The following is a 72,089-nucleotide window of genomic DNA, read 5'->3' on the forward strand; positions in this document are numbered from 1 at the left end:
TATATATTTATGTGTTAGTATGTGTATATACATATATATTTATGTGTTACTATGTGTATATACATATATATTTATGTGTTACTGTGTGTATATACATATATATTTATGTGTTACTGTGTGTATATACATATATATTTATGTGTTATTATGTGTTTATACATATATATTTATGTGTTATTATGTGTATATACATATATATTTATGTGTTAGTATGTGTATATACATATATATTTATGTGTTATTATGTGTATATACATATATATTTATGTGTTACTATGTGTATATACATATATATTTATGTGTTAGTATGTGTATATACATATATATTTATGTGTTACTATGTGTATATACATATATATTTATGTGTTATTATGTGTATATACATATATATTTATGTGTTACTATGTGTATATACATATATATTTATGTGTTATTATGTGTATATACATATATATTTATGTGTTACTATGTGTATATACATATATATTTATGTGTTATTATGTGTATATACATATATATTTATGTGTTATTATGTGTATATACATATATATTTATGTGTTATTATGTGTATATACATATATATTTATGTGTTACTATGTGTATATACATATATATTTATGTGTTATTATGTGTATATACATATATATTTATGTGTTACTATGTGTATATACATATATATTTATGTGTTACTATGTGTATATACATATATATTTATGTGTTACTATGTGTATATACATATATATTTATGTGTTACTATGTGTATATACATATATATTTATGTGTTATTATGTGTATATACATATATATTTATGTGTTATTATGTGTATATACATATATATTTATGTGTTATTATGTGTATATACATATATATTTATGTGTTACTATGTGTATATAAATATATATTTATGTGTAATTATGTGTATATACATATATATTTATGTGTTATTATGTGTATATACATATATATTTATGTGTTATTATGTGTATATACATATATATTTATGTGTTACTATGTGTATATACATATATATTTATGTGTTATTATGTGTATATACATATATTTTTATGTGTTACTATGTGTATATACATATATATTTATGTGTTACTATGTGTATATACATATATATTTATGTGTTACTATGTGTATATACATATATATTTATGTGCTACTATGTGTATATACATATATATTTATGTGTTATTATGTGTATATACATATATATTTATGTGTTATTATGTGTATATACATATATATTTATGTGTTACTATGTGTATATAAATATATATTTATGTGTAATTATGTGTATATACATATATATTTATGTGTTATTATGTATATATACATATATATTTATGTGTTATTATGTGTATATACATATATATTTATGTGTTATTATGTGTATATACATATATATTTATGTGTTACTATGTGTATATACATATATATTTATGTGTTATTATGTGTCTATACATATATATTTATGTGTTACTATGTGTATATACATATATATTTATGTGTTACTATGTGTATATACATATATATTTATGTGTTACTATGTTTATATACATATATATTTATGTGTTATTATGTGTATATACATATATATTTATGTGTTACTATGTGTATATACATATATATTTATGTGTTACTATGTGTATATACATATATATTTATGTGTTATTATGTGTATATACATATATATTTATGTGTTACTATGTGTATATACATATATATTTATGTGTTATTATGTGTATATACATATATATTTATGTGTTATTATGTGTATATACATATATATTTATGTGTTACTATGTGTATATACATATATATTTATGTGTTACTATGTGTATATACATATATATTTATGTGTTACTATGTGTATATACATATATATTTATGTGTTATTATGTGTATATACATATATATTTATGTGTTACTATGTGTATATACATATATATTTATGTGTTATTATGTGTATATACATATATATTTATGTGTTAGTGTGTGTATATACATATATATATTTATGTGTTAGTATGTGTATATACATATGTATTTATGTGTTACTGTGTGTATAAACATATATATTTATGTGTTAGTATGTGTATATACATATATATTTATGTGTTAGTATGTGTATATACATATATATTTATGTGTTACTATGTATATATACATATATATTTCTGTGTTACTATGTGTATATACATATATACTTATGTGTTACTATGTGTATATACATATATATTTATGTGTTACTGTGTGTATAAACATATATATTTATGTGTTATTATGTGTATATACATATATATTTATGTGTTAGTATGTGTATATACATATATATTTATGTGTTAGTGTGTGTATATACATATATATTTATGTGTTAGTGTGTGTATATACATATATATTTATGTGTTACTATGTGTATATACATATATATTTATGTGTTAGTATGTGTTTATACATATATATTTATGTGTTATTATGTGTATATACATATATATTTATGTGTTATTGTGTGTATATACATATATATTTATGTGTTATTGTGTGTATATACATATATATTTATGTGTTATTATGTGTATATACATATATATTTATGTGTTACTATGTGTATATACATATATATTTATGTGTTACTATGTGTATATACATATATATTTATGTGTTACTGTGTGTATATACATATATATTTATGTGTTAGTATGTGTATATACATATATATTTATGTGTTACTATGTGTATATACATATATATTTATGTGTTAGTATGTGTATATACATATATATTTATGTGTTACTATGTGTATATACATATATATTTATGTGTTACTGTGTGTATATACATATATATTTATGTGTTACTGTGTGTATATACATATATATTTATGTGTTATTATGTGTTTATACATATATATTTATGTGTTATTATGTGTATATACATATATATTTATGTGTTAGTATGTGTATATACATATATATTTATGTGTTACTATGTGTATATACATATATATTTATGTGTTATTATGTGTATATACATATATATTTATGTGTTACTATGTGTATATACATATATATTTATGTGTTATTATGTGTATATACATATATATTTATGTGTTACTATGTGTATATACATATATATTTATGTGTTATTATGTGTATATACATATATATTTATGTGTTACTATGTGTATATACATATATATTTATGTGTTATTATGTGTATATACATATATATTTATGTGTTATTATGTGTATATACATATATATTTATGTGTTACTATGTGTATATACATATATATTTATGTGTTATTATGTGTATATACATATATATTTATGTGTTACTATGTGTATATACATATATATTTATGTGTTACTATGTGTATATACATATATATTTATGTGTTACTATGTGTATATACATATATATTTATGTGTTAGTATGTGTATATACATATATATTTATGTGTTACTATGTGTATATACATATATATTTATGTGTTATTATGTGTATATACATATATATTTATGTGTTACTATGTGTATATACATATATATTTATGTGTTATTATGTGTATATACATATATATTTATGTGTTACTATGTGTATATACATATATATTTATGTGTTATTATGTGTATATACATATATATTTATGTGTTATTATGTGTATATACATATATATTTATGTGTTATTATGTGTATATACATATATATTTATGTGTTACTATGTGTATATACATATATATTTATGTGTTATTATGTGTATATACATATATATTTATGTGTTACTATGTGTATATACATATATATTTATGTGTTACTATGTGTATATACATATATATTTATGTGTTACTATGTGTATATACATATATATTTATGTGTTACTATGTGTATATACATATATATTTATGTGTTATTATGTGTATATACATATATATTTATGTGTTATTATGTGTATATACATATATATTTATGTGTTATTATGTGTATATACATATATATTTATGTGTTACTATGTGTATATAAATATATATTTATGTGTAATTATGTGTATATACATATATATTTATGTGTTATTATGTGTATATACATATATATTTATGTGTTATTATGTGTATATACATATATATTTATGTGTTACTATGTGTATATACATATATATTTATGTGTTATTATGTGTATATACATATATTTTTATGTGTTACTATGTGTATATACATATATATTTATGTGTTACTATGTGTATATACATATATATTTATGTGTTACTATGTGTATATACATATATATTTATGTGCTACTATGTGTATATACATATATATTTATGTGTTATTATGTGTATATACATATATATTTATGTGTTATTATGTGTATATACATATATATTTATGTGTTACTATGTGTATATAAATATATATTTATGTGTAATTATGTGTATATACATATATATTTATGTGTTATTATGTATATATACATATATATTTATGTGTTATTATGTGTATATACATATATATTTATGTGTTATTATGTGTATATACATATATATTTATGTGTTACTATGTGTATATACATATATATTTATGTGTTATTATGTGTCTATACATATATATTTATGTGTTACTATGTGTATATACATATATATTTATGTGTTACTATGTGTATATACATATATATTTATGTGTTACTATGTTTATATACATATATATTTATGTGTTATTATGTGTATATACATATATATTTATGTGTTACTATGTGTATATACATATATATTTATGTGTTACTATGTGTATATACATATATATTTATGTGTTATTATGTGTATATACATATATATTTATGTGTTACTATGTGTATATACATATATATTTATGTGTTATTATGTGTATATACATATATATTTATGTGTTATTATGTGTATATACATATATATTTATGTGTTACTATGTGTATATACATATATATTTATGTGTTACTATGTGTATATACATATATATTTATGTGTTACTATGTGTATATACATATATATTTATGTGTTATTATGTGTATATACATATATATTTATGTGTTACTATGTGTATATACATATATATTTATGTGTTATTATGTGTATATACATATATATTTATGTGTTAGTGTGTGTATATACATATATATATTTATGTGTTAGTATGTGTATATACATATGTATTTATGTGTTACTGTGTGTATAAACATATATATTTATGTGTTAGTATGTGTATATACATATATATTTATGTGTTAGTATGTGTATATACATATATATTTATGTGTTACTATGTATATATACATATATATTTCTGTGTTACTATGTGTATATACATATATACTTATGTGTTACTATGTGTATATACATATATATTTATGTGTTACTGTGTGTATAAACATATATATTTATGTGTTATTATGTGTATATACATATATATTTATGTGTTAGTATGTGTATATACATATATATTTATGTGTTAGTGTGTGTATATACATATATATTTATGTGTTAGTGTGTGTATATACATATATATTTATGTGTTACTATGTGTATATACATATATATTTATGTGTTAGTATGTGTTTATACATATATATTTATGTGTTATTATGTGTATATACATATATATTTATGTGTTATTGTGTGTATATACATATATATTTATGTGTTATTGTGTGTATATACATATATATTTATGTGTTATTATGTGTATATACATATATATTTATGTGTTACTATGTGTATATACATATATATTTATGTGTTACTATGTGTATATACATATATATTTATGTGTTACTGTGTGTATATACATATATATTTATGTGTTAGTATGTGTATATACATATATATTTATGTGTTACTATGTGTATATACATATATATTTATGTGTTAGTATGTGTATATACATATATATTTATGTGTTACTATGTGTATATACATATATATTTATGTGTTACTGTGTGTATATACATATATATTTATGTGTTACTGTGTGTATATACATATATATTTATGTGTTATTATGTGTTTATACATATATATTTATGTGTTATTATGTGTATATACATATATATTTATGTGTTAGTATGTGTATATACATATATATTTATGTGTTACTATGTGTATATACATATATATTTATGTGTTATTATGTGTATATACATATATATTTATGTGTTACTATGTGTATATACATATATATTTATGTGTTATTATGTGTATATACATATATATTTATGTGTTACTATGTGTATATACATATATATTTATGTGTTATTATGTGTATATACATATATATTTATGTGTTATTATGTGTATATACATATATATTTATGTGTTACTATGTGTATATACATATATATTTATGTGTTATTATGTGTATATACATATATATTTATGTGTTATTATGTGTATATACATATATATTTATGTGTTATTATGTGTCTATACATATATATTTATGTGTTACTATGTGTATATACATATATATTTATGTGTTATTATGTGTATATACATATATATTTATGTGTTATTATGTGTATATACATATATATTTATGTGTTATTATGTGTATATACATATATATTTATGTGTTACTATGTGTATATACATATATATTTATGTGTTATTATGTGTATATACATATATATTTATGTGTTATTATGTGTATATACATATATATTTATGTGTTATTATGTGTATATACATATATATTTATGTGTTACTATGTGTATATAAATATATATTTATGTGTAATTATGTGTATATACATATATATTTATGTGTTATTATGTATATATACATATATATTTATGTGTTATTATGTGTATATACATATATATTTATGTGTTATTATGTGTATATACATATATATTTATGTGTTACTATGTGTATATACATATATATTTATGTGTTATTATGTGTATATACATATATTTTTATGTGTTACTATGTGTATATACATATATATTTATGTGTTACTATGTGTATATACATATATATTTATGTGTTACTATGTGTATATACATATATATTTATGTGCTACTATGTGTATATACATATATATTTATGTGTTATTATGTGTATATACATATATATTTATGTGTTATTATGTGTATATACATATATATTTATGTGTTACTATGTGTATATAAATATATATTTATGTGTAATTATGTGTATATACATGTATATTTATGTGTTATTATGTGTATATACATATATATTTATGTGTTACTATGTGTATATACATATATATTTATGTGTTAGTGTGTGTATATACATATATATTTATGTGTTACTATGTGTATATACATATATATTTATGTGTTATTATGTGTATATACATATATATTTATGTGTTAGTATGTGTATATACATATATATTTATGTGTTAGTGTGTGTATATACATATATATTTATGTGTTACTGTGTGTATATACATATATATTTATGTGTTACTATGTGTATATACATATATATTTATGTGTTACTATGTGTATATACATATATATTTATGTGTTATTATGTGTATATACATATATATTTATGTGTTATTATGTGTATATACATATATATTTATGTGTTAGTATGTGTATATACATATATATTTATGTGTTAATATTTGTATATACATATATATTTATGTGTTACTATGTGTATATACATATATATTTATGTGTTAATATGTGTATATACATATATATTTATGTGTTAGTATTGTGTATATACAAATATATTTATGTGTTACTATGTGTATATACATATATATTTATGTGTTAATATGTGTATATACATATATATTTATGTGCTAATATGTGTATATACATATATATTTATGTGTTACTATGTGTATATACATATATATTTATGTGCTAATATGTGTATATACATATATATTTATGTGTTAATATGTGTATATACATATATATTTATGTGTTATTATGTGTATATACATATATATTTATGTGCTAATATTTGTATATACATATATATTTACATTGCGGTCTGTATGCGGGAGTGCAATAATTTAGCGCTCCACTTGTAATCTAGTCCTATGTCTTTTAACTATATTACATATTGCGTGAACTAGTAATTGTTTTCCTGACTATAAAATATTAGTTTATATAGTGGTGTATCAAAGGCAACAACATAAAACTGCATATTCTCAAATTCTAGTTTCTTCTTAAATGATAATATTTGTGTGGGCTGCAGAGAAATAAAGAATAGAAAAAAGATATGTTACACATTTACTGTCATGTTAAACAATGATAGTATATTGTAGTGAAATTTGGTCATTCTATAAACAAAATGAGAACTTTTAAATAACTGATAAATAATAACGGTTTAGATTTAATTTCCTTTCTGCCCTCTGTCGCTGTAAACCAATACCAGATAATGCTCTTAGAATTCAAATGTCCATATAATAAATTTATATAAAAATGATGTCTAATTATATTGTCTTTCTGTATCGTTATCATTGTCTATGTCTAAATCATTGTCTTTGAACTTTACAATACTATTATTTCCCTGACTCAAAGCTTTTCGTAGACGTCTCCAAAAGTCTGTGTGATCTTTCCACTCTAAGTAAGTGTTGTTACTTAGGTACTTATGAAGTCCAAACACCTTTTTTAGTTCATCCTTTCTCACTGGCTGTAGCAGGATAGCAATGATTCCAGTTTTCTTTTCCATGAACTGCCACGCCTTGACCATTTCAAATTCATGGCTGCACCAACGACTCTCCATAAAGTTTGGAGATATGACAACAATAGCTTTACGGCTTCTCAGAATACTGTCTGTGATGCTGGTGGTGATGGGGACACCTGGAGGGAAATCTCTATAATGTAGGCAAAGCTGAAATTGGGGACTACCTCCTTCTAGTCTGGGAACCAGTTGTCCTCTCACCCATTCCTCATCTCCACTGGAATATATAACAAATGCATCATATTCTTCTTGTGATACTTGCTCTGGTTTAATCTTTTGACAGAAAAAGTGTTGGAGAAGAGGCAGGTATTTATTGATGTAGCAACGATATATAATGAAGATGAAAAAGATTATGCTAAGCACACCTGCTACAATAAATAACGGCATTAGGCAGTTTGAGCTCGCCACTTCACTGAGTTGCAATCCTTTTATGTTTTTTGGAGAGTTACATAACATTTTGTTACTATTGTGTAAAAGCTTTTCCTTCTGCTCATGAACCCATAAAATAAACTCAGATTCTCTACACGAGCAGTCAAATGGATTATAAGAAAGATCTACTTTTGACAAACTGTTTGGTAAAGCATTTATGGTTTCTTTAGCTATCCCAGGAAATTGATTTGAACTAAGGTCTAGGATGTTGAGCATTGAGAGCTGGGTGATTACAGATGGTTGTATATCTAGAAGCCTGTTTTTACTCATATCCAACTCTTGCAAATGTTTAAGGCCAAAGAAGGTCCCTTTAGGAAGATTGCCAAGGCTACAAGCAGATAAGTCCAATGAGCGCAGCTGAGTAAGGTTTTGAAATATAGAACCCAAGACAGAATTTTCAAATGTGCTACGGGATACACTGAGTTTTTCCAGATTAGGAAGCCCACAGAAAGAGCAATCAATTACATAGTGGCAATATGTAAAAGATAGGTCAAGATATTTTAGGTTTACTAGAAGATTGAATATTGGAAACTTGCCAACAGTATCCACAGTTGAATGGCTTACATCTAAGGACTGAAGTTGAGGCATATTCAGGAAGACACTTTTAAAGCTAATGCGTTCATTGTAGCTCAAGTTGAGATGGAGGAGAGCAGGTAGTCTACCAAGGAATTTGTTGCAACAGGTTTCCATTGTTAGCTGGTTTCTGCTCAGATCCAACAATTCAAGCTTTTTTAGTTCAGGTAGAGGTGAGGTGAAACTAGGTATACTCGGGGTGTTGGTAATTCTAATTTCCTGTAGGGATGGTAGCTTTGATAAGACAATAGAAGGAATAAATTTGATCATGGAATTCTTCAACTCAAGTTTTTGGAGCTTAGAGGATCCATTGACAAATGTAAATATATCCATATCTGTGTTTACTACTCGAAGAGATACTGTATTCTTTATACAGTTAAAAAGTGTATCTGGCGGCACAGGGAACAACATTCCATTGATTATCAACTCTTCAATAGCCATGTCACAGAGCCCTTCCAAGAGCTCTTTTTGGAAACTGATCTTCGTGTTATCGTACCTCCTGTAGTGTCCAATTTCCAACTTTACAACTTTCAGGCCAGAGAATGCCTTCAAAACAGTTTTCATTTGTGTAGCATTAGAAAAGCAGCCTTGAATCTGTAGCTTGTTCAAAGTGACATTTCTGAAGGCTGTATGTGTAAAATACCGAATGCGGTTACTGGACAGAATGAGAGAGAAATTGGATGTATTGGCACCTCGCAAAGCCTCTAGGTCCCTTTCATTGATCTCCTTAATTTTATTGGCATGAAGGTCCAATTTGTGAAGAAAAGTAAAATATGCTGGTATTTGCAGTGAGGTAAGTAGATTGCTGCCAGCATTTAGTTCACGAAGAGTGGTGAGGTTCTCTACAGGGAGTTCATAGAGCGAAGAAATAGATGTCTCCACCACAATCAGTCTTTGTAAAGAGTGGAGACCAAATAGGGATAGTGGAGTCCAATGACTTACTGGATTACCCGTGAGAACCAAAGTAAAGAGCTTGTCCAAACCTAAGAAAGCCAGATCATCAATAACTGTAATACTGCACCTGCAAGAGAGAAATATGCAAATTAGAATAATGTTTTATGACTTTGTAGTATTATAGAGATAATTAAACTATCAAGAATCATATATTTATGATAAATGCATATGGGAACATTTTTTGTCTAGGGAGTTTTTATAAAATCTAATAAGGCATCTTGATATTATAAACTTTAGCCCTTCTCCTAAATTCTATCAAAACAGACACACTTTCCGACTCCAGCTATTCTTTATTGAAAAAACAATAAAAATTGTGCTTGAGCTTGTCATGTAATTACCTGGTTAGGTCAAGGTATTGGAGATTGTAGACATGTGAGAAGTATTTTGATGTGAGGTGTCTCAGAGGGTTAAAACTAAGGTCTAATTTCACTAGACTCTCAGGCAGATCCTTAGGGAGGGAAGAAAAATTACTGTCCATACAGTTGAAATACATCTGAGGAATCACCTATTGAGACACAAAGAGACAGAGAGCAGATTATATGTGTGGGCAAAATAACACTAAACCCAATAAAACTAAAATGTTCTACCAACAAATATTTGTTTTAAACGTACCCTTTCACAGTGTTTAATGAGTTTCACTATTCAGTACAGCATATGTCCATGAAATAAAATGTTTTAAGTGAAAAGATCCAATATTCTTGATTAAAATAATTGTGTAATTCTGTATAATGACAACAAGATATCTAAAAACTGAGGATTTCCTACTCATGTGGAATAGAGCTACGATAAGCTCTATTTATTGAGTGCACCTAATTTTATACTGGTAGGCAAACAGTTTTACTGTTGATAGCTGTTATATAGGTATTTATTAAAAACATAACATAAAATATATTAAAAATGCACAAGAGAATACAAATGTGTGACAGAGTATATTATGAAACAGTTCACATATACTGTCCAGAGATCACCTATATCACAGATGGAAGCGGATTACTGGCAGCATTAATTCCGCTTTCAAAACCACTAAATCCAAACGTTAAGGTTACGTCTCCCAGCACAGCACTGAAGGAGCAAGTTTTTAAAGTGACTGAATTGATCTGATCCAAGATCGTCTGTGAATGCTAAATCCTCACGCTGTTTTCTAACTGTAGATCATACTTGCACTGTTACTTGTCCTTATCATTTCCTGAGTGCTAGATGGGGTCCTATGTATGGTTTTAATGTTCTAATAAATGTTAAATTCTGGGATCCTGCGGTCTCCTGTTCCATTATCTTTCCAGTGGAGGAGTGGGATTGATTTGGGCGTTTTTAACTGAGAGCTCAGTCAGTCATTAGCTCTCTAGTATGTAAGTATGGTCCTTATTAACAGCTGCCTATTGATTTTTCGCCACAGAACTTGACAATCCTTAACCCTTTTATTTTAAGGTTATCTGCAAGAAACTTGAAGATTTTGAAGAACTACACACAGCCCAAGGACTATATCCTTATTCACCTTTTGTTATATTACAGTGCACAGTGTTGTATATTACTTTTTATTTTTCACTTTGTATTTTTATGAATTAGTATTTACACATTGTTAGAAGTGATCATTTCAATGTATTGCCATTCACTTAGATTATAGATATGTTCACCACGTTTAGTCATCTAGAAGTGCGACCTATGTAAAATAGGTTACATGAACAGCGAATTAAGTATAGTACATTTTTACTATTACAAGTAATAAACAGATTAATGTCTTGCTTTTCATTCCCATTCATGGAATCTTTCACCTCTTTGTTTACAAGCGTAGCAGTCTTGACACCTATTAAAAAAAATGTAATAGCTAATAATCAATTCTTACTCCTATCTGAGGTATCAGCTATATTATTAGTTAAATGTGTTTTCAAGTTGGGAACTTTTTTTAAAATAATTTTGGGATGATCGTCAAGGATTTCCGCCAAAATAGGATCTCCAGTCAAAATCCCCCAGTGTCTACTCACAATCACTTTGAGTGCTAGATTGAAACACCAAAATATTAACCATTGTATCTCTTTGGTTATCTCCCCTCTTTTTATTTTTTATTTTCCCCATATGTGAGACTTTTTCTATTACTATGTTTAAATCTTTTTTTTAAGTAATTATTTTCTAGAAAAACTTTATTCAAGATAACACTTTGTTCTTCATAATGTTTCATATCTCTACAATTGCTCCTAATACAGAGGAATAGTCCCTTTGGAATATTTCTTAACCAACGGCTAGATTACGAGTTTTGCGTTATGAGGGGTGCGGTGCTAACTTGCAAGTTATTGTCATTGCTCACTTCCCTACAGCGCTGGTATTACAGGTTTACAAAGACCCGGAGTTAGCAGGCAATATTGCAGTGTAAAGCAAAATTGAGCTCCATACCGCACTCCAATACCAGCTCTGCTGAAAGCTGCGGTGAGCTGGTTTTACGTGCTCGTGCACGGTTTCCCCATAGACATCAATGGGGAGAGCCGGCTTAAAAAAAGCTAACACCTGCAAAAAAGCAGCGTAAAACTCTGTAACGCAGCCCTATTGATTCCTATAAGGGAAACTACATTTATGTTTACAACTAACACCCTAACATGAACCCCGAGTTTAAACACCCCTAATCTTACACCTATTGACCCCTAATCTTCCGCCCCCGACATCGCAGACACCTACATTATACTTATTAAACCCTAATCTGCCGCCCCCAACATCACCGACACCTACATTATACTTATTAACCCCTAATCTGCCGCTCCGGACATCGCCGCCACTATAATAAACATATTAACCCCTAAACCGCCGCACTCCCGCATCACAAACACTAGTTAAATATTATTAACCCCTAATCTGCCACCCCTAACATCGTCGCCACCTACCTACATTTATTAACCTCTAATCTGCCGCCCCCACCATCGCCGCCACTATACTAAATTTATTAACCCCTAAACCTAAGTCTAACCCTAACACCCCCTAACTTAAATATAATTAAAATAAATCTAATTAAAACCTACTATTAATAACTAAATAATTCCTATTTAAAACTAAATATGTGTAAAATAAACCCTAAGATAGCTACAATATAACTAATAGTTACATTGTAGCTAGCTTAGGGTTTATTTTTATTTTACAGGCAAGTTTGCATTTATTTTAACTAGGTAGACTAGTTACTAAATAGTTATTAACTTTTTACTTACTACCTAACTAAAATAAATACAAATGTACCTGTAAAATAAAACCTAACCTGAGTTACACTAACACCTAACCTTACACTACAATTAAATAAATTACATTTAGTAAATACAATTTCCTAAATTACAAAAAAATCCCACTAAACTACACAAAATAAAAAAGAAATTATCAGATATTTAAACTAATTACACCTACTCTAATAACTCTATCAAAATAAAAAAGCCCCCCCCCCCAAAAAAAAAATAAAAAACCCTAGCCTAAACTAAACTACCTTTTGCGGGGCATTGCCCCAAAGAAATCAGCTCTTTTAAAAAAAATACAAACAACCCCCCAACAGTAAAACCCACCACCCACACAACCAACCCCCCAAATAAAATCCTAAGTAAAAAAAACTAAGCTCCCCATTGGTATAACTCCTAGACAAGTGCACTCCTTAAAAAGGTATACTATAGTATGCACCTAAAACATAACCAATAAGAATTATTACCCACTCAAAATGGTTTTAAGAGTTGTCAAGACTGCAACACTTGTAGACAAATGAGAAGAGATGAAAGAATGATTCCATTTTTTTATTCCAAGGATGGGAATAAAAAGTATGAAATTAATAAATGTATTACTTGTAATAGTAAAAATGTAGTATACTTACTGCACTGTTCATGTAACCTATTTTACATAGGTAGCACTTCTAGATTATTAAAGATTAGACTTGTATCTAGGGACATTCTCAAATTTGACAACCTAGGCTCTTTGAGCTGGTTGCCTCCAAAATCTAGACCCACGGTATTAGGTAATTACCCGATCCTAACAAAGTTTTACTCCCAATGGCATAAAATTCTAGCTACGCACCCACACATATCGTCTGAATACTCGCCATTAACATCCCTTCACGGGAACTCAGATTTACCTATAAACAACCCATACAAACACCGAGAAATAACAGAGCATAAGAGACAATCAACTATATATCACATCACAATAGGAAATAAATTGAAAACCTTCACTGAGCTACAAGAGGCTGGTATTTCTATCTCTTGGTTCTCCTACATTCAAATAAAGCATTATCTTGACACTCACATGTACAAAACTAAGCTCTTCAGAAATCTCACCATTTTTGAAAAATGATGCCTCTTGAACCCACTACCTAGGCATCTAATAACGCTTACATACAGATTATTATTAAATAGAAATGACAATACACCTCCTTCATACGCCCTTAGGTGGAACGCAGAATTAGACATCAACATTTCTAATGAAGAATGGAATACATTTTTTATAAACCATACAAGATCTTCTGTTTCAGCCAAAGTTTTGGAAATTAATTATAAGTTTTTATCAAGGTGGTACCTTACTCCCCAGAAAATCAGAGCGATATATAAAAATTCAGATGGTAAATGCTGGTGGGGGTTTGGGGAGACGTGTACGTTGACACACTTCTGGTGGGGATGCTGCAAAATAAAGGACTACTGGCTGGGAGTTCTTGGGATCATAGGAACCAGGCTAAGTACAATTGTTCCTAACTGTCCTCAGACACTATTATTTCATGGCCTCCCCAAACTGAAGGACAGGTATATAATAGACTTACTTTTCTTGATGCTGAATAGTGCACAAATGCTAATACCCAAGAACTGGAGGTATCCTAAAGTACCGTCAGTTGAGGATTGGAAATTGCAAGTGGAACGACTCTTACAATTAGAAAAATTTAGATACTTAAGGGACGAGAGAGCAGAGATCCATAAATATATGGTACAAACATGGAAGGGGAACCTCACATAAGCCTCAGACATAATAATTAGGTCCAGAGGAAGTAGACTGTTGTAGGTAGAGAGAGAATAGCTTTTTTTTCTTTCTCCCCCCCCCCCCCCCCATTTCACTGTTCAGGAATCAGACTTTATTTCTTTATTTGTTTAAATAATGTTTATATGTTGTCAAGTTACAGAATATCTGCACAAATATTTTCTTTTCTGTTTATAACAATTAATATGGAAGTAAGAAAAAAAAAGAGAACAAAAACTCTTGAGGTTACTTGTTATTGAAATCTTGCTCTCATTTGGATTTCTGGAAATGGCACAGGTTAAAAGCTTGAGCAAGAACTCATAAGTTAAACACATGTTGGACAGTGCCGGATGGCAATATGGTTGTCCATGATTGTAATGCGTAATACTTTGCAATGTCTAACAATTTAATAAAGTTCTTTAAAAAAAAAAAAAGGTTTAGACTTGGTGAAGATATCGATAATATAGAAAAAGATTTTTTTAAATATATTCTCTCCGCTCATTTTCAGAATTAGAATTTGTGGAAATATGTTGGAGAGGTGAGGAGGATGTCCAGAACATGTTAGGTTGTTTGAAGATGAAATGGATCCATGTTCTGCACACACACATCCCCAATGAGCTAAATAAGATTTTTCAGATGCAACATTTCATTTTTTATAAATGTATCTATATACGTATGTTTTTAATAGTTACATAAGTTCTTATTCTTAACTCTAACTATGTATATATATGCAAAAGTGTATGTATGCAAAAGTTTAGGCACCCCTGACAATGTCAATGATTTTCATTTATAAATAATTGGGTGTTTGGATCAGCAATTTCATTTTGATCTATCAAATAACTGAAGGACACAGTAATATTTCCGTAGGGAAATGAGGTTTATTGGATTAACAGAAAATGTGCAATATGCATCCAAACGAAATTATACAGGTGCATAAATTTGGGCACCCCGACAGAAATATTGCATCAATATTTAGTAGAGCCTCCTTTAGCAGAAATAACAGCCTCTAGACGCTTCCTATAGCCCGTAATGAGTGTCTGGATTCTGGATGAAAGTATATTGGACCATTCCTCCTTGCAAAACATCTCCAGTTCAGTTAGGTTTGATGGTTGCCAAGCATGGACAGCCCGCTTCAAATCACCCCACAGATTTTCAATGATATACAGGTCTGGGGACTGGGATGGCCATTCCAGAACATTGTACTTGTTCCTCTGCATAAATGCCAGAGTAGATTTTAAACAGTGCTTTGGGTTGTTGTCTTGTTGAAATATCCAGCCCCGGCGTAGCTTCAACTTTGTGACTGATTCTCAACATTATTCTCAAGTATCTGCTGATATTGAGTGGAATCCATGTGACCCTCAACTTTAACAAGATTCTCAGTACCGGCACTGGCCACACAGCCCCACAGCATGATGGAACATCCTCCAAATGTTACTGTCGCTAGCAAGTGTTTGTCTTGGAATGCTGTGTTCTTTTGCCGCCATGCATAACGCCCCTTGTTATGACCAAATAACTCAATCTTTGTTTCATCAGTCCACAGCAACTTCTTCCAAAAGGAAGCTGACTTGTCCAAATGTGCGTTTGCATACCTCAAGCGACTCTGTTTGTGGTGTGTGTGCAGAAAAGGCTTTTTCCGCATCACTCTCCCATACACTATGTTCCTCACAGTGGACACTGACAGCTTAAATCTCTGCAATAGCTTTTTGTAGCCTTCCCCTAAACCATAATATTGAACAATCTTTGTTTTCAGGTCATTTGAGAGTTGTTTTGAGGCCCCCATGTTGCCACTCTTCAGAAGAGAGTCAAAGAGAACAACAACTTGCAATTGGCCACCTTAAATACATTTTCTCATGATTGGATGCAAGTTCTATGAAGTTCAAGGCTTAATGGGCTCACCAAACCAATTGTGTGTTCCAATTAATCTGTGCTAGTTAGTTACTGGTATTCAAATCAACAAAATGACAAAAGTACCCAAATTTATGCACCTGTCTAATTTCGTTTGGATGCATATTGCACATTTTCTGTTAATCCAATAAACCTCATTTCACTACTGAAATATTACTGTGTCCTTCAGTTATTTGATAGATCAAAATGATATTGCTGATCCAAACACCCAATTATTTATAAATGAAAATCATGGAAATTGTCAGGGGTGCCTAAACTTTTGCATACAACTGTGTGTGTATATATATATATATATATATATATATATATATATATATAAAATGGTCAATATTTATCTGCTTTTATCTTGGATATGTATCTATTTGTATCTTTGAATTGTAAATTAACTTGCCATATTATTATATATATGGTGGGACTTGAAAACATCTCTCAAGTGGACATAAAATCTTGCCCAAATTATTATATATGGTGGTACATTTGCCAGTAATCAGTGACAAATAATTACAACAAACATTTGACAACATCCTTTAAGAGGGTAAAAAAATTGATACTCAACATGCGCACATTATTACTAGGATCAGCCGTCAGTATGCGGCGAAACATAAGTAGTAAACTTGCAGTTATTGCCCATGTAATAAGCTGTTAAGTGACAGTGACATCAGGGATGGAGACTTAGGGGCCAAATTATCATAGTGCGAGCGGACATGATCCGATATTGCAGATCATGTCCACTGCACATCGATAATTGCCGACAGCATACGCTGTCGGCATTTATCATTGCACCAGCAGTTCTTGTGAACTGCTGGTGCAATGCCGCCCCCTGTGGATTCGCAGCCAATCAGCCTCTAGCAGGGGGTGTTAATCAATCCGATTGTATTTGATCGGGTTGATTTCTGGCGATGTCTGTCCATGGCCTCAGAGCAGGTGGACAAGTTATGGAGTAGCGGTCTTTAGACCGCTGCTTCATAACTTGCGTTTCCGGCGAGCCAGAAACACGGGGAAACAAGCTCCATATGGAGTTTGATAAATATGCCCCATAAGCTTAGCTTTTGGATTTAGAGGTTTTGAAGGCGGAATTTATGCCGCTTGTAATCTGCTTTCATCCATGATATAGGTGAATTATGGCAGTATATGTGAACCATTTCATAATAGAACCCTGTAACATATTGCTATTTACTATGCATTTGTTTTGTATATATATATTTTATGATGTTTTTAATAAACACATATATACCAGTTATCTGTGGGGAATACCGTTGCCTACCAGTATAAAACTTATTGTAGCTCTATTTCACATGAGTAGGAAATCCTCAGTTTTGAGATACCTTGTTGTCATTATATGGAATTACACTATTATTTGTTTTTCTCTATTAAGGAATCAAGAATATTGGATCTTTTCACTTGAAACATTTTATTTTATGGACAAATCCTTTAGTGAATATTGAAATGCTTGAAACACTGTGGTTCACTATTTACGCATTTATTTTACATTGTTTTATTATTGTGAATCATTTTGACACATTTATTTTACATTGTTTTATTATTGTGAGTAGTTTTGACACATTTATTTTACATTGTTTTATTATTGTGAGTCATTTTGACACATTTATTTTATAATGTACCTTTTCAATTAGATATTTAACCCTTTGCCTGCTGAGCCATCTTCACTCCCGTCATCTATAGGTGTTTTTACATTTCTTTTTTTGTCTGTGAGATACCCACTCAGATTATACCTCACTTGTTTCAGCAGAACAAGCTTTTTAGTTTGAGAAATATTATTATATGGGAAAACACCACCATATGAAATGAAAAAACAATTCAATTGATGTCTCATATTCTATGGTGTACATAGTAAATAGCATCTTGGGAGAAATTATTTCCAAAATATTTTAAACATATTTTATTCCCCTTCACAAAACAGCAAACTTTAGGATTATACCTTTATTGTTCAACTAGAAATAACAATTAAACTCCAGTAGACAACATTGATTTATTTTGTCACTATTCATCATCTTGTGATATATGCAGAAAATGAGTAGGTATAAAATATATAACCAAACAAATATTTAAAGTAACATGAAACCCAACTTTTTTGTGTGATTCAAAAAGATCATGTAATTTTAAATAACTTTCCAAATGATTTCTGTTATCTAATTTGTTTCATTTTCTTTGTATCCCTTGTTGAAAAAAAATATATATATATATGTGTGTGTGTGTGTGTGTGTGTGTTTCTACCCTTGTCCATAGTCTCTCAGCATAGCAAAAATATCAATTAAACCCCCTATAAACTACTTGAACAAAACCCATCCTATATAGAATTTCTCAAAATCATCACGCATTTTACATTTTCCCGATTCCCCCATTTATTTATATTTTCTAAAAAATGTTATTTCAGAAAACCATGGATCTATAACGTCAACTACACGTTTACACAGATGTAGTGCTTGTGCTTACTGTGAAAGGCACCAAGCAGACAGGCTGGCATTTCTATAGCAAATATATACGTACGTACACACATGAAATACCTCTTGCATTTATTTAAAATTGTGCTTTGTGCTACACTCTCTAATGCTGCAAACAAAGTGTTGGCTTAGGCAATTTGCAGAATTTGCTTTAAAAAAAAAATCAAAAGGTGTTTAAAGGAACAGTGAAGTCAAAATGAAATGTGCACGACTCAGAGCATATCATTTAATATAACTTTCCAGTTCAATTCTATTATCTAATTTGCTTCATTCTCTCAGTATCCATTACAGAAAAAGCATACCTATGTAGGTTTAGGGTCGGCAATGCACTACTGGAAGCTAACTGCTTTAATTTCCCTCTAATATGGGTTGTTTTAAATGGAGATTCTAGACAAAATAGAGAGTTTTGTATAGAAGCTTTTTGCAATAAACTTTTATTACAAAAAAAGTTTCTAGTGAAAACAATTGCTGTTTCAATAAAAACATTTACTGTAGAGTTGCTCAGTGCACAAGCATTTTAAATGGCAGGGGCCGGCTCTGTGAGATAATTTTCATTACAAGCATTTGCCAATACTAGTGTGCTGCAAAAATGCTTCTTTTCAAAATTCAAGACTATACATTGTTTACTGGAATGTCCCTTTAAATATTTGTCAAGGGAAAGAGTAAAAAGTTCTACAACTAGTCACATGCACTGAATTTCTAAAAACAAGAAAGTTTACGCAAGAATTGCATCACTCTAATACTAACAAAATAAGTTCCTGAAACTGAACGAAAACCGCTAATTTGTTTAACTAACACTTATTTAAAGATATGTGAGATTGAATCTTTCCTGTACTGAATTTAAAGGGACAGACTACAGAATTTTTATTGTTTAAAAAGATAAATAATCCCTTTATTACCCATTCTCCAGTTTTGCATAATGAACACGGTTATATTAATATACTTTTCCTTCTTAATATAAGGAGAGTCCACGGCATAATTCATTACTGTTAGGAAATACTGAACCTGGCTACCAGGAGGAGGCAAAGACACCCCAGCCAAAGGCTTAAATACTCCCCCTACTTCCCTCATATCCCAGTCATTCTTTGCCTTTAGTCACAGGAGGTTGGCAGAGAAGTGTCAGAGAGAGAAGTGTCAGAAGAAACGGAGTAGTTCCTTATGAAGGGTATCTACCCTTGGAAATGGGACTGGAGTTTTAAGTAGTCTTGTCAGCCTCTCAGTGAGAGCATCGACAAATGAGTCTGGAGTTGCAGGGAGAGTGTTTCTGCGAATGCATCCAGACTCACAGTAACATTTCTTAAGCAATCAGTGTTGACGAGTTTCACTGCCTGCTTCCATCACTCAAGTCCATGGGGCCCATTTATCAAGCTCCGAATTCATTAAGATGGATAATGCTTATGTATTGAGCGAATTCAAAGATGAAACAACAGAAATATATAATGAAATAATACACACACTAGACAGCCTGTTTTTCGATATGGATGCCCTAAGAAAAAGAGATATCAAATTAGATCTTGATATTAAGTCTTTTAAAATATATAAACAAGACAAGCGTATACCCAGAGGTTTATGAATCAGAAAATTTCCGTCATTTATTGTTACTGATCCGGAATTCATTGAAAAATGGAATGCTATTCTGGATTCATGTTCTTTCGCATTGATAGAACTGTTGTTAAAATACAAAGAAAAACAAAGAATAGTGCAAATGGTAGAAATTAAGGAGACACAGATGTTACTCAGAAAACACCAACATGACCCCGACTTTAAAAAGTATGACAAGCAGTTTGAATTAAAAATGAATACATTTAAAAAGGAACTCTGGCAATTCAAATCAAGAAAAATGACCCGTGACAAAAGAGACTATGACTCTAACCAAGTGTATAAATGGACACATGAAGATACATCTAGAAAGGGCTACAGAAGAAACACCAAAAATAAGACCTCGAACTGGAGAGCAAACAAGAAGGGCAAAAGTGTCACGTTTTCCGACACTGAATATGAGTGTGACTCTTCTGATGGTGATGCTAATGATACAGGGATGACAGCAGCAGTTTTTCAGGCAACTGAGGTGCCCTACTATAGCGATAACTCGACTGACCAGTCAAAAAACGGGCAGGATTTAGCCACTCAGGCAGTCAGAAAAAAACACACAGAGGATGCCGGGGCGGCCGCAACAGAAACAAGCGATACCCAGAAAAACAAGAGACTGGGATACAAAACGAGATCACAGAAAGAAATGAAGAAATATGCTTAAAAGATAATAGTGTTGTTAATTTGTCTTCTGAAATTTTAACTTCTAGTCAAGTAAATGTATTGTCTAAGGGTCTAAATTTTGTACCTTCCAACCATTTTAATGTCTTTGAGACTATCTTAGACATTAATAGATTCACAAGAAAAATTACTTTGCAAAAGCATTTTTTCAGAAAAGAGGGGGAGGTTGAAAATGAAGCAGACCTTAGTAGTGAATATGATGCAGCAATACACAATGTAGGTCCTGTAAGCAATCTCAATTTCTCTGAATTAAATACCCTAAGGGATTTAAATAAACTGTTGCAAGAAGGGAATGATACTCAGAATGAGGGATTAAAAGAAAGTGATATCTCTTTAAAACAAATAAAAAACAAAAGTACATTTTATCCCTATAAGGCAAGATCAAAAGTGATAGATATCTTCCAAAAAACGGTAGAAATTAGATTAAGGGATCTAGACCAGCAAGTGTCCAAAACAAGACAAACTAAACACACTAATTTAACACAAAAGGAAAAAGTGGCCCTACGAGAATTGTCTCAAATGGACAATATTGTAGTTAGGCCATCAGACAAGGGTGGCAATGTAGTCGTTCTAAATAAGGACGACTACATTGCTGAGGCATACAGACAATTGAATCAAAGAGACGTTTATCTAAAGTTGAAAGATGATCCAACTAACAAGTTTCAGAGAGAAATTACCAACATTATAAAATATGCACGTCATAATAACATCATCTCGCAGTCAGTTGAGGAAAAATTGTTAGTTTCTCACCCCATTACACCTATTTTCCATCATTTTCCAAAACTGCATAAAAATTCCCAATCTCTTCCCGGCAGACCAATCATTGCTGGAATAGGGTCTCTTAATGAGGCCCTATCCGAGCTTGTTGATACTTTTTTGCAGCCCTTAGTTGTCCAACTGCCAAGTTATATACAGGACACCACCTCATTTGTAAATAAAATTGACAAAATTGAATGGAAGGCTAATTACAGATTAATGGTTATTGATGTCACATCTCTGTATACATCTATAGAGCATTCGAAAGGTCTTAATGCCATAGAGTTCTTTATTAACTCTGCCTGTGAATTCGAGGAAGCAACCAAAGTTTTTTTACTCAACGCAGTTGAGTATCTTCTAACTCATAATTTTTTTATGTTTCAGACGGATTACTATCTCCAAAGATGTGGGACGGCTATGGGGGCCAAATTTGCCCCTCCTATGCCAACCTTTTTATGGGTTGGTGGGAGCTGTCCCACGTCTTTGGAGACAAGAATCCATTAAGGGACATTATAATCTTATAATCCATTATTATCATTACATAGATGATCTGTTTTTTATCTTGGAATGTGACGAAAATGAAGCAGATTGTTTCTGTAAATATCTCAACTGCATTGAAGTAGGCATAGAATTCACAGGCATGCACAGCGCTAGTAGTGTTAACTTTCTGGACTTAACTGTCCAGGGGGGAATCATAGGATCATTTATTCAAACCAGGATGTATAGGAAAGAAACAGCAGGCAATACGTTGTTAAAGTTCGATTCATGCCACCCTAGGCATGTCTTGCGAGGCATACCCAAAGGGGAGTATACCCGCATTAAAAGAAACTGCACAACAGAGGAAGAATATCAAAAACAGGCCAGAGAAGCAACAGACAGATTCCAACAGAGAGGGTATAAGGAGAACTTACTACTAAAAGCAAAGGCAAGTGTTGATCTAATTCCTAGAGAAGAATTGTTACAGTATAGACCGAAAAAAATGAATGTTAAAAGTGCAGAACCAGACAAAATCAAATTTATCACCACTTTTAGTGTTGAATACAATAGGATCTGTGACATCATTAGGGAATCATTTCCCATTTTATACTCTGACCCGACTATCAAAGAAATCTTGAAATTTGGATGTGACGTTATCCCCAAGAGAGCTAAGACCTTAGCCAATTATCTTTCTCCATCTGATGTCAAAACCAAAACCAACAAATGCTGGCTGAAACAAAGAAAGGGATGCTTCAGATGTAGACGCCCTATCTGCAAAACATGTAGTTTTGTGTCTGAAGGCAATAAATTTGTTTCTAGCACAACAAATAAAGAATATGACATCAGATACTACATAAATTGTGCAACAACTCATGTTGTTTATCTTCTTACTTGTGATATTTGTAAAATGCAATACACAGGTAAAACAAAAAAGCATCTGGGGTCAATAGATGATGAGGAGAGTGATACCCCTGTATCCAGACATTTTAAAGTAAACCATAACTCAGATGTTACATCTCTAAGAATACAAGGAATTGATCATATTCCAAAATGGAAGAGAGGAGGTAATAAGGAAACCTTACTGAATAAAAAGGAAATATTTTGGATGTTCACCCTTCAGACAAGTGAACCTGAAGGGTTAAACATCAGATGTGACCTTGATGTATTTACCTAAATAATATATCATTTGGACCTATGTTTAGAGTCCATAGATCACACTTATTAGGTTACTAGCCTCTATATCCTTGTCTGTGTTCCTTTATTCTTTTCTATCTTTGATGGAAAGGCTGAAAACAGTGACTAGTTTAGGGTTTTGGTTTTTAAATATCTTGATTCTTTAAACAAACAGCAGAAAATATATATACATTATATGCACTTGCAATGTGTGCATCATGATATATATAATGCAAGCGTTGCTAACATTTTGGCGTTTTGAGTCTAAACAATTATTACCCAATCTAATCACTTATAGCCTTTTTAAAAATTTAAAAATTAAAAATGACCTTGAATACCCTTCTTCAACTTAAAATAGTAGAGGGAAATAATATAAAATTCAGCTATAACTAATATACAGGATCACTTGTCACAATAAGTAGTCTCTATGTCTCTCCACCCCTGTTTGAAGATAAAATTGGAATACTAAATTGACTATAATACTTGCAGATTGCAGTTATAAATCAGTGTATTAGAGTAACATATTATCAGCCTATAATTGTTTTCTGTTGTTAGGCCAGCAGAATGCACCGTATAGAAAATGTCAGACAGGATATACTACTATTATGTCATGTGTTGATAGGTAGCCAATCAGGTTCAGTAAATGTCAATTGTGTGTTAATTTTTAGCCTTTAATAGGAGCCTGAACTGATCCTCAGGTAAGCAGTGAACAAGTGCGCATGCGCACGAAACATGTCTGCAGGAGGATCAGTTCACTAACCTGACTGTTCTGAGTCACTGCTGGCTTCTTATTAGGACCTTTGTTCTTGGTCCTTATCTCTATTTTTAACGTTTGCTCCAATAAATCTTGGTTTATATATAACCTCCTGCCTGGGCTCACATTACTTGGATTATTCCTCAAGCTCATTGAGCGCTTATCTCCAGATTGACTTTCTATATACATACATACATACATACATACATACATACACATACAGTATAGACACACACACACTACAGTATACATATATACATACATACATACATAAACATGCAGTACACTTATATACATACATACACACAAACTACAGTATAGATAACAATACATATAATGATACACACATAGACACACATAGTCACAGCCAGTGACACATAACAAGACATATAATGACACACACACACACACACACAGACATACAAAGTCACTGCCAGTGACACATAACAAGGCACATAATGATACACACACACAGACACACATAGTCACAGCCAGTGACACATAACAATACATATAATTATACACACACAGACATACATAGTCACAACCAGTGACACATAACAAGACATATAATGACACACACACACAGACATACAAAGTCACTGCCAGTGACACATAACAAGACATATAATGACACACACACACAGACACACATAGTCACAGCCAGTGACATATAACAATACATATAATTATACACACACAGACATACATAGTCACAACCAGTGACACATAACAAGACATATAATGACACACACACAGACATACATAGTCACAGCCAGTGACACATAACAATACATATAATGACACACACACAGACACACATAGTCACAGCCAGTGACACATAACAATACATATAATGATACACACACAGACATACATAGTCACAGCCAGTGACACATAACAATACATATAATGACACACACACAGACACACATAGTCACAGCCAGTGACACATAAAAATACATATAATGACACACACACAGACACACATAGTCACAGCCAGTGACACATAACAATACATATAATTATACACACACATAGACACACAAAGTCACAGCCAGTGACACATAACAAGACATATAATGATACACACACAGACACACATAGTCACAGCCAGTGACCCATAACAATACATATAATGACACACACATAGACACACATAGTCACAGCCAGTGACACATAACAATACATATAATGACACACACACACAGACACACATAGTCACAGCCAGTGACACATAACAATACATATAATGACACACACACACACACAGACACACATAGTCACAGCCAGTGACACATAACAATACATATAATGACACACACACACACACAGACACACAAAGTCACTGCCAGTGACACATAACAATACATATAATAATACACACACAGACATACATAGTCACAGCCTGTGACACATAACAAGACATATAATGACACACACAGACACACATAGTCACAGCCAGTGACACATAAGAATACATATAATGATACACACACACAGACACACATAGTCACAGCCAGTGACACATAACAAGACATATAATGACACACACACACAGACACACATAGTCAAAGCCAGTGACACATAACAAGACATATAATGACACACACACACAGACAGACATAGTCACAGCCAGTGACACATAACAAGACATATAATGACACACACACAGACACACATATTCACAGCCAGTGACACATAACAAGACATATAATGACACACACACAGACACACATATTCACAGCCAGTGACACATAACAAGACATATAATGACACACACAGACACACATAGTCACAGCCAGTGACACATAACAATACATATAATGACACACACACATAGACACACATAGTCACAGCCAGTGACACATAACAATACATATAATGACACACACACACACACAGACACACATAGTCACAGCCAGTGACACATAACAATACATATAATGACACACACACACACACAGACACACAAAGTCACTGCCAGTGACACATAACAATACATATAATAATACACACACAGACATACATAGTCACAGCCTGTGACACATAACAAGACATATAATGACACACACACAGACACACATAGTCACAGCCAGTGACACATAACAATACATATAATGATACACACACACAGACACACATAGTCACAGCCAGTGACACATAACAATACATATAATGATACACACACACAGACACACATAGTCACAGCCAGTGACACATAACAAGACATATAATGACACACACACACAGACACACATAGTCACAGCCAGTGACACATAACAAGACATATAATGACACACACACACAGGCAGACATAGTCACAGCCAGTGACACATAACAAGACATATAATGACACACACACACAGACAGACATAGTCACAGCCAGTGACACATAACAAGACATATAATGACACACACACAGACACACATATTCACAGCCAGTGACACATAACAAGACATATAATGACACACACAGACACACATAGTCACAGCCAGTGACACATAACAATACATATAATGACACACACACATAGACACACATAGTCACAGCCAGTGACACATAACAATACATATAATGACACACACACACAGACACACATAGTCACAGCCAGTGACACATAACAATACATATAATTATACACACACAGACACGCCATAGTCACAGCCAGTGACACATAACAAGACATATAATGACACACACAGACACACATAGTCACAGCCAGTGACACATAACAATACATATAATGACACAGACACACATAGTCACAGCCAGTGACACATAACAAGACATATAATGACACACACACATAGACACACATAGTCACAGCCAGTGACACATAACAAGACATATAATGACACACACACACACACACACAGACATACAAAGTCACTGCCAGTGACACATAACAAGGCACATAATGATACACACACACAGACACACATAGTCACAGCCAGTGACACATAACAATACATATAATTATACACACACAGACATACATAGTCACAACCAGTGACACATAACAAGACATATAATGACACACACACACAGACATACAAAGTCACTGCCAGTGACACATAACAAGACATATAATGACACACACACACAGACACACATAGTCACAGCCAGTGACATATAACAATACATATAATTATACACACACAGACATACATAGTCACAACCAGTGACACATAACAAGACATATAATGACACACACACAGACATACATAGTCACAGCCAGTGACACATAACAATACATATAATGACACACACACAGACACACATAGTCACAGCCAGTGACACATAACAATACATATAATTATACACACACAGACATACATAGTCACAGCCAGTGACACATAACAATACATATAATGACACACACACAGACACACATAGTCACAGCCAGTGACACATAAAAATACATATAATGACACACACACACAGACACACATAGTCACAGCCAGTGACACATAACAATACATATAATTATACACACACATAGACACACAAAGTCACAGCCAGTGACACATAACAAGACATATAATGATACACACACAGACACACATAGTCACAGCCAGTGACACATAACAATACATATAATGACACACACATAGACACACATAGTCACAGCCAGTGACACATAACAATACATATAATGACACACACACACAGACACACATAGTCACAGCCAGTGACACATAACAATACATATAATGACACACACACACACACAGACACACATAGTCACAGCCAGTGACACATAACAATACATATAATGACACACACACACACACAGACACACAAAGTCACTGCCAGTGACACATAACAATACATATAATAATACACACACAGACATACATAGTCACAGCCTGTGACACATAACAAGACATATAATGACACACACAGACACACATAGTCACAGCCAGTGACACATAACAATACATATAATGATACACACACACAGACACACATAGTCACAGCCAGTGACACATAACAAGACATATAATGACACACACACACAGACACACATAGTCAAAGCCAGTGACACATAACAAGACATATAATGACACACACACACAGACAGACATAGTCACAGCCAGTGACACATAACAAGACATATAATGACACACACAGACACACATATTCACAGCCAGTGACACATAACAAGACATATAATGACACACACACAGACACACATATTCACAGCCAGTGACACATAACAAGACATATAATGACACACACAGACACACATAGTCACAGCCAGTGACACATAACAATACATATAATGACACACACACATAGACACACATGGTCACAGCCAGTGACACATAACAATACATATAATGACACACACACACACACAGACACACATAGTCACAGCCAGTGACACATAACAATACATATAATGACACACACACACACACAGACACACAAAGTCACTGCCAGTGACACATAACAATACATATAATAATACACACACAGACATACATAGTCACAGCCTGTGACACATAACAAGACATATAATGACACACACACAGACACACATAGTCACAGCCAGTGACACATAACAATACATATAATGATACACACACACAGACACACATAGTCACAGCCAGTGACACATAACAATACATATAATGATACACACACACAGACACACATAGTCACAGCCAGTGACACATAACAAGACATATAATGACACACACACACAGACACACATAGTCACAGCCAGTGACACATAACAAGACATATAATGACACACACACACAGACAGACATAGTCACAGCCAGTGACACATAACAAGACATATAATGACACACACACACAGACAGACATAGTCACAGCCAGTGACACATAACAAGACATATAATGACACACACACAGACACACATATTCACAGCCAGTGACACATAACAAGACATATAATGACACACACAGACACACATAGTCACAGCCAGTGACACATAACAATACATATAATGACACACACACATAGACACACATAGTCACAGCCAGTGACACATAACAATACATATAATGACACACACACACAGACACACATAGTCACAGCCAGTGACACATAACAATACATATAATTATACACACACAGACACGCCATAGTCACAGCCAGTGACACATAACAAGACATATAATGACACACACAGACACACATAGTCACAGCCAGTGACACATAACAATACATATAATGACACAGACACACATAGTCACAGCCAGTGACACATAACAAGACATATAATGACACACACACATAGACACAAATAGTCACAGCCAGTGACACATAACAAGACATATAATGACACACACAGACACACATAGTCACAGCCAGTGACACATAACAAGACATATAATGACACAGACACAGACACACATAGTCGCAGCCAGTGACACTTAACAAGACATATAATGACACACACACAGACACACATAGTCACAGCCAGTGACACATAACAAGACATATAATGACACACACAGACACACATAGTCACAGCCAGTGACACATAACAAGACATATAATGACACAGACACAGACACACATAGTCACAGCAAGTGACACATAACAAGACATATAATGACACAGACACACAGACACACATAGTCACAGCCAGTGACACATAACAATACATATAATTATACACACACACAGACACACATAGCTACAGCCAGTGACACATAACAATACATAGAATTATACACACACAGACACGCCATAGTCACAGCCAGTGTCACATAACAATACATATAATTATACACACACACAGACACACATAGTCACAGTCAGTGACACATAACAATGCATATAATTATACACACACAGACACACATAGTCACAGCCAGTGACACATAACAATACATATAATACCACACACACAGACACACATAGTCACAGCCAGTGACACATAACAAGACATATAATGACACACACAGACACACATAGTCACAGCCAGTGACACATAACAAGACATATAATGACACACACAGACACACATAGTCACAGCCAGTGACACATAACAAGACATATAATGACACAGACACCCAAAGTCACTGCCAGTGACACATAACAAGACATATAATGACACACACATAGTCACAGCCAGTGACACATAACAAGACATATAATGATACACAGACACACAAAGTACCAGCCAGTGACACATAACAATATATATAATGATACACACACAGACACGCCATAGTCACAGCCAGTGACACATAACAAGACATATAATGACACACACAGACACATATAGTCACAGCCAGTGACACATAACAAGACATATAATGACACACACAGACACACATAGTCACAGCCAGTGACACATAACAAGACATATAATGACACAGACACAGACACACATAGTCACAGCCAGTGACACTTAACAAGACATATAATGACACACACAGACACACATAGTCACAGCCAATGACACATAACAAGACATATAATGACACAGACACACATAGTCACAGCCAATGACACATAACAAGACATATAATGACACAGACACACATAGTCACAGCCAGTGACACATAACAAGACATATAATGACACACACAGACACACATAGTCACAGCCAATGACACATAACAATACATATAATGACACAGACACACATAGTCACAGCCAGTGACACATAACAAGACATATAATGACACACACATAGACACACATAGTCACAGCCAGTGACACATAAGACATATAATGACACACACACACAGACACACATAGTCACAGCTAGTGACACATAACAAGACATATAATGACACACACAGAGTCACACATGGGCACATAATGCTAGACACTGATGCATGCAGACAATAATCACTCATGTTCTGATCACAGACAGTTTAAAAGTTCTTAAAATTATTTTTGATGGAATTAATATTTATGGTACCATCTTTCTATTTTTAAAAACCATTTCATGCACAGTTTATCGGTCTCATTTTACTGTGGCACACTTCAGTATGATGCACTTTACCTATGTCACAGTGACACATTTATTTGCCACTTGGTCACAGTAATACACTTTCTCTGTTCATATCAGTGAAGCTCAATACCAGCCCTCCTATGTCACTAAACCAGCCAGAAGCTAAGGTTTTACCAATTTGAGGTGAAATCACAACCCAGGTAGGGAAATACTCACACTCTGCCATGTTAAGAGTGTACGAGGGTAGAAATAAGAAACACTGCCTTCTTGTCATGTTTACAATATCTACATCAGGAAACAAAATAATGAAGGCAAGTCCCTGGCGTACTCCTTGCCAATACCCCAAGTATCCCAGGGGTACACATACCAGGCTCTAGGATGTACTAATAGCATAATAGAGCTGTACATGTGGAAAGGAAACTCAGATCTTAGTATAGATACATATAGTTGTTCCCCACCCAAATAACTTACCTCTTTACAGCTGCTTCCAGCAGTGTATGGGATCCAGAAGTTCATGATAACTATAACAAAAACATAACTATTCATACCCCCTCCGTAAGGGACATGGATACTTCTTGTGCGGCATCTAGCGAGCTGCGCTTCTAATTACCTCCCCCTTAATTTGTTTATGTCCCCGAATGGTCTGAACAACAGAAAGAGAAAGAAACCCGGAACAAACACATATTATCAGTTCCTGAAACAGAAAGGGTGTGTAACAGAAAATTCAGCTGCAGTTCCTGGTAGCAGCCTATTAGTGTGTTGTGACAGAGAACGCTAACGGCGCAGACAAACTATCAGAGTGCTGCAATAGTGTGAGAGCTGGCAACGTTACAAAACGAGCTGTGGATTAAAGGGAGAGAAAGGGCAACAAGAGAGTATCGAAGCAGTTGGATTTAAATAGAAGCATTTGCATAACACTTCCATCAGTGAAAATGCTTCTAGAGAAAGTTACTGTTTCAGCAGCATATGCACATATGCTACATGTAACTAGGGCATCGGGATACAAAGAGATAGCTGGCAGCAGTGTGTTTTGTGTCAGTGAAAACTTAAAGGGACAGTTTACTCAAAAAAAATTTCCCCTTTAATTTGTTCCCAATGATCCACTTTACCTGCTGGAGTGTATTAAATTGTTTACAAGTAGTTCCTTTACCCTTATATTGGCATTTTAAATAGTTGATTTAGCCTGTGGTATCCCCACCTATTCTGAAAGATTGTGGCCGCAGGTCCAAGCTATAGATAAGCTTTGTAAACACAGCCAGCAGAATATCCCAGTGGGATATAGCAGAGATAATGTAATACAATGATGATTTTCCATTGTTCTCTCTAAGTACTGGTGATTGTTTTATGGACAGATATAAGATAAATAAGCAGGTATATGTACACAGTGTGATAAAATAATGAGATCTGATTATACCTACAAGCTCAACCCATTGTATTAGGTTGTGGCTTCAAAACACAAAATCAGAGCTTCAATTAATTTTTATACATTTTTTACTCTGCATATGGTAAAAAAAGCAATTGTAAACACATTAACCCCTTAAGGACACGGCCATTTTTCAATTTCTTTCCCTGAAGGACCAGGGCTATTTTTAAATTTCTGCGGTGTTTGTGTTTAGCTGTAATTTTCCTCTTACTCATTTACTGTACCCACACATATTATATACCGTTTTTCTCGCCATTAAATGGACTTTCTAAAGATACCATTATTTTCATCATATCTTATCATTTACTTTAAAAAAATTATAAAATATTAGGAAAAAATGGAAAAAAACACACTTTTTCTAACTTTGACCCCCACAATCTGTTACACATCTTCAACCACCAAAAAACACCCATGCTAAATAGTTTCTAAATTTTGTCCTGAGTTTAGAAATACCCAATGTTTACATGTTCTTTGTTTTTTTTTGCAAGTTATAGGGCCATAAATACAAGTAGCACTTTGCTATTTCCAAACCATTTTTTTTTCAAAATTAGCGCTAGTTACATTGGGACACTGATATCTGTCAGGAATCCCTGATTAACCCTTGACATGTATATATATTTTTTTAGAAGACATCCCAAAGTATTGATCTAGGTCCATTTTGGTATATTTCATGCCACCATTTCACCACCAAATGCAATCAAATAAAAAAAATTGTTCACTTTTTCCCAAATATTTTCACAAACTTTAGGTTTCTCACTGAAATTATTTACAAACAACTTGTGCAATTATGGCATAAATGGTTGTAAATGCTTCTCTCGGATCCCCTTTGTTCAAAAATAGCAGAAATATAGGACTTTGGCGTTGCTTTTTGGTAATTAGAAGGCCGCTAAATGCCACTGCGCATCACACGTGTATTATGCCCAGCAGTGAAGGGGTTAATTAGGGAGCATGTAGGGAGCATCTAGGGTTAATTTTAGCTTTAGTGTAGTGTAGTAGACAACCCCAAGTATTGATCTAGGCCCATCTTGGTATATTTCATGCTACCATTTCACCGCTAAATGCGATCAAATTAAAAAAAACTTAAAATTTTTCACAATTTTAGGTTTCTCACTGAAATCATTTACAAACAGCTTGTGCAATTATGGCATAAATGATTGTAAATGCTTCTCTGGGATCCCCTTTGTTCAGAAATAGCAGACATATATGGCTTTGGCGTTGCTTTTTGGTAATTATAAGGCCGCTAAATGCCGCTGCGCACCACACGTGTATTATGCCCAGCAGTGCAGGGGTTAATTAGGTCATTTGTAGGGAGCTTGCAGGGTTAATTTTAGCTTTAGCGTAGAGATCAGCCTCCCACCTGACACATCACACCCCAGGATCCCTCCCAAATAGCTCTCTTCCCTCCCCCATCCCACAATTGTCCCCGCCATCTTAAGTACTGGCAGAAAGTCTGCCAGTACTAAAATAAAAGGTATATTTAAAATTTAAAAAAAAATTGTAAAGCATATTTACATATGCAGCTGTGTAGGATCCCCCCTTAGCCCCCAACCTCCCTGATCCCCCCCCAAACAGCTCTCTAACCCTCCACCTCTACCTTACTGGGAGCCATCTTGGGTACTGGCAGCTGTCTGCCAGTACCCTGTTTGCAAATACAAATGTTTTTTTTTTTGTTTTGTTTTTTTAAAAATTCAATTTTTTCTGTAGTGTAGCTTCCCCCCCCACAGACAAATCCCCCACCCGCTCCCAGATCCCTTATATTTATTTTTGTTGGGGATTGTATCCCCCCTTACTGCCAGTTTTATATAATTCATTTGCTGTAGTGTAGCGGTTCCCACCCACCGGCCCGCGTGCACGCGCGCGCTCCCGTGCGCGCGCCCAACAACCCCGCCCCCGATCCCGCCCCCCTCTCTCTTCAATTTGTCACCGATGGCCGCCCACCCGCCTCCCACGGTCAGCTCCCACCCACCAACGATTGCGGCCATCGATGCCGGTGCAGAGAGGGCCACAGAGTGGCTCTCTCTGCATCGGATGGGGGAAAAAGGTTATTGCAGGATGCTTCGATATCGAGGCATCACTGCAATAACCGTAAAGCGGCTGGAAGCGATCAGGATCGCTTCCAGCCGCTTTAATCCCCAAAGTCGTACAGGGTACGTCGCTGGTCTTTAAAGACCAGGTTGTGTGCGACGTACCCTGTACGACTCGTGTCGTTAAGGGGTTAATGGAAAAATTATTTTACAGTATACTGTCCCTTTAAAGAGACAGTAAAGTCAAAATTAAACTTAAAGGGACAGTCTACACCAGAATTTTTATTGTTTAAAAAGATATATAATGACTTTATTACCCATTCCCCAGTTTTGCATAACTAACACTGTTATATTAACATATGTTTTACCTCTGTGTTTACCTTGTATCTAAGCAGACTGCCCCTAATCTCATTGCTTTTGACAGACATGCAATTTAGCCAATCAGTGCAGACTCCTAAATAACTCCACGGGAGTGAGCACAATGTTATCAATATGACACACATGAACTAGTACTGTCTGTGAAAAACTTTCAAAATGCTCTGAGCTAAGAGGCGGTTTTCAGCGTTTTAGAAATCAGTTTGAGCCTACCTAGGTTTTGCTTTTCAGAAATACCACCAAGGGAACAAAGCAAATTTAATGATAAAAGTCAATTGGAAAGTTGTGTAAAATTGCAGGTCCTATCTGAATCATGAAAGTTTAATTTTGACTAGACTGTACCTTTAAATTGATTGGATAGAGCTTGACAGTTTAGTTTGCTTAGTTCTTTTGGTATCCTTTGTTCAAGAGTAATCCTAGGTGAGCACAGGAGTGTGCATGTGTCTTAAAGGGACATGAAACCCATTATTTTTCTGTTGTGACTCAGATAGAGTATACAATATTCAACATTTTGGAAAAAAAAAGCAGAAATGTACTACTGGGAGTTAGCTAAACACATCAGTAGGCCAATGATAAGAGGTATATACGTGCAGCCACCACTCAGCTGAGCCTACCTAGGTATGCATTTCAACAAAGGATACCAAGAGAACAAAGCAAATTAGATAATAAATTGGAAAGTAGTTTAAATGTCTATGTTCAGTCTCAATCATAAAATATATTTTTTAGTTTTGTGTCCCTTTAAGCCATCTGGCTGCAGTTTCTTTTTATAGCAATATTATAGATAGTTACAAACACTGCTGCCATAGACCGCTATAGGCATGTGCACACTGCTAAGCTCCTATCGGCTACCTAGATTTAGTTTTCAACAAAGGATACCAAGAGAACAAAGCAAATGTTATAATAGAAGTCATTTGTAAAATTGTTTCAAAGGGTCAGTAAACCCACCAAATAATGTTATATAATTCTGCACTATATAACATTAGCTTAGCGCCAGCTTTATAAAGCAAAGGATTGCACAGATATTTCCCTACGAAAAATAATTTTACAGAACGGCATTCCTGGCTCTACTGAGCGGGTCTGTTTTTTTCCTAAGCGCATTGCGGGCACACTGTCTATTCCTAAGCACATTGCGGGCACACTGTCTTTTCCTAAGCGCATTGCGGGCACACTGTCTTTTCCTAAGCGCATTGCGGGCACACTGTCTTTTCCTAAGCGCATTGCGGGCACACTGTCTTTTCCTAAGCACATTGCGGGCACACTGTCTTTTCCTAAGCGCATTGCGGGCACACTGTCTTTTCCTAAGCGCATTGCAGGCACACTGTCTTTTCCTAAGCGCATTGCGGGCACACTGTCTTTTCCTAAGCACATTGCGGGCACACTGTCTTTTCCTAAGCGCATTGCGGGCACACTGTCTTTTCCTAAGTGCATTGCGGGCACACTGTCTTTTCCTAAGTGCATTGCGGGCACACTGTCTTTTCCTAAGCGCATTGCGGGCACACTGTCTATTCCTAAGCACATTGCGGGCACACTGTCTTTTCCTAAGCGCATTGCGGGCACACTGTCTTTTCCTAAGCGCATTGCGGGCACACTGTCTTTTCCTAAGCGCATTGCAGGCACACTGTCTTTTCCTAAGTGCATTGCGGGCACACTGTCTTTTCCTAAGCGCATTGCGGGCACATTGTCTTTTCCTAAGCGCATTGCGGGCACATTGTCTTTTCCTAAGTGCATTGCGGGCACACTGTCTTTTCCTAAGTGCATTGCGGGCACATTGTCTTTTCCTAAGTGCATTGCGGGCACACTGTCTTTTCCTAAGCGCTTTGCGGGCACACTGTCTTTTCCTAAGCGCTTTGCGGGCACACTGTCTTTTCCTAAGCGCATTGCGGTCACACTGTCTATTCCTAAGTGCATTGCGGGCACACTGTCTTTTCCTAAGCGCATTGCGGGCACATTGTCTTTTCCTAAGTGCATTGCGGGCACACTGTCTTTTCCTAAGCGCATTGCGGGCACATTGTCTTTTCCTAAGCGCATTGCGGGCACATTGTCTTTTCCTAAGAGCATTGCGGGCAAATTGTCTTTTCCTAAGCGCATTGCAGGCACACTGTCTTTTCCTAAGTGCATTGCGGGCACACTGTCTTTTCCTAAGTGCATTGCGGGCACACTGTCTTTTCCTAAGCGCATTGCGGGCACACTGTCTTTTCCTAAGTGCATTGCGAGCACAATGTCTTTTCCTAAGTGCATTGCGGGCACACTGTCTTTTCCGAAGTGCATTGCGGGCACACTGTCTTTTCCTAAGCGCATTGCAGGCACACTGTCTTTTCCAAAGTGCATTGCGAGCACACTGTCTTTTCATAAGTGCATTGCGGGCACACTGTCTATTCCTAAGCGCATTGCGGGCACACTGTCTTTTCCTAAGTGCATTGCGGGCACACTGTCTTTTCCTAAGCGCATTGCGGGCACATTGTCTTTTCCTAAGCGCATTGCGGGCACACTGTCTTTTCCTAAGCGCATTGCGGGCACACTGTCTTTTCCTAAGTTCATTGCGGGCCCACTGTCTTTTCCTAAGTGCATTGCGGGCACACTGTCTTTTCCTAAGCGCATTGCGGGCACACTGTCTTTTCCTAAGAGCATTGCGGGCACACTGTCTTTTCCTAAGTGCATTGCGGGCACACTGTCTTTTCCTAAGCGCATTGCGGGCACACTGTCTTTTCCTAAGCACATTGCGGGCACACTGTCTTTTCCTAAGGGCATTGTGGGCACACTGTCTTTTCCTAAGCGCATTGCGGGCACATTGTCTTTTCCTAAGCGCATTGCGGGCACATTGTCTTTTCCTAAGTGCATTGCGGGCACATTGTCTTTTCCTAAGTGCATTGCGGACACACTGTCTTTTCCTAAGCGCATTGCGGGCACACTGTCTTTTCCTAAGTGCATTGCGGGCACACTGTCTTTTCCTAAGGGAATTGCGGGCACACTGTCTTTTCCTAAGCGCATTGCGGGCACACTGTCTTTTCCTAAGTGCATTGCGGGCACACTGTCTTTTCCTAAGTGCATTGCGGGCACACTGTCTTTTCCTAAGCGCATTGCGGGCACACTGTCTTTTCCTAAGTGCATTGCGGGCACACTGTCTTTTCCTAAGCGCATTGCGGGCACACTGTCTTTTCCTAAGTGCATTGCAGGCACACTGTCTATTCCTAAGTGCATTGCGGGCACACTGTCTTTTCCTAAGCGCATTGCGGGCACACTGTCTATTCCTAAGCGCATTGCGGGCACACTGTCTATTCCTAAGTGCATTGCAGGCACACTGTCTATTCCTAAGTGCATTGCGGGCACACTGTCTTTTCCTAAGCGCATTGCGGGCACACTGTCTATTCCTAAGCGCATTGCGGGCACACTGTCTTTTCCTAAGCGCATTGCAGGCACACTGTCTTTTCCTAAGCGCATTGCGAGCACACTGTCTTTTCCTAAGCGCATTGCGGGCACACTGTCTTTTCCTAAGCGCATTGCGGGCACACTGTCTTTTCCTAAGCACTTTGCGAACACACTGTCTATTCCTAAGTGCATTGCGGGCACACTGTCTATTCCTAAGCGCATTGCGGGCACACTGTCTTTTCCTAAGCGCATTGCAGGCGCACTGTCTATTCCTAAGTGCATTGCGGGCACACTGTCTATTCCTAAGTGCATTGCGGGCACACTGTCTTTTCCTAAGCGCATTGCAGGCACACTGTTTATTCCTAAGTGCATTGCGGGCACACTGTCTATTCCTAAGTGCATTGCGGGCACACTGTCTTTTCCTAAGCGCATTGCGAGCACACTGTCTATTCCTAAGCGCATTGCGGGCACACTGTCTTTTCCTAAGTGCTTTGCGGGCACACTGTCTTTTACTAAGCGCATTGCAGGCACACTGTCTTTTCCTAAGTGCATTGCGGGCACACTGTCTTTTCCTAAGTGCATTGTGGGCACACTGTCTTTTCCTAAGCGCATTGAGGGCACACTGTCTTTTCCTAAGTGCATTGCGGGCACACTGTCTTTTCCTAAGGGCATTGCGGGCACACTGTCTTTTCCTAAGCGCATTGCGGGCACATTGTCTTTTCCTAAGTGCATTGCGGGCACACTGTCTTTTCCTAAGCGCATTGCGGGCACACTGTCTTTTCCTAAGCGCATTGCGGGCACACTGTCTTTTCCTAAGTGAATTGCGGGCACACTGTCTTTTCCTAAGTGCATTGCGGGCACACTGTCTTTTCCTAAGCGCATTGCGGGCACAATGTCTTTTCCTAAGTGCATTGCGGGCACACTGTCTTTTCCTAAGCGCATTGCGGGCACACTGTCTATTCCTAAGCGCATTGCGGGCACACTGTCTATTCCTAAGCACTTTGCGGGCACATTGTCTTTTCCTAAGTGCATTGCGGGCACACTGTCTTTTCCTAAGCGCTTTGCGGGCACATTGTCTTTTCCTAAGCGCATTGCGGGCACACAATCTTTTCCTAAGCGCTTTGCAGGCACATTGTCTTTTCCTAAGTGCATTGCGGGCACATTGTCTTTTCCTAAGTGCATTGCGGGCACACTGTCTTTTCCTAAGCGCATTGCGGGCACACTGTCTTTTCCTAAGGGCATTGTGGGCACACTGTCTTTTCCTAAGCGCTTTGCGGGCACACTGTCTTTTCTTAAGTGTATTGCGGGCACACTGTCTTTTCCTAAGCGCTTTGCGGGCACACTGTCTTTTCCTAAGTGCATTGCGGGCACACTGTCTTTTCCTAAGTGCATTGCGGGCACATTGTCTTTTCCTAAGTGCATTGCGGGCACACTGTCTTTTTCTAAGCGCTTTGCGGGCACATTGTCTTTTCCTAAGTGCATTGCGGGCACACTGTCTTTTCCTAAGTGCATTGCGGGCACATTGTCTTTTCCTAAGCGCATTGAGGGCACACTGTCTTTTCCTAAGTGCATTGCGGGCACACTGTCTTTTCCTAAGCGCTTTGCGGGCACACTGTCTTTTCCTAAGCGCATTGCGGTCACACTGTCTATTCCTAAGTGCATTGCGGGCACACTGTCTTTTCCTAAGCGCATTGCGGGCACATTGTCTTTTCCTAAGTGCATTGCGGGCACACTGTCTTTTCCTAAGCGCATTGCGGGCACATTGTCTTTTCCTAAGCGCATTGCGGGCACATTGTCTTTTCCTAAGAGCATTGCGGGCAAATTGTCTTTTCCTAAGCGCATTGCAGGCACACTGTCTTTTCCTAAGTGCATTGCGGGCACACTGTCTTTTCCTAAGTGCATTGCGGGCACACTGTCTTTTCCTAAGCGCATTGCGGGCACACTGTCTTTTCCTAAGTGCATTGCGAGCACAATGTCTTTTCCTAAGTGCATTGCGGGCACACTGTCTTTTCCGAAGTGCATTGCGGGCACACTGTCTTTTCCTAAGCGCATTGCAGGCACACTGTCTTTTCCAAAGTGCATTGCGAGCACACTGTCTTTTCATAAGTGCATTGCGGGCACACTGTCTATTCCTAAGCGCATTGCGGGCACACTGTCTTTTCCTAAGTGCATTGCGGGCACACTGTCTTTTCCTAAGCGCATTGCGGGCACATTGTCTTTTCCTAAGCGCATTGCGGGCACATTGTCTTTTCCTAAGCGCATTGCGGGCACACTGTCTTTTCCTAAGTTCATTGCGGGCCCACTGTCTTTTCCTAAGTGCATTGCGGGCACACTGTCTTTTCCTAAGCGCATTGCGGGCACACTGTCTTTTCCTAAGAGCATTGCGGGCACACTGTCTTTTCCTAAGTGCATTGCGGGCACACTGTCTTTTCCTAAGCGCATTGCGGGCACACTGTCTTTTCCTAAGCACATTGCGGGCACACTGTCTTTTCCTAAGGGCATTGTGGGCACACTGTCTTTTCCTAAGCGCATTGCGGGCACATTGTCTTTTCCTAAGCGCATTGCGGGCACATTGTCTTTTCCTAAGTGCATTGCGGGCACATTGTCTTTTCCTAAGTGCATTGCGGGCACACTGTCTTTTCCTAAGCGCATTGCGGGCACACTGTCTTTTCCTAAGTGCATTGCGGGCACACTGTCTTTTCCTAAGGGAATTGCGGGCACACTGTCTTTTCCTAAGCGCATTGCGGGCACACTGTCTTTTCCTAAGTGCATTGCGGGCACACTGTCTTTTCCTAAGTGCATTGCGGGCACACTGTCTTTTCCTAAGCGCATTGCGGGCACACTGTCTTTTCCTAAGTGCATTGCGGGCACACTGTCTTTTCCTAAGCGCATTGCGGGCACAATGTCTTTTCCTAAGTGCATTGCAGGCACACTGTCTATTCCTAAGTGCATTGCGGGCACACTGTCTTTTCCTAAGCGCATTGCGGGCACACTGTCTATTCCTAAGCGCATTGCGGGCACACTGTCTATTCCTAAGTGCATTGCAGGCACACTGTCTATTCCTAAGTGCATTGCGGGCACACTGTCTTTTCCTAAGCGCATTGCGGGCACACTGTCTATTCCTAAGCGCATTGCGGGCACACTGTCTTTTCCTAAGCGCATTGCAGGCACACTGTCTTTTCCTAAGCGCATTGCGAGCACACTGTCTTTTCCTAAGCGCATTGCGGGCACACTGTCTTTTCCTAAGCGCATTGCGGGCACACTGTCTTTTCCTAAGCACTTTGCGAACACACTGTCTATTCCTAAGTGCATTGCGGGCACACTGTCTATTCCTAAGCGCATTGCGGGCACACTGTCTTTTCCTAAGCGCATTGCAGGCGCACTGTCTATTCCTAAGTGCATTGCGGGCACACTGTCTATTCCTAAGTGCATTGCGGGCACACTGTCTTTTCCTAAGCGCATTGCAGGCACACTGTTTATTCCTAAGTGCATTGCGGGCACACTGTCTATTCCTAAGTGCATTGCGGGCACACTGTCTTTTCCTAAGCGCATTGCGAGCACACTGTCTATTCCTAAGCGCATTGCGGGCACACTGTCTTTTCCTAAGTGCTTTGCGGGCACACTGTCTTTTACTAAGCGCATTGCAGGCACACTGTCTTTTCCTAAGTGCATTGCGGGCACACTGTCTTTTCCTAAGTGCATTGTGGGCACACTGTCTTTTCCTAAGCGCATTGAGGGCACACTGTCTTTTCCTAAGTGCATTGCGGGCACACTGTCTTTTCCTAAGGGCATTGCGGGCACACTGTCTTTTCCTAAGCGCATTGCGGGCACATTGTCTTTTCCTAAGCGCATTGCGGGCACATTGTCTTTTCCTAAGTGCATTGCGGGCACACTGTCTTTTCCTAAGCGCATTGCGGGCACACTGTCTTTTCCTAAGCGCATTGCGGGCACACTGTCTTTTCCTAAGTGAATTGCGGGCACACTGTCTTTTCCTAAGTGCATTGCGGGCACACTGTCTTTTCCTAAGTGCATTGCGGGCACACTGTCTTTTCCTAAGCGCATTGCGGGCACAATGTCTTTTCCTAAGTGCATTGCAGGCACACTGTCTATTCCTAAGTGCATTGCGGGCACACTGTCTTTTCCTAAGCGCATTGCGGGCACACTGTCTATTCCTAAGCGCATTGCGGGCACACTGTCTATTCCTAAGCACTTTGCGGGCACATTGTCTTTTCCTAAGTGCATTGCGGGCACACTGTCTTTTCCTAAGCGCTTTGCGGGCACATTGTCTTTTCCTAAGCGCATTGCGGGCACACAATCTTTTCCTAAGCGCTTTGCAGGCACATTGTCTTTTCCTAAGTGCATTGCGGGCACATTGTCTTTTCCTAAGTGCATTGCGGGCACACTGTCTTTTCCTAAGCGCATTGCGGGCACACTGTCTTTTCCTAAGGGCATTGTGGGCACACTGTCTTTTCCTAAGCGCTTTGCGGGCACACTGTCTTTTCTTAAGTGTATTGCGGGCACACTGTCTTTTCCTAAGCGCTTTGCGGGCACACTGTCTTTTCCTAAGTGCATTGCGGGCACACTGTCTTTTCCTAAGTGCATTGCGGGCACATTGTCTTTTCCTAAGTGCATTGCGGGCACACTGTCTTTTTCTAAGCGCTTTGCGGGCACATTGTCTTTTCCTAAGTGCATTGCGGGCACACTGTCTTTTCCTAAGTGCATTGCGGGCACATTGTCTTTTCCTAAGCGCATTGAGGGCACACTGTCTTTTCCTAAGTGCATTGCGGGCACACTGTCTTTTCCTAAGGGCATTGCGGGCACACTGTCTTTTCCTAAGCGCATTGAGGGCACACTGTCTTTTCCTAAGTGCATTGCGGGCACACTGTCTTTTCCTAAGGGCATTGCGGGCACACTGTCTTTTCCTAAGCGCATTGCGGTTACATTGTATTTTCCTAAGCGCATTGCGGGCACATTGTCTTTTCCTAAGCGCATTGCGGGCACATTGTCTTTTCCTAAGTGCATTGCGGGCACACTGTCTTTTCCTAAGCGCATTGCGGGCACACTGTCTTTTCCTAAGTGCATTGCGGACACACTGTCTTTTCCTAAGTGAATTGCGGGCACACTGTCTTTTCCTAAGTGCATTGCAGGCACACTGTCTTTTCCTAAGTGCATTGCGGGCACACTGTCTTTTCCTAAGCGCATTGCGGGCACACTGTCTTTTCCTAAGTGCATTGCGGGCACACTGTCTTTTCCTAAGCGCATTGCGGGCACAATGTCTTTTCCTAAGTGCATTGCAGGCACACTGTCTATTCCTAAGTGCATTGCGGGCACACTGTCTTTTCCTAAGCGCATTGCGGGCACACTGTCTATTCCTAAGCGCATTGCGGGCACACTGTCTATTCCTAAGCACTTTGCGGGCACATTGTCTTTTCCTAAGTGCATTGCGGGCACACTGTCTTTTCCTAAGCGCTTTGCGGGCACATTGTCTTTTCCTAAGCGCATTGCGGGCACACTATCTTTTCCTAAGCGCTTTGCGGGCACAATGTCTTTTCCTAAGTGCATTGCGGGCACACTGTCTTTTCCTAAGTGCATTGCGGGCACATTGTCTTTTTCCTAAGTGCATTGCGGGCACACTGTCTTTTCCTAAGCGCATTGCGGGCACACTGTCTTTTCCTAAGCGCATTGTGGGCACACTGTCTTTTCCTAAGCGCTTTGCGGGCACATTGTCTTTTCCTAAGTGCATTGCGGGCACACTGTCTTTTCCTAAGCGCATTGCGGGCACACTGTCTTTTCCTAAGTGCATTGCGGGCACACTGTCTTTTCCTAAGCGCATTGCGGGCACAATGTCTTTTCCTAAGTGCATTGCAGGCACACTGTCTATTCCTAAGTGCATTGCGGGCACACTGTCTTTTCCTAAGCGCATTGCGGGCACACTGTCTATTCCTAAGCGCATTGCGGGCACACTGTCTATTCCTAAGCACTTTGCGGGCACATTGTCTTTTCCTAAGTGCATTGCGGGCACACTGTCTTTTACTAAGCGCTTTGCGGGCACATTGTCTTTTCCTAAGCGCATTGCGGGCACACTATCTTTTCCTAAGCGCTTTGCGGGCACATTGTCTTTTCCTAAGTGCATTGCGGGCACACTGTCTTTTCCTAAGTGCATTGCGGGCACATTGTCTTTTCCTAAGTGCATTGCGGGCACACTGTCTTTTCCTAAGCGCATTGTGGGCACACTGTCTTTTCCTAAGCGCATTGTGGGCACACTGTCTTTTCCTAAGCGCTTTGCGGGCACATTGTCTTTTCCTAAGTGCATTGCGGGCACATTGTCTTTTCCTAAGTGCATTGCGGGCACACTGTCTTTTCCTAAGCGCATTGCGGGCACACTGTCTTTTCCTAAGCGCATTGTGGGCACACTGTCTTTTCCTAAGCGCTTTGCGGGCACACTGTCTTTTCTTAAGTGCATTGCAGGCACACTGTCTTTTCCTAAGCGCTTTGCGGGCACACTGTCTTTTCCTAAGTGCATTGCGGGCACACTGTCTTTTCCTAAGTGCATTGCGGGCACATTGTCTTTTCCTAAGTGCATTGCGGGCACACTGTCTTTTTCTAAGCGCTTTGCGGGCACATTGTCTTTTCCTAAGTGCATTGCGGGCACACTGTCTTTTCCTAAGTGCATTGCGGGCACATTGTCTTTTCCTAAGCGCATTGCGGGCACACTGTCTTTTCCTAAGCGCTTTGCAGGCACACTGTCTTTTCCTAAGTGCATTGCGGGCACACTGTCTTTTCCTAAGCGCTTTGCGGGCACACTGTCTTTTCCTAAGTGCATTGCGGGCACACTGTCTTTTCCTAAGTCCATTGCGGGCACATTGTCTTTTCCTAAGCGCATTGCGGGCACATTGTCTTTTCCTAAGTGCATTGCGGGCACACTGTCTTTTTCTAAGCGCTTTGCGGGCACATTGTCTTTTCCTAAGTGCATTGCGGGCACACTGTCTTTTCCTAAGTGCATTGCGGGCACATTGTCTTTTCCTAAGCGCATTGCGGGCACACTGTCTTTTCCTAAGCGCTTTGCAGGCACACTGTCTTTTCCTAAGTGCATTGCGGGCACACTGTCTTTTCCTAAGCGCTTTGCGGGCACACTGTCTTTTCCTCAGTGCATTGCGGGCACACTGTCTTTTCCTAAGTCCATTGCGGGCACATTGTCTTTTCCTAAGCGCATTGCGGGCACACTGTCTTTTCCTAAGCGCTTTGCAGGCACACTGTCTTTTCCTAAGTGCATTGCTGGCACATTGTCTTTTCCTAAGTGCTTTGCGGGCACACTGTCTTTTCCTAAGCGCATTGCGAGCACACCGTCTTTTCCTAAGCGCATTGCAGGCACACTGTCTATTCCTAAGTGCATTGCGGGCACACTGTCTATTCCTAAGCGCATTGCGGGCACACTGTCTTTTCCTAAGCGCATTGCAGGCACACTGTTTATTCCTAAGTGCATTGCGGGCACACTGTCTATTCCTAAGTGCATTGCGGGCACACTGTCTTTTCCTAAGCGCATTGAGGGCACACTGTCTTTTCCTAAGGGCATTGCGGGCACACTGTCTTTTCCTAAGCGCATTGCGGGCACATTGTATTTTCCTAAGCGCATTGCGGGCACATTGTCTTTTCCTAAGCGCATTGCGGGCACATTGTCTTTTCCTAAGTGCATTGCGGGCACACTGTCTTTTCCTAAGCGCATTGCGGGCACACTGTCTTTTCCTAAGTGCATTGCGGACACACTGTCTTTTCCTAAGTGAATTGCGGGCACACTGTCTTTTCCTAAGTGCATTGCGGGCACACTGTCTTTTCCTAAGTGCATTGCGGGCACACTGTCTTTTCCTAAGCGCATTGCGGGCACACTGTCTTTTCCTAAGTGCATTGCGGGCACACTGTCTTTTCCTAAGCGCATTGCGGGCACAATGTCTTTTCCTAAGTGCATTGCAGGCACACTGTCTATTCCTAAGTGCATTGCGGGCACACTGTCTTTTCCTAAGCGCATTGCGGGCACACTGTCTATTCCTAAGCGCATTGCGGGCACACTGTCTATTCCTAAGCACTTTGCGGGCACATTGTCTTTTCCTAAGTGCATTGCGGGCACACTGTCTTTTCCTAAGCGCTTTGCGGGCACATTGTCTTTTCCTAAGCGCATTGCGGGCACACTATCTTTTCCTAAGCGCTTTGCGGGCACATTGTCTTTTCCTAAGTGCATTGTGGGCACACTGTCTTTTCCTAAGTGCATTGCGGGCACATTGTCTTTTCCTAAATGCATTGCGGGCACACTGTCTTTTCCTAAGCGCATTGCGGGCACACTGTCTTTTCCTAAGCGCATTGTGGGCACACTGTCTTTTCCTAAGCGCTTTGCGGGCACACTGTCTTTTCCTAAGCGCATTGCGGGCACACTGTCTTTTCTTAAGTGCATTGCGGGCACACTGTCTTTTCCTAAGCGCTTTGCGGGCACACTGTCTTTTCCTAAGTGCATTGCGGGCACACTGTCTTTTCCTAAGTGCATTGCGGGCACATTGTCTTTTCCTAAGTGCATTGCGGGCACACTGTCTTTTTCTAAGCGCTTTGCGGGCACATTGTCTTTTCCTAAGTGCATTGCGGGCACACTGTCTTTTCCTAAGTGCATTGCGGGCACATTGTCTTTTCCTAAGCGCATTGCGGGCACACTGTCTTTTCCTAAGCGCTTTGCAGGCACACTGTCTTTTCCTAAGTGCATTGCGGGCACACTGTCTTTTCCTAAGCGCTTTGCGGGCACACTGTCTTTTCCTAAGTGCATTGCGGGCACACTGTCTTTTCCTAAGTCCATTGCGGGCACATTGTCTTTTCCTAAATGCATTGCTGGCACATTGTCTTTTCCTAAGTGCTTTGGGGGCACACTGTCTTTTCCTAAGTGCTTTGCGGGCACACTGTCTTTTCCTAAGCGCATTGCGAGCACACCGTCTTTTCCTAAGCGCTTTGCGGGCACACTGTCTTTTCCTAAGTGCTTTTTGGGCACATTGTCTTTTCCTAAGCGCTTTGCGGGTACACTGTCTTTTCCTAAGTGCTTTGTGGGCACATTGTCTTTTCCTAAGCGCTTTGCGGGCACACTGTCTTTTCCTAAGAGCATTGCGGGCACACTGTCTTTTCCTAAGCGCTTTGCGGGCACACTGTCTTTTCCTAAGTGCTTTGTGGGCACATTGTCTTTTCATAAGCGCTTTGCGGGCACACTGTCTTTTCATAAGTGCTTTGTGGGCACATTGTCTTTTCCTAAGCGATTTGCGGGCACACTGTCTTTTCCTAAGTGCATTGCGGGCACACTCTCTTTTCCTAAGCGCTTTGCGGGCACACTGTCTTTTCCTAAGTGCTTTGCGGGCACACTGTCTTTTTCTAAGTGCTTTGCGGGCACACTGTCTTTTCCTAAGCGCTTTGTAGGCACATTGTCTTTTCCTAAGCGCTTTTCGGGCACATTGTCTTTTCCTAAGCGCATTGCAGGCACACTGTCTTTTCCTAAGCGCATTGCGGGCACATTGTCTTTTCCTAAGTGCTTTGCGGGCACACTGTCTTTTCCTAAGCGCTTTGCGGGCACATTGTCTTTTCCTAAGCGCTTTGCGGGCACATTGTCTTTTCCTAAGCGCATTGCGGGCACACTGTCTTTTCCTAAGTGCATTGCGGGCACATTGTCTTTTCCTAAGCGCATTGCGGGCACACTGTCTTTTCCTAAGCGCATTGCGGGCACACTGTCTTTTCCTAAGCGCATTGCGGGCACACTGTCTTTTCCTAAGCGCTTTGCGGGCACACTATCTAGTCACAGCACGCCTGATCGCGCCATTAAACTGACTGTAGCTCTCTCCGGTCTGAGGCACTCATAGCATATGTGCAAATGCTGCTGCAAAATGGTTATAGCTTTTACTAAAACCATTTATGCAAATGGAGGTTTATTGCAAAACTGCTTCTATGTAAAATGTAAATACACCCAGGCAATTTTCAATGTTGATTGTTCTGTCCCTTTAATGTGCATTTCTTATGTCATCACAGAAAATATGGTAGCAGAAGAAATCTACTGTGATATACCAGCTTGTTTTCAGGGCCAGACTGTGAAATCTTTCTGTAGACCGGCCCAGCAACCCCCTCCCCGCAGAGCCAACCCAGCCCATTACTTTTCATCTTCCAGGAACAGAGTGGCCTTGAATAGATGCGCTATGCTGTGCCCAAGACTCGCTTCGTGTCCTGGCTGGGAGGCTCCCTCTGCGCTTCTGGCACTGCCACGCCGGCAGCCCACCGGGAGATTTCCCGCCATTCCTGCCAACCATTGTTTTCACCCTTCTTACATTTACTTTTGCGTTTTAGTGGATGTTAGCTTTATTTAACTAATTTTCTTTAATTGCAGTTTCCTTTGTTATTGTCATATTTGATTAAAATTAACTTATGGTCCATAACATTTGTATCAAACAGATATTAAAAGAACATAGCAATGCAAAATGACATTTCTTTAAAGCGATTCTAAGCTTTCCGCTTTGTATAAACAGATCTGGGATATTATTTAAATGGAGTTTAATTCATCCGTTGTAATGAAGATGCACTTTAACTTACTGTTAAATGCTCCGGCCGACCACTTCAAAAGCAATTTTGTTTTTTGTGAGCTAACGGTTTAAACTCTTCTCCAAACGGTGCTCTAACCACACACACAAAAAAAAAATTGTGAGTGCCATATCGCTAGAGCACTGATTGAAGAACAGTTCAAACCGTCAGCTCACAAAAAAATAACTTTTGGCCTAGACTCTTTCACTACTTAAAGGGATATGATATCCAAATGTTGAATCACTTGAAAGTATACCTATAAAAAAAAAAACTGACTATGGGGCCTATTTATGATGGTGCGAGTGGACATGATCCAATATAGCGGATCATACCTCAAAATATCTTCAGTAGTCACATCACACTGTAAAGTGACGTTGAGCAACCCATCAAGATGCTTGTCTCAGGACTTGTAAGAGAGAGTGCATCTGCCATGTGCAGAACATGGTCACTTTATTTCCTTCCTGAGTTTAAGGAAGTTACTATGAAATCTCACAAGATCACAGTAAAGCAAAGTGTGAACTCGGCACAGATAAAGCTGATTGATGGCAGTAGATTACAATAAAAAGTGTAGCTCCAGGTCACAAAGTACTTGCTCTGGTGAGCTAAAGACATTTAGATATAAAATATCTCCTTTTATATTGAGATGTTCATGTGATATTTAACAGTCAATTGTTTTTGACATTTAAGCTGCATTAGTTTCAAGTGATTTAACATATTGGTGGCATGTCCCTTTAACCAGTGGATCCCATACCAATATAATTGAAACATGATACTGTGATCTCCCTTTTCCCCTAACCATGACGGTGTAGTTTAATCTTGTGAATGCCACACTTAGGGCCCCATGTATTAACTGGCGTGCAGACAAGCTACTCAACTTGAGAACTTGTCTGCACTCCGATGAGTGTGTAATGCTCGCCCCCTCACTCGCACTACCAATCGTACAAGCCAGAGCTCCACATGCAGACTTCAGGTTCCGGTATTGGGTCAAAATATCAGGTGACCATGCGGTGACATAACAGGATAAGGAGGAATATGAGAAAGTTGTTTAAAAAAATAAATTAAAATAACTCTACAGTCAGTGCAGGGGGCAGGGGACAATGCGGTACGCTCACCAGGACAGTGGGACAGAGGTCTCAAGTCAAGACTGTCCTGCAAAATTCGGGACAGTTGGGGGGTATGGGCATTTCTGTCAGATAATGCACCACTTTACCCTGAAGATTGTTGCAATTACAAATGTTTAGGCATTCTCATGTTTATTTCTTTTATTTGTATTGCTATGAGTCTGACACAAAAAAGGGGAGAAAAAAAAGCCAAATCTCACACATTCCACGCAAAACTCCAATAATGGACTGGACAAAATTATTGGCACCTTCTCAAAATTTTAAGAAATAATTGCACTCCAAGGGACCTATTTATGAAATATCTGTTGGACCTGATCCGACACTGCGGATCAGGTCCGACAGACATCGCTGAATGCGGAGAGCAATACGCTCTCCGTATTCAGCATTGCACCAGCAGCTCACAAGAGCTGCTGGTGCAACGCCACCCCCCTGCAGACTCGCGGCCAATCAGCTGCCAGCAGGGGGTGTCAATCAACCTGATCATACTCGATCGGGTTGAATTCCAGCGATTCCTGTCCGCCTCATCAGAGCAGGCGGACAGGGTTATGGAGCAGCGGTCTTTAGACCGGTGCTTCATAACTGCTGTTTCTGGCGAGCCTGCAGGCTCGCCAGAAACACAGGGCATCAAGCTCCATTCGGAGCTTGATAGATAGGCCCCCAAGTGTGTGATGCTCCTGTAATTTGTAATTAAACCCACCTGTATTAATTAACATGTGCTGACAATATAGAAATCACACCGGCAACCAGTTAAAATGGTGAAAAATTGACTCAACTTTCTGTCGTGTGTCTGTGTGCCACACTGAGCATGGAGAATAGAAAGAGTAGCAAAGAATTGTTTGATGATTTGAGAACAAAAATTGTGGAAAAGCATGGACAATCTCAAGTTTACAAGTCCATCTCCAGAGATCTTAATGTTCCTGTGTTCACTGTGCGCAACATTTTCAAGAAAAGTTTTTAGCCCATGCACTGTAGCTAGTCTCCATGGACGTAGACGAAAGACAAAAATGTATCAAAGATTGCAATGGATTGTTCAAATGATGGATAAAGAACCTCGATCAACTCGCACTATACGTCGCCATCTGAATGAAAAGGGATGTTATGGTAGGAGACACAGGAGGACCCCATTGCTGACACCGAAACATAAAACGCCAGATTAGAATTTGCCAAAACTTACCTGAGGCAGCCAAAATCCTTTTGGGAGAATGTGCTTTGGACAGACAAAACAAAATTACAGCTTTTTGGTAAAGTCCATCATTCTACTGTTTTCAGAAAAAGAAATGAGGCTTTTAAAGAATATAGTCCCTACAGTCAAACATGGTGGAGGTTCACTGATGTTTTGGGGTTGCTTTGCTGCTTCAGGCACTGGATGTCTTGACTGTGTGCAGGGCATTATGAAATCTGAAGACTACCAAAGAATTCTGTGGTGCAATGTAGAGCTCAGTGTCAGAATGTTGGGTCTCCATTAGAGGTCATTGGTCTTACAGCAGGACAATGCCCTAAAGCAAAACATCAAAAAGCACCCAGAGATGGGTTAAGACTTGAGAGTATTAAACTGGCCAGCAATGAGCCCAGATCTCAATCCCATAGAGCACCTGTGGAGAGATCTCCAAACAGCAGTTGTGAAAAGGAACCCTTCTAATCTGAGAGACCTGGAGCAGTTGGCGAAAGAAGAGTGGTCCAAAAATCCAGTAGAGAGGTGTAAGAAACTCATTGATGGTTACAGGAAGTGATTTTTTTCAGTTATTTTTTCCAAGGGGTATGCTACCAAATATTAAATTGAGGGTGCCAAACATTTTGTCCAGTCCATTTTTGGAGTTTTGCATGGAATGTACCAGATTGGGCTTTTTTTCTCCACTTTTTTTGTATCATACTAATACAAACAAAAGAAAAAAACATAAAAATGCCTAAACATTTGTAATTGCAAAAATGTTCTGGACGAAGTGGTGCATTATCTGACAGAAATGCAAGGGTGCCAATATTTTTGGCCATGACTGTATATATATATATATATATATATATATATATATATATACATACATAAAGATATATAGATATAGAGCTATAGATGTTTATATTTAAAAAAAATATATATATATATATATATATATATATATATATTTCAAATAAAATATGATTTTCTTCTAATCGAAATACAATGCTATTTAAACACACGTTCGGCTTTAGCACACTTGGCTTAGCGTACATTCATGTTAGCGCTCAAGCAAAAGCCAGAACAGGGTTTTGTAGATCACCCCATAGAAGTATTCGCAGTGAGGGAGTTCACACAGCCATGGTATCCTACCTTCAGATGTTAGCACACATGAGGCTTTCGCTCGAGCGATAAGTTTTAACTTTTAATATGAGCACAAGAATAGGAGTGCTATTGATCTATCTTGAGAGGTGTTGGCGCACAATAATGCGAATATTTTTGTGCTCCCCTTGGAATCTTAGCCAGAGTTGTTTAGTTTCAGTTTAAATGTAAACACCTTTTACTAATTGTTTGTGTAATTGTATTTGTTGCTCTTTCATATACATGATAGCTAACTTTTGATTACAATAACAGCAACATTCATTTTGGAAGTATGTGGTGTTGATAGATAGACAGATGCAGATAGACTGACAGACAGACGGCTATAGATAGATATAGATAGATAGAGATATAGGGGCCGAATTATCATTGTGCGGACGTACAATGATACGCTGTCTGCATTTATCATTGCACAAGCATTTCTCGTGAAATGCTTGTGCAATGCATTCTCGGCCAATCGGCCGCTAGCAGGGGATGACAATCAATCCGATCATATCCGATTGGGCTGATTGCTGTCCGCCACCTTAGAGGTTGGGGACGAGTTAAGGAGCAGCGGTCTAAAGATCGTTGCTTCTTCACTCCTGTTTCCGGCGAGCCTCACAGTTTGATATATCAGCCCCATAATGTAGATATAGAGATATGTGTGTGTGTGTGTATATAAATATATATATACTGTATATATATATACTCATACTGTATATATATATATATATATATATATATATATATATATATATATATATTTATATTAAAATACCTTTTCTATATGGAAAACAGAACAGGCGATCCTCCACCCGCTGCTGTAATTAGCAGATCGATGAAGAATCCGTCTTCCTCCAATCGTTGTGTGCCCCCTCTGGCATCCAGCTCGTGGTATCTATTGTTGAAAAGCAGGGAGGTAGACTCAGGAGCATGAACGTGTCTGCAGCACTATATGGCAGCAGTTTTGCAAGAATGCTATACATTAGCAAGAGCACTATATGGCAGCAGTTTTGCAAGAATGTTATACATTAGCAAGAGCACTATATGGCAACAGTTTTATAATAATGTTATACATTAGCAAGAGCACTATATGGCAGCAGTTTTGCAAGAATGTTTTACATTAGCAAGAGCACTATATGGCAGCAGTTTTATAACAATGTTATACATTAGCAAGAGCACTAGATGGCAGCAGTTTTATAACAATGTTATACATTAGCAGGTGCACTAGATGGCAGCAGTTTTATAACAATGTTATACATTAGCAAGAGCACTAGATGGCAGCAGTTTTATAACAATGTTATACATTAGCAAGAGCACTAGATGGCAGCAGTTTTATAACAATGTTATACATTAGCAGGTGCACTAGATGGCAGCAGTTTTATAATAATGTTATACATTAGCCAGAGCACTAGATGGCAGCAGTTTTATAATAATGTTATACATTAGCAAGAGCACTAGATGGCAGCAGTTTTATAACAACGTTATACATTAGCAAGAGCACTAGATGGCAGCAGTTTTATAACAATGGTATACATTAGCAAGAGCACTAGATGGCAGCAGTTTTATAATAATGTTATACATTAGCCAGAGCACTAGATGGCAGCAGTTTTATAATAATGTTATACATTAGCTAGAGCACTAGATGGCAGCAGTTTTATAATGATTTTATACATTAGCAAGAGCACTAGATGGCAGCAGTTTTATAACAATGTTATACATTAGCAAGAGAACTAGATGGCAGCAGTTTTATAATAATGTTATACATTAGCAAGAGCACTAGATGGCAGCAGTTTTTATAACAATGTTATACATTAGCCAGAGCACTAGATGGCAGCAGTTTTATAACAATGTTATACATTAGCCAGAGCACTAGATGGCATCAGTTTTATAACAATGTTATACATTAGCCAGAGCACTAGATGGCAGCAGGTTTAGAACAATGTTACACATTAGCAAGAGCACTAGATGGCAGCAGTTTTAGAACAATGTTACACATTAGCAAGAGCACTAGATGGCAGCAGTTTTAGAACAATGTTACACATTAGCAAGAGCACTAGATGGCAGCAGTTTTATAACAATGTTATACATTAGCAAGAGCACTAGATGGCAGCAGTTTTATAATAATGTTATACATTAGCAAGAGCACTAGATGGCAGCAGTTTTATAATAATGTTATACATTAGCAAGAGCACTATATGGCAGTAGTTTTGCAAGAATGCTATACATTAGCAAGAGCACTATATTGCAGCAGTTTTGCAAGAATGTTATACATTAGCAAGAACACTATATGGCAACAGTTTTATAATAATGTTATACATTAGCAAGAGCACTATATGGCAGCAGTTTTGCAAGAATGTTATACATTAGCAAGAGCACTATATGGCAGCAGTTTTATAATAATGTTACACATTAGCAAGAGCACTATATGGCAGCAGTTTTATAACAATGTTATACATTAGCAAGAGCACTATATGGCAGCAGTTTTATAACAATGTTATACATTAGCAAGAGCACTAGATGGCAGCAGTTTTATAACAATGTTATACATTAGCAAGAGCACTAGATGGCAGCAGTTTTATAACAATGTTATACATTAGCAAGAGCACTAGATGGCAGCAGTTTTATAACAATGTTATACATTAGCAAGAGCACTAGATGGCAGCAGTTTTATAATAATGTTATACATTAGCAAGAGCAATAGATGGCAGCAGTTTTATAATAATGTTATACATTAGCAAGAGCACTATATGGCAGCAGTTTTGCAAGAATGTTATACATTAGCAAGAGCACTATATGGCAGCAGTTTTATAATAATGTTATACATTAGCAAGAGCACTATATGGCAGCAGTTTTATAACAATGTTATACATTAGCAAGAGCACTATATGGCAGCAGTTTTATAACAATGTTATACATTAGCAAGAGCACTATATGGCAGCAGTTTTGCAAGAATGTTATACATTAGCAAGAGCACTATATGGCAGCAGTTTTATAATAATGTTATACATTAGCAAGAGCACTATATGGCAGCAGTTTTATAATAATGTTATACATTAGCAAGATCACTATATGGCAGCAGTTTTGCAAGAATGTTATACATTAGCAAGAGCACTATATGGCAGCAGTTTTGTAAGAATGTTATACATTAGCAAGAGCACTATATGGCAGCAGTTTTATAATAATGTTATACATTAGCAAGAGCACTATATGGCAGCAGTTTTATAACAATGGTATACATTAGCAAGAGCACTAGATGGCAGCAGTTTTATAATAATGTTATACATTAGCAAGAGCACTAGATTGCAGCAGTTTTATAACAATGTTATACATTAGCAAGAGCACTAGATGGCAGAAGTTTTATAACAATGTTATACATTAGCAAGAGCACTAGATGGCAGCAGTTTTATAATAATGTTATACATTAGCAAGAGCACTAGATGGCAGCAGTTATATAACAATGGTATACATTAGCAAGAGTACTAGATGGCAGCAGTTTTATAACAATGTTATACATTAACAAGATCACTAGATGGCAGCAGTTTTATAATAATGTTATACATTTGTAAGAGCACTAGATGGCAGCAGTTAGCAAGAGCACTAGATGGCAGAAGTTTTATAACAATGTTATACATTAGCAAGAGCACTAGATGGCAGCAGTTTTATAATAATGTTATACATTAGCAAGAGCACTAGATGGCAGCAGTATTATAATAATGTTATACATTAGCAGGAGCACTAGATGGCAGCAGTTTTATAATAATGTTATACATTAGCAAGAACACTAGATGGCAGAAGTTTTATAACAATGTTATACATTAGCAAGAGCACTAGATGGCAGCAGTTTTATAGCAATGTTATACATTAGCAAGAGCACTCGATGGCAGCAGTTTTATAACAATGTTATACATTAGCAAGAGCACTAGATGGCAGCAGTTTTATAATAATGTTATACATTAGCAAGAGCACTAGATGGCAGCAGTATTATAATAATGTTATACATTAGCAGGAGCACTAGATGGCAGCAGTTTTATAATAATGTTATACATTAACAAGAACACTAGATGGCAGAAGTTTTATAACAATGTTATACATTAGCAAGAGCACTAGATGGCAGCAGTTTTATAGCAATGTTATACATTAGCAAGAGCACTCGATGGCAGCAGTTTTATAACAATGTTATACATTAGCAAGAGCACTAGATGGCAGCAGTTTTATAACAATGTTATACATTAGCAAGAGCACTATATTGCAGCAGTTTTATAATAATGTTATACATTAGCAAGAGCACTATATGGCAGCAGTTTTTAAGGGAATCTCCCACAGCTCTTTTGGTAGACTACAAATAGGAAGAAACAAGTTATTATTTAGTTAGCAGAAAAATCCTTTCCCCCCCAATATCCTCTTTTAGATTCAACAAAGAAGAAAAAAATAAACTCCCCTTTATAGTCTTTAATTTAATGAAGAACATGATGCAATCATTTAAACTGCAGTATAGAGGACTAAAGGGTTAACATAATACTGTTGACTAAAATATTAAAAATAAAAAAATAAAAACTTGAAATTTGCCTAGTTCTATCCCAATATTGTTTTCTAACACTCTTTCCCTTGAAAAGTTTTCATCTATTTTTAAAATCTATATGACTGTAAAGGTAAAAATGAATGGGGGGTTTAGTATTCACATATTTTGTCAGGTAAAAACTGCTGCTGGAACCAAATGTCTATTTTGGGAGCTAGAAGGTTTCACCTCCATCTTAGAACAGGGAATGGGGGGGGGAGCAGTGGTCACATGATGCACATATGGGCGGTCCCATCTCCTCCCTGTCAATCAAACAACTGAGGAAACCATAGAGTCAGTCAGGACAGCTAATCCCTCAGTTAATTCCTATAAATAAATGTAATAACCACAGCAAGTCCTCTGTGAGCAGCCATTAAACTGTGTCAACTGAGGAAACGTCCTGTCAGAAATACAAAATATACCCCCCCCCCCCCCAGCACAGCTATTTCCTCAGGTGAGTATTTGGGAGGGGAAAGATGTTCTGTCATATTTAACACTTTACATAATAAACACTGGCACACAATTAAATAACTGAATAATATTTCATTTGGACTAAAAAAACATGTTGCCCTTTTGAAAGGACACAAATAACAATGTTGTCCTAATTAAAAAGGATGGAAACCATGAGACAGAATAGGACAATTAAATACTGTGTATATTAGTTTCTTAAAGGGACATACAAGTCAAAATTAAACTTTTTGGGATTCAGATAGAGCATATCATTTTAAGAAACTTTTAAATTCACTTTTATTATCAAATGCCATTCTCTTGGTATCCTATGATAAAAAAAACATCCCAAGGTTGGCTCAAAAGCCAGACATCCCAAGTCTCCCTGATTGTAATAGCGGCTCCCTGATGACAGCAAATGGAGTGCAATCTCCCTGAAATTCCAAGTACTATGATCCAATGGGGGGTAGTTATCAAGCCGTCAACCTCAAATACGCTGGAATTCCGCAGCGTATTTGTGGCGAGGCTGATTCGCCTTAGTTATCAAAGGCTAGACACCGGCAAAAGTAGAATTTTGTGACGTAAGCTTCGATCCGCCGGACTCAGTCCGACACAGATCGATTCTTACGTCACTCCAGATGTTCCGCACACAAGTGCGGCACAATCTGACTACTTTTGGTAGTTATCAAAAAACTAGTAGGTACGCTCGGCACTTTTCAGGCCCAGCGTACCTGGTTTTCAATCCGCCGCCCTGGAGGCGGCGGATCCAATAGGAATCAATGGGAGTCTGACCATAGCAAAAGTACAAGTTCGCTGCTGCCAGACATCCCATTGATTCCTATGGGAGCTGTCTACACCTAACACCATAACATGTACACCGAGTCTAAACACCCCTAATCTGCCCCCCCTACACCGCTGCAACTAAATAAAGTTATTACCCCCTAAACCGCCGCTCCCGTAGCCCACCGCAAGCTACTCTATACATATTAACCCCTAAACCGCCGCTCCCAGACACCACCGCAACCTACATTATACCTAGTAACCCCTATCCTGCCCCCCTATACCACCGCCCTCTATAATAAAGTTATTAACCCCTATCCTGCTGATCCCGCACCTCGCCGCAACTAAATAAATAGTTTAACCCCTAAACCGCCGCTCCCGGACCCTGCCGCAACCTATATTAAATTTATTAACCCCTAATCTGCCCCCCCTACACCGTCGCCACCTATAATACATTTATTAACCCCTATCCTGCCCCCCATTACACTGCCGCCACTGTAATAAATTTATTAACCCCTAAACCTAAGTCTAACACTAACCCTAACACCCCCCTAACTTAAATATTAATTAAATAAATCTAAATAATATTTCTATTATTAACTAAATTAATCCTATTTAAAACTAAATACTTACCTTTAAAATAAACCCTAATATAGCTACAATATAAATAATAATTTTATTGTAGCTATCTTAGGATTTATTTTTATTTTATAGGTAACTTTCAATTTATTTTAACTAGGTACAATAGCTATTAAATAGTTATTAACTATTTAATAGCTACCTAGCTAAAATAAAGATAAATTTACCTGTAAAATAAAAACTAAGCTAAGTTATAATTACACCTAACACTACACTATACTTAAATAAATTATTCCTATTTAAAACTAAATACTTACCTATAAAATAAACCCTAACCTAAGTTACAATTAAACCTAACACTACACTATCATTAAATAAATTAAATAAATTAAATACAAATAACTACAATTAAATACAATTACATAAACTAACTAAAGTAAAAAAAAAAAAAAGCTAAGTTACAAAAAATAAAAAAATAGGTTACAAACATTTAAAAAATATTACAACAATTTTAAGCTAATTACACCTAATCTAAGCCCCCTAATAAAATAACAAAGCCCCCCAAAATAAAAAAATTCCCTACCCTATTCTACATTAAAAGCTCTTTTACCTTACCAGCCCTTAAAAGGGCCTTTTGTGGGGCATGCCCCAAAGAAAACTGCTCTTTTGCCTGTAAAAGAAAAATACAACCCCCCCCAACATTAAAACCCACCACCCACATACCCCTAATCTAACCCAAACCCCCCTTAAAATAACCTAACACTAATCCCCTGAAGATCATCCTACCTTTAGTCGTCTTCACTCAGCCGAGCCACCGATGGAACTGAAGAGGAGATCCGGAGCGGCAGAAGTGATCCTCCAAGGGGCGCTGAACAAATCTTCCATCCGATGAAGTGATCCTCCAGGCGGCGCTGAAGAAGTCTTCCATCCGGGCGATGTCATCTTCCAAGCGGCGCTGAAGAAGTCTTCTATCCGGGCGATGTCATCTTCCAAGCGGGGTCTTCAATCTTCAATATACATCACGCAGATGCAGAACATCCTTCTTTCCCGACGGACTACCGACGAATGAAGGCTCCTTTAAGGGACGTCATCCAAGATGGCGTCCCTTCAATTCTGATTGGACGATAGGATTCTATCAGCCAATCGGAATTAAGGTAGGAAAAATCAGATTGAGCTCGCATTCTATTGGCTGATCGGAACAGCCAATAGAAGGCGAGCTCAATCTGATTGGCTGATTGGATCAGCCAATCGGATTGAACTTCAATCTGATTGGCTGATTCAATCAGCCAATCAGATTTTTCCTACCTTAATTCCGACTGGCTGATAGAATCCTATCAGCCAATTGGAATTGAAGGGACGCCATCTTCGATGACGTCCCTTAAATGAGCCTTCATTCGTCGGTAGTCCGTCGGGAAAGAAGGATGTTCCGCATCGGCGGGATGAAGATTGAAGATTGAAGACCCTGCTTGGAAGATGACATTGCCTGGATAGAAGACTTCTTCAGCGCCGCTTGGAAGATGACATCGCCCGGATGGAAGACTTCTTCAGTGCCGCCTGGAGGATCACTTCATCGGATGGAAGATTTGTTCAGCGCCCCTTGGAGGATCACTTCTGCCGCTCCGGATCTCCTCTTCAGTTCCATCGGTGGCTTGGCTGAGTGAAGACGACTAAAGGTAGGATGATCTTCAGGGGATTAGTGTTAGGTTATTTTAAGGGGGGTTTGGGTTAGATTAGGGGTATGTGGGTGGTGGGTTTTAATGTTGGGGGGGTTGTATTTTTCTTTTACAGGCAAAAGAGCAGTTTTCTTTGGGGCATGCCCCACAAAAGGCCCTTTTAAGGGCTGGTAAGGTAAAAGAGCTTTGAACTTTTTTAATGTAGAATAGGGTAGGGAATGTTTTTATTTTGGGGGGCTTTGTTATTTTATTAGGGGGCTTAGATTAGGTGTAATTAGCTTAAAATTGTTGTAATATTTTTTAAATGTTTGTAACCTATTTTTTTATTTTTTGTAACTTAGCTTTTTTTATTTTTTGTACTTTAGTTAGTTTATGTAATTGTATTTAATTGTAGTTATTTGTAGTTAATTTATTTAATTAATTTAATGATAGTGTAGTGTTAGGTTTAATTGTAATTTAGGTTAGGATTTATTTTACAGGTAATTTTGTATTTCTTTTAGCTAGGTAGTTATTAAATAGTTAATAACTATTTAATAACTATTCTAACTAGCTAAAATAAATACAAAGTTACCTGTAAAATAAATATAAATCCTAAAATAGCTACAATGTAATTATTAATTACATTGTAGCTATCTTATGGTTTATTTTACAGGTAAGTATTTAGTTTTAAATAGGAATAATTTATTAAAGTATAGTATAGTGTTAGGTGTAATTGTAACTTAGCTTAGTTTTTATTTTACAGGTAAATTTCTCTTTATTTTAGCTAGGTAGCTATTAAATAGTTAATAACTATTTAATAGCTATTGTACCTAGTTAAAATAAATTGAAAGTTACCTATAAAATAAAAATAAATCCTAAGATAGCTACAATATAATTATTCTTTATATTGTAGCTATATTAGGGTTTATTTTACAGGTAAGTATTTAGCTTTAAATAGGAATAATTTATTTAATAAGAGTTAATTTATTTTGTTAGATTTAAATTATATTTAACTTAGGGGGGTGTTAGTGTTAGGGTTAGACTTAGCTTTAGGGGTTAATAAATTTATTACAGTGGCGGCGGTGTAGTGGGGGGCAGGATACGGGTTAATAAATGTATTATAGGTGGCGACGGTGTAGGGGGGGCAGATTAGGGGTTAATAAATTTAATATAGGTTGCGGCAGGGTCCGGGAGCGGCAGTTTAGGGGTTAAACTATTTATTTAGTTGCGGCGAGGTGCAGGATCAGCAGGATAGGGGTTAATAACTTTATTATAGAGGGCGGCGGTATGGGGGGGCAGGATAGGGGTTACTAGGTATAATGTAGGTTGCGGCGGTGTCCGGGAGCGGCGGTTTAGGGGTTAATACATTTATAAGAGTTGCGGCGGGGTCAGGGAGCGGCGGTTTAGGGGTTAGTAACTTTATTGAGTTGCGGGGGGCTCCGGGGGCGCCGGTATAGGGGGTAGAACAGTGTAGTTAGTGTGGGTGCTTAGTGACAGGATAGCAATAAAGCTGAAAAAAAGCCGAAGAGCAGCGATATCGGATGAGTGATAACTCTCACAGTCCGCTGCTCATCGCCCCGTACTTGGTGCGCGGCTTTTTGACAGATTTATTGATAACTTAGGCAAATTTTTTCAGGTCCGCGTGGCAATGGTAGGCGAGCTTAGGCGGGTGTATTGGGCCGGCGAAGGCAGGAAAGTTCACACGTTGATAACTACCCCCCATAGTGTCCCAAATCCAAAAAAGTGTTTCTTTAATGAATGCCTTTACAGTAGTTGCTAGGATGTTATAGAACCCTCAAAGCATGCATCAGTAACCAAAAAGTCCCCACTTATTCTAATAAAATAAAACACAAATACTACCTTATTTAATGCATGTAATTCTTTGTATTCTAAATTATTTAAGCATTCAACAAGCGTACGATCACTGGAAAATAGGTTTGTTGTATGTGGTTGTGCAATAAAGTTACTTTTTTTAATGTGACTTTAGTGGGAAGCTACTTTAATGATAAGTCTCTATCTTATTTAGGGTTTCAAGGTGTCCAATATATAACTGGGAGGGGGGGGTGGCGGCGCAGTAGAGGGAGAAGCCACCTCCCTGAAATTAGTTTTTGCAGGTTGGGATGTCTGAAAAGCACTACTGGTAGCTAGCTGGTGATTGGTGGCTACACACGTAGGTGTATTTTCATTGGCTCATGTTTTCAGCTAGCTCCCAGTAGTGTTTTAGAGCTGACTTTAACTATGCGTTTAACCTTTTTACAGTGGTTAAACACATAGTTATAGGCAAGAAACTGCAATAATAATTTTGCACTTGTACCTATAACTTGTGGTACTGATACCTCTGGGGTACGTTGTTCATAAGCAACTGGTACCTTCAGTTCTTAAAGGGACAAGGAAGTATAAAAAATCAACCTTTTTAAAGACCTCTAATATGCAGTTTACCTCTTTACCTTGGTATTTTTGTTGTTGTTGTTAAAACTAAGCTTCTTTCCATGAAAGCACAGAGTTAGGCTCAGGAGTGTGCACGTGCCTTCAGCACGTTACGGCAGCAGTGTTTACAACGTTATATATAGGCCCACATTTATCAAATCACAGATAGACAAGGTTCCCAACTAGAGAACCTGTCCAGCTGTGATCGCGGTGAGCGGGCAGCAGACGTACAGCGCATTTAACATCACACAAGAAAACCCTTGTTTATCCTGCTCTTGAGTGAGAGACGGTTTGTTTGTTTTTAACTTCGCCACCTCTAAGTTAGCAGAGAGGTTAAAGGGGCGGTCAACTTGAAAATTTGTATTGTTTCAAAAGATAGATAATCCCTTTGTTACCCATTCCCCAGTTTTGCACAACCAAAACCAGGGGTCAAGTCCTACATAAAAAAGTGTGGGACTTCCGCCCCCTCACACTTAATATTGTTTTATACACACACTGTACTTCTATGTACCTAATCTATACACTTTGGTTAATGAAAGCAAATTAAAACCAATAAAGGGTTAAATGGTTGCCTTTGGGCCTGAGAATCCTCCTCTGTCACAGAGTCTCACCCACTTAAGGTGCAATTGTCCTATTTCTGCTGTGGGGAGCTAAATAACCCCAGAGCAAGCCATACAGAAATGTAAGCACCATGTGGGGGTGATCACACATCAGTACCACTGACAGACTTGCATTTAGTGTATTGTAGGAAGTATTACTTACTGTCCATTACTAGAGGATCTCACTATCCCTCAGACTGTGCTCCAGCTCCTTCCACCAGCAGCAGATGTGTTTACTGAGGCGTTTCTGTTCTCTGTCCAGAGGGATCTTAGTTTATAAATTACCATATGAGCCTACCTAGTTTTAGCTTTACACAAAGAATACCAAAAGAACAAAGCAAATTTGATGATAAAAGTAGATTGGAAAATTGTTTAAAATTGCATGCCCTGTCTGAATCATGAAAGTTCCATTTTGACTAGACTGTCCCTTTAACAAGTGGCGGACAGAGTTGCCTGGTGTAAATGATATATCATATATAGTGAAACGTGTTTGATAAAGTGTAGTGCTGCATAACTTACAAGATTTCCCTGTGACGTTCCAGGACAGGCAGGTAATGGGCACATGTGGGTGTTTGATGGGCAAAGCTGTGATGGGAGGGGCTGCAGAAATTCCATGTGTGCTGTGACAGAGTGTGGGTATGACATGGGAGTAGCTGAGGCAGTCCCTAGAAACTGGTACATTTGCCCTGAGGGGGGTAGCTGCAGGAAGGACACCAATCAGACCTCACAAACCTGTGCCAATCCCACAAGATCCAGGATGGTTGGAAGGTCTGCAACTGTAATAACAAAAGTGTCCCAGGATATAGTGACATATTTCATATGGAATATTCCATGCAAAACATAGCACACGACACATGTATAGGAAAAGTATGCCAGGAAAGTGTCTATGTTAACAGTGCCAAATAGGTGTGTTAAAGGGACATGCTACCAAATTATTAAATCACTTGAAATTGATGCAGAATATCTGTAAAGAGCTGACTAGAAAATGCCCCTGAACATTTCTATGTATAATAAGAAGATATTTTACCTCAAAAGTTCCTCAGTAACCACATCCCATTCTGAAGGGACTTTAAAAGGAAAGTGTAATCTGATTTTTTTCTCTCCACTTTAGTGTCTTTTAAATAATCCATATTACCTGCTGAAGTGTATTAAATTGCTTACAAATAGCTCTTTTGCCTTTATTTTGTAATTTTAAATATATGCTTTTGCCAGTTTTATCCCAACCTATCCTGAAAATGTAAGTACTGGTTATAGAAAACCTATGTAAACAAGAAGGTTAAGAAGGAATCACGCTACCAGTGGGGTGCGGCACAGAGAGATACTAAAATGTCCATTTTCCATTGTTCTTTCTAGGTATTGGTATCACTTTGTATAGAGTGAAAGATAAAAATAAGATAAGGAAGTCTTTGAGTAAAAATAGAGAAAAAACTTAATTATGTCTGATCTCCCTTTGAACTCAGCCCATTTGATTGAGTTGTGTTTGCAATTCGCATAGATAGTTATTTTATATGCAAAAATAAACATAAAGGACAATTTCCCATATATTTTAAACTCTGCAGATGGTATAGCAAATATTGGAAACCAATTTAACAGTGCATAGCCCATTTAATTATCAAATCAGGATATGTGTCTTGGGACTTGTCACTTTTCTTCCATCCTCAGTTTACTATGAAATCTTTTGAGATTATGGTGAAATACCACTAGATCCCAGTAAAGTAAAGTGTGAACGCAGCACACGTTTCATCATGCAGATAACAGTGAAGAGAGTAAATGAAGGATAACTGCTCACAGAGCACTTACTCTGGTGAGCTGATGAAGATGGGAGGTCAAATCTCTGCTTTTTTTACATAGAAATGTTCAGGTGATATTTCCTAGCTAGCTTTATACAGATACATCTATCACTTGGAAGTTATGTAGCATACATATGGGTGACGGCCATTTAAGTAAAATGTGTAATAGTGAACAGAACCAAATAATCGTCTGGAATATTAGCTGTAGACGTCTGGTATCAAAGAAGCAGGAGAATAACAGCCAGTATATTTATTTGTTGTAATGTTTGTACAGCTTTGCTCTATATGCAAACAGAAATAATATACATTAAAGGGACACTCAATCAAAATTAAACTTTCATGATTCAGATAGAGCATGCCATTTTAAACAACTTTCCAATTTACTTCCATTAACAAAATGTGCACATTCTATTTATATTTAAACTTTTTGAGTCACCAGCTACTACTGAGCATGTGCAAGAATAAGTGTGTATGCATTTGTGAATGGCTGATGGCTGTCACATGGTACGTGTATGCATTTGTGAATGGCTGATGGCTGTCACATGGTACGTGTATGCATTTGTGAATGGCTGCTGGCTGTCACATGGTACGTGTATGCATTTGTGATTGGCTGATGGCTGTCACATGGTACAGGGGGATGGAAATAGACTCGTTTGAAGTTCAGACTAAGTGCTATTGCATTGTCTTGTTATCTTGCATTTGTTGATTATGCAAATCTACAGTGTTGACTGGTCCTTTAAAATAAACCCCTAATTTAGAAAAATATAATTTGACTTCTCTTTATTTGAACTGGATTTATAGACCCAAAGTAAAATTGTCAACATCCAACATGTGAAGGATTCTAGGTTTTCTTAATTATATATTTTATTTTTATTAATATTTTTTGTTGTGATCAGAACTTATATACATCTAACAGTACTTGTTATTAAAAAAGGTTGAGGAACACTGCTGATTTTCATTAGATCTAGATTAGATTTTATTTTAAAATGCTTTTTTTCTCTTTGCACAAAGGGACAAATTCCTGCACTGAAGCATGATGAATTATTAACCCTGGAAATCATGCAGCCGGTGGGTCAGTCAGGGGAAGCATATATAGGTTTTTTTTATTCGTCTCCCGCCACGTTCTGCCCTGGGACAGTATGGGTGTATGCAAGGTGCGTAAGGATAAATTAAATAAACACATAATTAAAAAATAACTAAAACAAATACCAGTGCTTCCTAAATGAGTGCTAGAACAGACGATCAACAAAAGAGAACAAGAAAAGTGTTCTACGTATTCAATATAAAGTAGAAAACGATTATATTTCTCAGTGCTAACTATAAAACATTTCTGAGAGGAGAAAGAAATATATAATGCAAAGTCATAAAAGTTCTCACCAACATAAAATATTGAGTGGGCGCCAGATACATATATATATATATATATATATATATATATATATATTTATATATATATATATATATATATATATATATATATATATATATATATATATATACAGGTGGCCCTCAGTTTACAACGGTTCAATTTGCACCGTTTCAGAATAACAACCTTTTTGTTCAGTCATGTGACTGCTATTGAAAAGCATTGAGAAGCAGTGCATTGATTAAAATAGCCAGTAGGTGGAGCTGTCCGCTTGTGTTGCAGCAAAGATATGCAAGCCAAGCAAGCTGAAATGAATCAGTTTAACCAGACCTGAGCTATCGAGCAGCTTACAAAGGAACAAGATCTTCCTATCTATAAATCAGTCCAGATTGGAATGCATAGAAAGAACTGTTTTCAGAAAAATGCAAGAAAGTCTGTGTTGTGTGATTATTTTATTAGGTTTATAATGCTCTTTAGCAAATGTTTTTGTTCATTTAACTTAGTTTAATTATATATTCTGTGTTGTGTGTCTATTTTATTAGGTTTATAATGCTGTTTAGCATTTAAAGTCTTAATTTCATAGCTTTAAACATAATGTATTAGGTGTTAATTATGCCAATTTTGAGAGGGGCCTGGAACCTAACGTCCTCACTTCCAATGACTTACATTATAAACTGGGTTTCAATTTACAACGGTTTCGATTTACAACCATTCCTTCTGGAACCTAACCCCGGCGTAAACTGAGGGATACCTGTATATATATATATATATATATATATATATATATATATATATATATATATATATATATATAATAGATATGTAATGGTATATAGATACAAGTGGTATCTCGTAAACACAGTGGGATATAGATACACAACGTCTCCTTCAAATATAGTTACAAAGTCAGTGTCCAATGATTGTCAGACCAAAGACGTATCCAGACTGTGGATGCCGCTTGGTGTGATAAAGGGAGTATCTACCCTTAGTATAACAACTGCATGAAAAACAAAAGGGAACACGAGCAAAGCCCACTCTAAGGGCTCAATTATTAAAAGCTCTCTGGGCCGGTGAGATTATTAAAGAATGCTCGCTAGTCCTTCTATTTCCCTGGTGGAATGATCTAAAGCCACTTTTTACCCTGAAAACAGGGTGTCTCGCTAAGGGGCGTATACTGCATTTTCATATGAAAAGTGCACAATAAAATTTGTATTTTTAACATCATGCAAAACAAATATTTAAACCATTGATACAAAAATAATCAGGCAAAACTGTATTGTTAAGGATCATCAAAAATTGTAAAACAACATTTTTCACCAAAAATCGTATTTAAACAAAAACATAAAAGGTATATGTAATTTACACAGGAATAAATCATATTAAATATGCACAGCGTAAATCCTAATTTTAGTGCACTGGTTGTGCAATAATCACACAGAAATTTGTACTTATAAATATAAGATGCAAAGTGTAATTGTAGTTTCTTCGTAAAATGGGCTTTCCATGGGCGTATATGAAAACGTCTCTCTAATCCCAGCGTAATTCTATAAAGATTTCGCACTGCTAACCTCACAGTTTTCTCCTGACAACTAAAAGGTGGCGAGCTTTTCTCAAAACAATACGAACACTTATAACCCCAATAGAAAAACAAATGCACACTAAAATATAGGCGAATGTAAGATGCTCTATGCAGAAAGCATATGTGATTTATATTGGCTGCAGGATTTAATTTTTATTAAAGTGCTCCCTCTGCTCCCTGCTAACTTTGCTCTAAGGAGCGAAGTGTCCCTATCTAGGGAGCTTCATTACTTTTAATAGGAGCCATATCACACTCACAGGGGCTGCCCCTTTTTTACAATCATTGCACCGGGGCAGCCCTGCGAGAGTCAGCGAGAAAAAGTAGGTTTGAGCTGGCGAAGTTTATATCATCAAGCCCTAAAAGTAAAACATTTATTGTACACTTAAAAGCGCAAGAATAAATCAAACCTTTGCCACCTTTAAATAGCGGATTCAGACAGAGGCTCGCAGAACTTTCGGATCATACAGTGAAATTGTCTTTGCCATAACTGTACTTATTTCTTGTTTGTTTGCTTTATTCTTGCGCTTTTTAAGTCTACAATAAATGTGTTACTCTTAGAGTCGGTTGCGCTCGTGTTCCCTTTTGTTTTTCACATAGTTAAAAAGACAGCTTATTTCAATGCTCTAAAAAAACACTTTATATCCTTTTGAATATACTTTATTTTGTGCACTAATTTGAAATCCTTGATGTGTTAAAAGTTTTTCATATCCCTATATTAGTTTTTCTCAAATATATAAACATTGCTATAGTGTACAGTGTTCTCCCTAGAACCTTTTTAGCGGGTGCACCACCCGGCTTATTTTACTGATTACCTGGCAAAAATATTAATATTAAACATGTTCAATTTTGATTGCACAGATTATTATTAAAGGGACAAAAAAAATTATTTCATGAATCAGATAGATCACACAATTTTTTTTTTTTTAAATATTTATTTATGAGCCAACATTGAGTACAAAACATAAAGTGCGCCACGCAGGGCTTAGTTTAATATTATATTACAAAAGGAATTAAAGCATTTGTCATGACTAAATAAATAACGATAATACATATCCTTTGTTAATAAATTAATACAGAGTATACTCAATGAAGGTATTTTATATATATATTATGCACTTAGACCGGCAAAAGAAAGAAAAACAGCTATATTCATTCGGATAATAAACAATTTGCTTCAATATCAGTTTCATACTACTCAGATACTTATGAATTACGGAGACAAGGGAGAAATATATAATATGGGGAGAGGAAGGGGGGAGAAGGAAAAAAAAAAAAAAAAGAAAATTTAAGTGTTACCATCGATCTAATATCACTACTTCAGAGTGCCTAAAAGGGTAAATTAGTTGATCTATTTCTTCTGGTGGAAAAATCTTGATAAATCTCGACCATTTTCTAAAAAAGAGCATTATATCTCTTTCAGATGTTAGAGTTGTATCCATTTGCTCAATAATACATTGTTTTTTCATGTAATTTTTGATTTCTAAAATGCTGGGTATCGTGGAGCCACGCCAGTTCTTAAGAATTAAGTTTCTTGTTGCCAAAATTGTCACATTTCTAGCCTTCATATGTTCAGCAACCATGGGAGATTCTTTAAGAAAAACAACTTCCGCCAGAAAGATAGAGAGAGGATATATCTTCAATGTTCTTTTAAGCCAGAATTCTACTTTTTGCCATAGCTGTTTTATCTTAGGACATGCCCATATCATGTGAATAATATCAGCTGCCAGATATGTACACTTTGGGCATACATTGAATTCATAATTATGCCATTTGTATCCCTTTAATGGGGTATAGTAAGATCTATATAATAGTTTAATGTGTGATTCTCGCCAACTTGCAGATTTGGTAGCCTGAGCTGTTATAGATATGGATTTTTCTACCTGTTCTATCTCCAAGCATCACACAATTTTAAACAACTTTCTAATTTACTGCTATTATATAATTTGCTTCATTCCCTGTGTATCCTTTGTTGAGAAGCATATATTGATAGGCTGAGGAGATTGGAGCTAGCTGCTGATTGGTGGTTTGAACTTGTATGCCCATTTTCATTTGCTTACAAATGTGTTTAGCTAGCTCCCAGGAGTGCATTGCTGCTTCTTCAATAAAAGATACCAAGAGAATTAAGCAGCATTGATAACAGAATTCAATAGAAAAGTTGTTTAAAATGTTTAATCTGAATCATAAAAAAAACATTTCTGGGTTTAATTTCCCTTTAAATACATTTATTTTAAATGTTGCAATTAATTTGTACTTTGTATAGCAGAAAATGATATAATGTTTGAAGATATTACCATGACCCCACCCAGCTACTTCATAATGACACCCGGCTGGCAAAATATTCTGTGGAAAACACTGGTGTATATGATCAAATAAGCAGACAGTGTGCAATATAGAGAATATAATCTGCCCACATATGTTCATTACCACATTTAGCAGTTTGCCTTTCTTCCCACACAGCTTTATATGTCATAATGCTATATCCATATGTATTGTATAGATGCTAATTACATTTGCATCTATACAAATAGAGACAATTGGGCTCTATTTATCAAGCTGTCTAATTACCTGCATTCGATGACCCCAATACGCTCGCCTAAGATTGCCTAACATCGACGCCGCGGACCTGAATACGTTCGCCAAATTTATCAAGAAAGCTGTCAAAAAGCTGTGCACCAAGTACGGAGCGATGAGCAGCGGACTGTTGTTAACTAACAGTCATCGATCTTGCTGCTCTTTGGTTTATTCGCAGCTTTC

General features: G+C 37.1%; 1 protein-coding gene across 1 annotated transcript; it reads right to left on the reverse strand.

Moving 5' to 3' along the window:
* Positions 1 to 8,265: 8,265 nt before the first annotated feature.
* On the reverse strand, positions 8,266 to 33,036 carry TLR4 (toll like receptor 4). Its single transcript, XM_053696010.1, has 3 exons — positions 32,850 to 33,036; positions 11,015 to 11,181; positions 8,266 to 10,743 (listed from the first exon to the last, which is right to left on the reverse strand). Exons 1-3 carry the CDS (start codon positions 32,922 to 32,924, stop codon positions 8,466 to 8,468), a joined length of 2,520 nt encoding a protein of 839 aa, XP_053551985.1. The 5' UTR covers positions 32,925 to 33,036; the 3' UTR covers positions 8,266 to 8,465.
* Between the last annotated feature and the right edge of the window lie 39,053 nt (positions 33,037 to 72,089).

This window comes from Bombina bombina, chromosome 12, assembly GCF_027579735.1.
Source record: "Bombina bombina isolate aBomBom1 chromosome 12, aBomBom1.pri, whole genome shotgun sequence".
NCBI classification, from domain to species: domain Eukaryota; kingdom Metazoa; phylum Chordata; class Amphibia; order Anura; family Bombinatoridae; genus Bombina; species Bombina bombina.

What these genes read in the sequence shown, in the direction of transcription:
- TLR4 (XM_053696010.1), bottom strand. Translation starts at nt 32,924, where the DNA reads ATGAATAGTTATGTTTTTGTTATAGTTATCATGAACTTCTGGATCCCA. An exon ending in CTGGAAGCAGCTGTAAAGAG is followed by an intron (nt 11,182 to 32,849) that starts GTAAGTTATTTG and finishes GTGTCTCAATAG; the next exon opens with GTGATTCCTCAGATGTATTT. An exon ending in CAATACCTTGACCTAACCAG is followed by an intron (nt 10,744 to 11,014) that starts GTAATTACATGA and finishes TCTCTCTTGCAG; the next exon opens with GTGCAGTATTACAGTTATTG.